At 29.4% G+C, this 67,471-nt stretch overlaps 8 protein-coding genes across 9 annotated transcripts; 4 read left to right on the forward strand and 4 right to left on the reverse strand.

The window, feature by feature from the left end:
• Positions 1–12,551: 12,551 nt before the first annotated feature.
• On the forward strand, positions 12,552–14,469 carry LOC124920065. Its single transcript, XM_047460467.1, has one exon. The coding sequence runs from the start codon at positions 12,852–12,854 to the stop codon at positions 14,322–14,324; it is 1,473 nt and encodes a 490-aa protein (XP_047316423.1). The 5' UTR covers positions 12,552–12,851; the 3' UTR covers positions 14,325–14,469.
• A 1,255-nt stretch (positions 14,470–15,724) lies between these two features.
• Positions 15,725–18,097, forward strand: LOC124920067 (probable protein phosphatase 2C 65). Its single transcript, XM_047460469.1, has 5 exons — positions 15,725–16,105; positions 16,187–16,465; positions 16,544–16,661; positions 17,353–17,576; positions 17,648–18,097. The coding sequence occupies exons 1-5, from the start codon at positions 15,860–15,862 to the stop codon at positions 17,993–17,995; spliced, it is 1,215 nt and encodes a 404-aa protein (XP_047316425.1). The 5' UTR covers positions 15,725–15,859; the 3' UTR covers positions 17,996–18,097.
• Positions 18,098–18,243: 146 nt separating this feature from the next.
• Positions 18,244–20,274, reverse strand: LOC124920066 (patellin-6-like). The gene is made up of 4 exons (XM_047460468.1): positions 19,627–20,274; positions 19,418–19,542; positions 19,198–19,342; positions 18,244–18,562 (listed from the first exon to the last, which is right to left on the reverse strand). Exons 1-4 carry the CDS (start codon positions 20,221–20,223, stop codon positions 18,311–18,313), a joined length of 1,119 nt encoding a protein of 372 aa, XP_047316424.1. The 5' UTR covers positions 20,224–20,274; the 3' UTR covers positions 18,244–18,310.
• Positions 20,275–29,955: 9,681 nt separating this feature from the next.
• On the forward strand, positions 29,956–31,410 carry LOC124914369 (macrophage migration inhibitory factor homolog). Of its 2 annotated transcripts, XM_047454908.1 has the most exons (4): positions 29,956–30,154; positions 30,560–30,760; positions 30,850–30,911; positions 31,116–31,410. In XM_047454908.1, exons 1-3 carry the CDS (start codon positions 30,044–30,046, stop codon positions 30,901–30,903), a joined length of 366 nt encoding a protein of 121 aa, XP_047310864.1. In that variant the 5' UTR covers positions 29,956–30,043; the 3' UTR covers positions 30,904–30,911; positions 31,116–31,410. The 2 variants fall into 2 exon arrangements, with proteins under 2 accessions (XP_047310864.1, XP_047310871.1); XM_047454915.1 differs by lacking the exon at positions 30,850–30,911 and having other exon boundaries at positions 29,957–30,154.
• Positions 31,411–32,562: 1,152 nt separating this feature from the next.
• On the forward strand, positions 32,563–33,535 carry LOC124914384 (PRA1 family protein B4-like). Its single transcript, XM_047454926.1, has one exon. The coding sequence runs from the start codon at positions 32,628–32,630 to the stop codon at positions 33,273–33,275; it is 648 nt and encodes a 215-aa protein (XP_047310882.1). The 5' UTR covers positions 32,563–32,627; the 3' UTR covers positions 33,276–33,535.
• Positions 33,536–36,523: 2,988 nt separating this feature from the next.
• Positions 36,524–38,827, reverse strand: LOC124910120 (protein trichome birefringence-like 34). Its single transcript, XM_047450741.1, has 5 exons — positions 38,472–38,827; positions 37,654–37,825; positions 37,360–37,556; positions 36,965–37,129; positions 36,524–36,884 (listed from the first exon to the last, which is right to left on the reverse strand). Exons 1-5 carry the CDS (start codon positions 38,825–38,827, stop codon positions 36,524–36,526), a joined length of 1,251 nt encoding a protein of 416 aa, XP_047306697.1.
• A 1,329-nt stretch (positions 38,828–40,156) lies between these two features.
• Positions 40,157–42,640, reverse strand: LOC124910131 (protein trichome birefringence-like 34). The gene is made up of 5 exons (XM_047450749.1): positions 42,189–42,640; positions 41,748–41,919; positions 41,036–41,232; positions 40,744–40,908; positions 40,157–40,533 (listed from the first exon to the last, which is right to left on the reverse strand). The coding sequence occupies exons 1-5, from the start codon at positions 42,638–42,640 to the stop codon at positions 40,188–40,190; spliced, it is 1,332 nt and encodes a 443-aa protein (XP_047306705.1). The 3' UTR covers positions 40,157–40,187.
• A 15,934-nt stretch (positions 42,641–58,574) lies between these two features.
• Positions 58,575–59,357, reverse strand: LOC124914394 (abscisic acid receptor PYL4-like). Its single transcript, XM_047454939.1, has one exon. The coding sequence runs from the start codon at positions 59,294–59,296 to the stop codon at positions 58,676–58,678; it is 621 nt and encodes a 206-aa protein (XP_047310895.1). The 5' UTR covers positions 59,297–59,357; the 3' UTR covers positions 58,575–58,675.
• Positions 59,358–67,471: the final 8,114 nt, after the last annotated feature.

A 67,471-nucleotide genomic window follows, 5' to 3' on the forward strand; every position in this document is an offset into this window, starting at 1 on the left:
CTTGCATTTAAGAGATTATTTCAACATAATCATTTCCCTATTTTTCTTTCAAAGTTACCTTCACAGCTAGTTGAAATCCGTCAATAAGCGGTTTCAAGTTTAATTTGTCAATAGGTAATCGATGTGTCTAGATAAAGGGATATTTTTTTGCCCCCGATTTTCCTTAAAAAACTTGTTTAAAAGGAAAAGGCCTAAGGGTTTTCAACAAAAGTTGAATTAGTTTGTTTTCTTTTGAGAATTTGAATATACCTTTATCATTTTAATGAATTATGATATTTCGAATTCAAAACGTGTTCGGGGCTTAGCTCTGAACATCCTTTCATGACCTCTTGCGATTTTCTCGTAAAGAAATTGAATTTCTTTTTCTTCGATTTTCGATATATTTGTTTAAAATTCGATCTCGTATGTAAATGATTATCCATAATCTTAACTCTCAAAAAAGATGTTCAAAACTTTGATGTTTTGACATTGTTCAAATATTTTTGTAGTTTTTAGCCACATTTCCTTAAAAGTTTACTTATCTTAAAATAATTTTGGAAAGGGTTTAAAAACTTTCAACTTTGAACTTTTCTTTGCCATATATGTTTTTTTCTTTTGTTAACTTTGTGTATATCTAGTATAATCGATACATTTTTTCTCTTACCGTAATAATTAAGATTAGAGCCTGGGTGAGTAACAGATGGTAATTTCAATACATCAACTTTTTTTAGTCGTTTTTTAGCTTCCATGTTATATCTGGTAGAATCGATACATTTTTGTTCTTACCGTAGAAATCAAGACTAGAGTATAAGTGAGCAACAAATGGTGATTTCAATACCTCAACCAACACAGAAGCATTTTTTCTCTTTTTTTGAGATTTTTCATTTTTATTCATTTTTGTGGCATTTTTGTTTTGTAGTTTTTTTTTCAAAACATTGAGTTTTAAACCTCTATTTTCTCTTGCATCAAAAGAGATGAGGTGTTCTTTCTCAATTTGTGGCTCTTGGTCTAGCTCTTTTTTGGTTTCTTCTGTTTTATTTTTCAAAATCTTCTTTGGAGAGTTACTCTTAAGGGTAATCATGTAGAACGAAAAAGAGTTTATGATCAATATCCTTCTATTAGAGTCATTATGAAACCGTCGAGTTTTTTTTGAGATAATCACATTTGGATGAAAGTGATGATCATAAATTTGCTCTTACCTGTTTCCTAAAATCCTCATTACTAGTTCGTAGAAGGGATCAATGTTTTCTTCTTTTCTCAAAAGTTTATTAAGAAAGGAGTTGGAATTTTTGGTTTATTTAAAATCGGATCTACAAAATATAGGTTATCTACGTATCATCTTTCCCTCTTCTTTTTTAGAAGAATCAGGTTTTTCATAGTTTAAACAATAGTTTATTAACTAGTGATGAAAGTTTTACAAAATTAGGATTATATTCTGTTGAAAAAAAATAAGTCAATTTAAGGTTGAGCTCAATGTCATATTCCGCATAATTTGATATTATACAAAATATCTTTTAAGGGTGTCAGATTGTTCGAGACAATGAATATTTCACCTTCTACTGTAGATAAGCGAGTTGTTCCTCCAAAAAATATTTTTTTAATCATTAATTATCATTCCCATTGGGGGCGAAATTTTTCCCTCAAGTATAGGAGTTTACGAGTTTGTTTGAGAACCAAATCATCTTCTTTGAGGCTTTTGGGTTTTACTTTCTCGTTATCCAGATTTTTTTGACTTTCTTGATTGTAAGGTACATGTGTTTGTCCCTGATATGAAAGACTTTGGTGATTAGATTACACATATTTGTCTTTGTATCAAGTTTCTATTAATCTTTATATTTAGAAGCTTGATAATTTTGTTTAACCCATAAATTTTATACTTCAATCCACATTTGTTGTAGTAGCTTATCAATGGGTTAACGATCATATGTGTTGTCTTAAATTGACATGATTTTGCAAACTAGATGCAAAGACAAGTGAACGGTGATACCCTTTTATTTTGAAAAGAATAATATACTTGCAGATGTTCATTTTATCTATAATGCATACACATATACACATATAGTAGTCACGTAATGATTTAGTAAAGATGTTTTGATTCTTTGGCATGTCAAACAACGAGTCTAGATAGTGTAACCATAATTTTTTTGCTATGGTGAATCATAAGAAAGTATCACTCGCCGATAGTGGAGGGGGGAGGTTTAACACCGCCATAAACCGGGAAGTATCAACTCAATTAGAAATTTTTCATCATCTCCACAATTCCTACGTTCTATCGGACAGCTCATTGCCAAAGAGAATGATCGATCCCTTGTATTTAAGGTCAAACCTCTCGCATCATATGCACTCGGTTTGTAACAAATTATTGTTCCTCATTAACCATCTTTACAGATAATTTATAGAAGTATATGCAACGTCCTTTTTATTGGCATATTTATGAAGATAATAGGGTTATGTATCATTTTATCATTCATGTCTAACCAATTATCAAGATAAAGCTTAAGCATCATTTGGACGGCATGCCCTATGATTTGTGTATTATCGGGATTTGAAAACGTAAAAACATATTTTGTTTTAATAGCCAAAATTTTGTTTAGTTAAACAAATTAATTCTTCAACCAAGTCTCCAAGAGAATTGTAAAACCGAAAATCTCTTTGTCATATAAAAGCTTTGAAAAATGCTTTATTTTGAAATTTATGTCAACCCTAATTTGCGTGTCGAAAATATTTATACAAATGTATTTCGACATTTTAAATTAATTAATTAACAATAATTAATTCTTTTGTTCAAATTTAAATCGTCTTTTTAGATTTAAAATAATCAAATTATAATTTGATTAAAATAATATTTATTTTAAATTAATTTAAAATATTATTTATTTGATTAAAGTATCATTAATTGATTTTTTTTAAATCAATAAAACATTTGTATATGTGTTTACGTAATTTCATCATAGATTTTATTGAGTTCGATGTTTAGTCATACTCGAAAAAAGGCTTTCGCGTTATGTCTTTCGTACCCACTAAAAAATGATCTTTATTTTATAAAATTTTGATTATTTTAAAAAAAAATTAGTTTATTATGTTTTATTTAACTAAGTTTTAGATATATATTTAGATTTGACATTTTAATTTTAAAATATTAAAATTAATATCAATGTTAAAAATTATTAATATGACATATGTCCATAGGATTTATATCAAGATCGATGGATCATCCCTTCTTTATGTCCGATCAATTCCCTTTGCCATTGTAAAAGCAATCCAGATCTTCTGTTACCGATTGCCGTGTTCCTCTGTGGCGGACCAATCAGATTGCAGCATTATTATTTTAATAATAAATCAATCTGGGTAGGAGACGGAGGGAGGGAGAATCCGGAATCCGGGTTTCGTCCCAGGTTCACACAAGACGCCGTTAACGGAAGCGCATGTTAACGGCATCAATTAATATAATATTCATATAGCACACGGATAAGATATCTTCGTTCAGGGCACCGTGTTAGAGGGAAGGGTGAGATGCGATGGGAGCGAAGATCTACACGCCCGTTGCCCTGACCCTCATGTAAACCCCCCATACCCACCCATGAGAATACCGCTTGCCTTTCATGAAAATACACTTACACGTCTATGTAAAGACCAAAATGACATGGATTTTATATTTCCGTTTATTAAATTTTAATTTAATTTATTAAAAATCACATGCAGCGATATAATATTCGTTTCAATTAATTCATTCATTTTTTTTAGGAATTTTATATTTCCGTTTATTAAATATTAATTCAATTAATTAAAAATGACATGCAGGAGCAAAGATCTCCACGCCCCGTTGCCCTGACCCTCATGTAAACCCTCATACCCAGCCATGAGAAGACCGCTTGCCTTTCATGAAAATACACTTACCCGTTTATGTAAAGACAAATTTTATAAGGATTTTATATTTCCGTTTATTAAATATTAATTTAATTTATTGAAAATCACATGCAGCGATATAATATTCGCTTCAATTAATTCATTCATTTTTTTTAGGAATTTTATGTAATTTTTTATTTAATTTTTTTGGCTTGGAGACCCTCAGGAGCGAAGATATAAAAACGGTCTTTGTTAGTATTTACTAGGATTTCATGGAAATAATATCCCAAAACCTAACACTAGGTAAGTTTTCCTAAATACGATGGATTTTCATTGAAGGTGACATTTTGAGAGTAGGGTTTCTTAAAGATTAACGAGACAACGACATCACATAACATAATCTAGTTTAGTAGTTCCATAATCCTAAATATGAAAAGTTACTATTCATGAATACGTACCATTTTGGAGACGTGAAGATGTTGCTTCTGGTTTGGTCGACGGGGAGCAGGTTGCGAATCGCCGTGAAAGGAGGCAGGAAGAGAGAGAGATGAATCGGGCGGAAATGATTATAAAATAATCATATTAGGGGGTATATATATTCATGTAACCGGGGCGAACATGTCTTCTTTCGAAAAGCGACTATTCATTCCATGTCACATGACACAGGGACCAGGAGCGAATAAGTGTTCTCTCGAGAAGCGACTATTCAATCCATTTTACATGGAACATGGTCTAGGCGAACAAATATTCTCTACCAGCAAAAAAATTAAATAAAAAAAGAAAAAAATATGAATGAATTAATTGAAGCGAATATTATATCGCTGGATGTCATTTTAAATTAATTGAATTAACATTTATTAATAAACGGAAATATAAAATTAATAAAAAAAAAATAGCCAAGTAATTGAGGCGAAGATTTGTTCGGTTGCTGCATGTCATCTTTAATAAATTAAATTAATATTTAATAAACGGAAATATAAAATCCATGTCATTTTGGTCTTCACATAGACGGGTAAGTGTCTTTCCATGGCAGACAGGCGGTCTTCTCATGGGTGGGTATGGGGGGTTTACATGAGTTTTTATTAAAATTAATTTAAGCAAATATATCTTCGCTCATGAGGGTCTCCAGGCAAAAAAAATTAAATAAAAAAAACAAAAGAAAAATAGCCAAGTAATTGAGGCGAAGATTTGTTCGGTTGCTGCATGTGATGTTTAATAAATTAAATTAATATTTAATAAACGGAAATATAAAATCCATGTTATTTTGGTCTTCACATAGACGGGTAAGTGTCTTGCCATGGCAGGCAGGCGGTCTTCTCATGGGTGGGTATGGGGGGTTTACATGATGTTTTTATTAAAATTTATTTAAGCAAATACATCTTCGCTCATGAGGGTCTCCAGGCCAAAAAAATGAAATTAAAAAAACAAAAAAATTAGAGCCAAGTAATTGAAGCGAATATTATATCGCTGCATGTGATTTTTAATAAATTAAATTATTATTTCATAAACGGAAATATAAAATCCATGTCATTTTGGTCTTTACATAGACGTGTAAGTGTATTTTCATGGAAGGCAAGCGGTCTTCTCATGGGTGGGTATGGGGGGTTTACATGAGGGTCATGGCAACGGGCGTGTAGATCTTCGCTCCCATCGCATCTTCTCATGGGTGAGTATGGGGGGTTTACATGAGGGTCAGGGCAACGGGCGTGTAGATCTTCGCTCCCATCGCATCTCACCCTTCCCTCTAACATGGTGCCCTGAGCGAAGATATCTTATCCGGGTGCTATATGAATATTATATAATTTCCTGCCGTTAACAGGCGCTTCCGTTAACGGCGTCTTGTGTGAACCCGGGACGAAACCCGGATTCCGGATTCTCCCTCCCTCCGTCTCCTACCCAGATTGATTTATTATTAAAATAATAATGCTACAATCTGATTGGTCCGTCACAGGGGAACACGACAATCGGTAGCAGAAGATCTAGATGGTTGTAAAAGAATGGCAAGTTGATAATTATCAACCACCTCTTGTTTTTAATAGGAGATAATCCTGCCTCCTATACAAACAACTGATTCCTCTCTGTTCATTAAGCAATCTTTTGATTAACAGTTATTTTCTTTTTTCTGTCTATCCCGATTATATATTAAAATAACAACAGACTAAAATAAGTGATGAGACTAATATAATAATTTTTTATATTATTTTATTATTATTTAACTTATGACAAATTTAAATTATTTTAGAATTTAATAAATAAAACTTTATTTTTAAAATAATTACTTATTTTATTTTTATATGAGATTTTAATTTGAAATTATATAATTAAAATGGAATTAATTAATACAATAATCATTCTAAATAATTATTTTTTTTACTCTTATTTTAATTATTTTGAATTTATGATTACAACATTTATTTAAAAATAATTATTTAAAATTCATAAAGAAGTGGTAGTATTTTAGTGCTTACACGTACCGATATTGTATCGATAATTTGGGTATTAGTACATGAACGGTTTTTTTCAATATATCAAAAAAAATAGATATTTTGATATTAATAATTTTTGAACCTAATTAAAAGTGAATATATGATTGATTTTATTTATATATTATAATTATTCAATAAAATTACTATAACTAGCTAAGATATCCTGCCTTGCATAGTTGAAGTTATAAATTAAAGATAAAGATTACATAAATAAAAAATAAATTTTATAAAATTATATCTTATAAAAAATGAAACAATTAAAAATACGTACATTCTACATACCTTAAAATTTAGGTTTCATAATTTTTTTAAAAAATTTAAAATATTAACATAATCTTTATAATCATAATATACTTGAATTATGATGTTTGTAATGAGAATCAATAATTGATGTCTTAACCGGACTCTTAACAATTTGAACTATCATAATTAATTTAGTTAAATAAATTTTTAAGAATAAAATAACACATTTTTAAGTAATTCTTATTCTTAACCTAACAGAAGACTTTTTATGACAACAAAAGCTTTTTTTTTAATCTTAAAATGAAAAATAATAGTAATAGTATGGTTAAACAAAAATATAGTTAAAATTTTAATTAAAAAAAATAATATTTTATCAAAATAAACTTCGATTTATTTGTGATCTGACTTTAAAGTTTATACAATTTTTAATTATCTCTCAATAGACTTCACTTCGAACATTTTGTATCGATCTTATCCTTATTTTTGGTCTTCCCAATCGACCTCTCGTATTATTAATCTCGTGACTAATACTTACTCTCTCAATTCAAACCATAATTTTCACATCACTCAAATTTTGACTCAAACATACTATTATATCTTATCTTTCCAAGATAATATTAATAATGATTAAATAAAAATATAGTTCAATTTTTAATTAAAAAATAACTAGTATTCTATCCAAATAAATTTCTAAATTATTAATATTGTGACATTGCTTTAAGCATTCTCTAATTGATATCTCATTAGGCTTCACTTTGAGCATTTTGTACTGATATTGTCATTACTTTTGGCATTCCCTAATCGACTACTCATATTACTAATCTCGTGACTAACACTAAATAAAACAACTAATATTCCACCAAAATAAACTTTGACTTACTAATATTGTTACCTCACTTTAAACATTCTCTAATTGATCTCTCATTATTAAGTATGCATTCACTCTCATTCCCATCACTCTCAAACCATCATTCTCTCATCCTCAAATTTGCCTCTCAATTGAGACTCGAACTCTAGTCTCAAATATGAAATTTAAATACTATAACTATTAGACCACTTATGATTGTATAATTTAATTTAAAATTTTGTGTATATATAAATGTTTAATTATTGTTATTGAATAATAAATAAAATATATAATGAATAAAAGAAAATTTATTAATTGTACAAATAATAAATATGAAAAGAAGGTATAAAAATATTTTTTTAATAAATTATTTGGAAATTTGAATTAAAGATTAAAGTAAAAATATTTTTAAAATCTAATCTATAATTATATTAAATTAATTAAAAAAGTTAAAATAATTGAATAATAAATAAAAGATATAATGAATAAAAGAAAATTAATTAATTATATAAGGTATAATGTTATTTTTTAATAATTATTTAGAAATTTTAATTAAGGAATAAGGTAAAAATATTTTTAAGAGCTAATATATAATTATATTGGTAAGTATGAAAAATTCACCTACCTATTTTATAAAATATTATTATTTATAATAATATTAAAATAATATTTTGATTTTTTTTAATTCAAAATAACTAAAAAGAGGAATTAAAACTAAATTAAGGGTTAATTATTGTGATAATTAAACCTTAATTAGGAAAATTATTCAAAAATTCAAAAATAATTTGATGTTAAAATATTGTATTTGTTTTGCCCAAAATAAACCCAATTAAGGGTTAAAATTATTTAATTGTGATTTAATCATGAAGTATGTGTAGTTTATGACTTAAAATAATTAAATAAATACCCCAAATTCTCCAAAATACCAAAAATAAAATAAAAATATGATCATAATTTTTATTATGATTCTATAAAAAAAAAATTGAATTTTTTAGTGAAGAAAATCACAAAAAAAAAGATTAAAAACAATTTTAAATAACCCTTTTATAAAAAATAAATCTGATAATCTAGTACAACAAGAATTATGTTTAGTTTTTGCAGCAGCATCCTTAACCATCAGATTAGCCTGGATTTTGATTCAGTGCCCGGAAACGCGCCACACAGTCTATTGTAGAGAAGCTAGTGCGCGCCTGCTAAACTAAATCAACTAACGGGATAAGCTAACCCCGTTAGCCTAATCGTTGACAGACTGGATGGAACGCCTAACGGCGTCACGAAACGACGCAGTTTTAGGTCATCTTCTTCGCTGGAGTCAGATGCTTACCGGAATCGCGACTCGTCGGCACGACTCTTCCAGAAGGGCTAGCGTAGTCATTTCTCTACCTTATCCCCTAATTTATTCGCCCTTATCCTCGCATCGTCATCGCCTACAATAGCAATTAGCTAGGATGAACACCTTGCACGGGAAATAAGATGTCAAGAGTGAGGATAAACTTAGGGATAAGAAATTAGATCGGCCAATTCGACTTGAATTGAGCTTCCTCAACCGACCTAGCTCCACTATAAATACTTCCTAATGGCTTTACACCAAATCATCGAACAACATTAAACAATTACATCAAGAATCGAAGTTGAAGATTTCGTCCAAGGACTAGTTTGAATTTATTCAAATCAACCTGAATCGAAATTTCTGTAAAATTAAGCTTGAAAATTGGATTTTATAAAATTTTATATTCTTGAGTTTAATCTGGATTTTTTTACTCAAATAGCAGCTAAACATGTTTGTAAATATGTTGGGATGAATTCCCAATGACTGTAACAACGTTTTGATCATGTTTGATCAAAATGTGTTTTTGAAATTTTTTGGATTTTAATTCAATCTTTAAAAACTGTTTTAATGTTGGAATGATGTTCTTGTTTTGGTAGTGTTCAACTATATTCTTCATTTCAAAGCTAATGGAACAAAAATCAGGGAAATGACCTAATTTGAAAGATCCCAAATTTTAACCTAAAAATGGTTTTTAGAAATTGATCGTTGTAAAGATCCAATAATTGTGATTTATGTTATGCCTTTTGTTCTTCATAATCATATGAACTAACTGTATTTTATCAATCATGATTCCATGATTAAATCAAAAGTTATAGCAACTATAATTTCTTCATACCAAATGAAGAACAATCGGTCATATGACCGAGTTATATAGGATCGGGACTGAGAAACAGGACCATAAAACTTTGGTCTGGAACAAGGCCAATGACCCGTGTTCTTGAGTTAGGACCGAGACCAAGGATCAGTGTTCTTGAGCTAGGACCAAGGATTACGACCAATGTTCTTGAGGAAGGACCGAGCCCTATGACCGATGGTTTTAGCCTAAGACCGTGGACTCCAGTCAAATTTCTTAGCCTAGGACCAAGAACTACCTAACCCTAGGACCGAGGACTAGGACCGATGAACTTGACCTGGACCCAGCCTCCCAGGCCTAGGACCGAGTAGTCCGAGTTCAGGACTAAGCCTTCCGAACACATGACCAAGCCCTCCGGATCTAAGGACCCATGCGCCCGAGCCTTGGTCTAGAACACCCCAATCTAGACTGAGCCCGACCGAGACCAGATCCCTAAAACCAAACCCAAATCCTAGGACTCGGGTCCTAAAGCCGGTTTGGTTCCACTTTTCAAAATTCAGAATTATTTTTGTAATTTTGGAACCCGGATCCATTTTCAAATTATCCCGAAAGGTTAGAAAATGATATTTTAATATTTTCGGGATATTTCTCAAACAAACCATTTGGCTAAGGTCATGTTTGGAATTTATTTTTAAATTCTAACACATTTTCTGATATTTTTCAAGGTTTTACTTTGTAATATATCAATGCAATCATAGGTACGTCATTCTAAATAATTTTGTACAATTATTTACGCAATCTAAATTTATCGTTGTTTAGAACCCCCAGACTACTAATTGAAGAAAAATAAATGTTATCAATAAAGTTTTAATAGACAAGGTATTTCATTTAAAAATAAATGTCGTCCTTTGACGGACGCGGAGAACATAGCGTGAAAGCTATTTCCCGAGCCTAATCAAGTCACGAACCCTTTACAGAAATTTTAGTATGAATATGTTTATACACATATCATTTTATTGATTTTCATAAAATCACTTGGTGACTCTAATTTAAAATAAATAATCTTTTAAATTAAGTTATGTTTAATTAATTTTGGCCAAATTATTAATTGACTCCCAAATTATTAAAATTTTAGACAACAATTAATTATTTTTACATAATTAATTTCACAGCTCTCAACCATTATTTTAAAAATATTTTAAAATAATGTTTTATTTTAAAAGAAATCTGACACGCAAACCAAGGTTAAAACACATTGAACCTCGAACCACTTTGCGATGTATTCTCATGTATTGTCACGTATCCACGACACTTGCTAAGATACAGAGGGGAGCCTATTTCCGGGGTTATAATATTAAATTAAAAAAGAGTTAAAATAATGGTGCATATAATAAATATGGAGAGAAGATAAATAAATATATATATATATATATATTTAACCAAATTAAAAAAAAATTGTTTTAATATCAATTTAATAAACATGAAACTAATAATTTAAAAAAAAATCTTCTCATCTCCTTTAATATAATTTTTTAGTTGGTGACTTTTCATATTATTCCATAATTTATTTATATGATTCGTGGGTTAACGAATTTTTTAACCCGATCTGATTTGTCTCATAAAATGGGTCGTGCGTTGTGGTGCAAAGACCCGCTAATCTAATTTTTTTTAAAACTTTAGCGTTATTATATATATCACACTTACAAACAAATCAAAATATAACATATAAATATTATAAGTTCAATTAATTTTAAGATATATATTAACAGTTTTGATTTTTTAAATCAGGCAAAAAAAATATTAAAAATAGCTTAATGTTAAAAGATATATATTAAGAAAAGTTTAAGGTTGATATTAAATAATATTAATATTTTGTTTTTTCTAGCTAGTTAAAAAAACATTATTTTGACAGGGAGCGTGCAGCCGTGTATAAAGGAGTGCTGACGAAACTAAACATTATGGCCGTTGTAGCGATATTTGTGGGACCCACAATACTCGTTTTCACACTTTAGAGTTTGACCTTTCCTTATGGATATTTTAGAACCGTGTAAATGTTGAAGTGGGATGACGTGTCACCTACACATAATAAAGCCCGTTACAACTCATATAACTAGAAATTAATAATATCCTAAACTTTTAGGAAAATCTAGTTTGATCTTTAAAGTATTATACTATGTTAAACTTAACCATATTAAATTTTATTTTGTCTAAATGAAACAATCTAATCTTACAAATGTGGTTCATATAAACATAATATCAATGACAAATCTAATTTTAATATTTGAATTATCAAATATGAATTCCTTATTCGGGTATAATCGAAATTTAAAATTTATTTTTTAAATCTCACCATTTGATATTTTTTATTATTAAAGTTATAAAAAATTAAATTTTATAAATAAATAAAAGATTTATATTACTAATTTAACTTATAAATTTTAATAAATCAAAACTTTTGATAAATCATTCTCTAAACTTCAATAATAATCAACTTGTCAATTGACTACCCATTGGTTCAATTTAGACCAATTTAAATCGCATCCTATATTCAACGGGTTTAATATATATTCGATAATTGTTTTGATATACAATCATATATCTTATATTATAATCGATTTTGTTTAAAATAATTATAAAACAACAAATTAAAATAAAAAATAATATAATAAATTATAAAGAATTTTTTTATGAAAACTAAACCAATAAAAGTTAAGTTGAAACTGTAAAATAAAAAAAATAAAAATTAATCATAACATTAACTTAAAATATTAAAATACATCTATTAACTTTTATATTAAAAATTATATATTCCAATTTCCAATCAACAACAGATTGGATTGATTCATTAATATATACAAATAACATGTTTTTCGACCCGAATAAGGTTGTTTATGGATTAACTTAGTAATTAAGGAATACTTTATAAATATAGTAAGAATAAAATAAAAATGGAATTCACCGGAATAAATGGTGGTTTATTACGCGTTTTCATCTCTCAGATCTCTCCGCGTTTCTGATCAAATCCCCTGTTTTTGCTAACCCTAGACCAAAAACGGCTACTTAACGAGAAACACCATAATAATAATAATAATAATAATACAAAGAAGAACACCCAAATCCATCAATCCATGACTGTACCAATACCCATGTCTTCTTCTTCTTCTTTCAATTTCCTTCCTTCCACATCCAATCTTCACTTCTTCTTCATCTTCACCCTCGTCGGCGCAAACCACACATCATCTCGCTTCTGTTCTCGCTAACCCATCTCTCATTTCAACGATACAGGTATACATACATACATACAATACATATATATATATATTGGTCATGGAATGGTATACAGGAAAACCCAGTTTGTTAAAGAACTTATTGGTTAGACTATTCTTATTCTGTCTTACAATAATCGGTATTCGATTTACATATGTTGTCATTATTCGAGGTGAATCATGTGATTCAGATGATTTCTGTTTCTTCTCTTCGCCGGAAAAACCAAATCTTGTTACTGGTGTTAAGGAATCAAGTTCATCTGCCATTATCCTCTCCGACGCTGCCTCAGCATTATCATCTCCGGAGAAGACAGCTTTGTCTACAAAAGACTGGAAAAAGTCTGTCGATTTCTATTCTTCAGTCTTTCAAGACCTTATTGTTGATGGATATCTTTTACCCAATTCGAAATCTTTATGTTTAGAGACACAGATGGGTCAGGAGGTTTATGCTTTGAAAGAAATTGGAGTTCTTGATTCAATTGGAATTTACAATAAGTCTTCCAAGGCAAATAATCATCCGTTTGAAAACAACACTTTTGATTTCATCTTCTCGAGCAATACTGGTTTAGATAGTTCTTTAAAACAAGGCGAATTCGCTGCAGAGGTATGTCGGACATTGAAGCCAGAAGGGTTTTTAGTTGTTCATACATCTTCTAAAGATACATATAGTTTAAATTCGTTTATTGATTTATTCAATTGCTGTAAATTCATACGGTCTCGTGATCTTACTACTACAACAACAAATGTTCGAGAAATTGTCATGAAAAAGGTGAATATACTAAACGGAGGAGAATCATCATCAGTTAATGAATGTTCGATTCCTGAATACAAGAAGGAGTTAGTCAAGTTATCTGAACCATTGATTGAAGAGGAGCCATTGAAGCCATGGATAACATTGAAGAGAAACATCAAGAATGTGAAATACCTGTCGTCAATGGCTGACATTAACTTTAAGGAGAGATATGTGTATGTTGATGTTGGAGCTCGTAGCTATGGTTCTAGCATTGTTAGCTGGTTTAAGAAACAATACCCGAAACAGAACAAGACATTTGATATCTATGCTATTGAAGCAGATAAGGCTTTCCACGAGGAGTATAGATCAAAGAAAGGGGTAACATTGTTGCCTTACGCGGCTTGGGTGAGGAATGAGTCATTGTTCTTCGAGGTTAATGATGTTAAAAAGGGGGGTGAAAGAGGAATGGGTAGGATTAAGCCTGTTCAATCTTCTTCTGTGGGTGGTAATGAGATCATTGGATTTGATTTTGCGAATTGGCTGAAGATGACTGTAACAGAGAAAGATTTCGTTGTTGTGAAAATGGACGTGGAAGGGACCGAATTTGATTTGATCCCGAGGTTGTATGAGACAGGTGCGATATGTTTGATTGATGAAATATTTTTGGAATGTCATTATAATAGGTGGCAGAAATGCTGCCCCGGTCAGAGATCGCCAAAGTATGAGAAAACTTATGGGCAGTGTTTAGAGCTTTTTACTTCTCTTAGACAAAGTGGGATTCTTGTTCATCAATGGTGGTAGTAGATGATATACGTATTAATCTCCTTTCTTCTTATTCTTTTGATCATCCTCCATTGATGAGAGCTTCAGTTTCTCATGTGAAATGTTGCTAGTTAAATTTATTCACAATGTTTAATATAAAGATGAAATAGTGTTGCTTCTTTCATTTCCATATTTTTCAAATTTGTTCTTTTATTATTGTTTTGGGGTGTGTCTTGTTAGAATCATGTCTCCTTCAAATGAGTTTTCAAAATTAGAGATTTGGTAAAGTGTTTACAAATCACCTCAATTGTCAATAAATGTATCTTATACAAATTGAGATTATTTGATATAAAGGACAAGTCAGGATATTAGGTTGAATTCGACTTAATCTTCCTTCGTATGAGGCTTGAGTAGTGGTCATGGAGTAAGCACCCACCTTTCTCAATAAAAAGGCACCTTTCTCAATAAAAAGGCATAGATATAACTAAGCATTCAACTTTGGGTTACCTTATATTACTCTACTCTGCTTTTAGAAGAGCTCTGCGCTCACAAATTTGAAAGGGGTGTTTGTGCCCCTGCCGAAGATTCCAGCAGCATATCGATCTCGAAGGAACTTTCAGTCCAATTGGAGCTTGATTCCAACGACTCGAAAGTGAAACATAGCCAACCCAAATGATATTTGAGGCTCGAATTTAGGTTGTTTTCGCGAAATAGGACTCAAATTTTGAATTGTGTCGTATTAGCTTTAACTATCAAACATACGAGGTTTTCCAAAATTGAAAAAAACATGTGACTTCTTATTTAAATGTATTATTTTCGTTTTCTAAATAATTTATCATGTTTTAATGATATTTAGAGATGTTTTTGACGTATTTGTTTTAAATTGAGTATTTTTTTTTAAGATTTATGCATTTTAATTTGTCGAAGTTGGTTTGAGTGACTAAGAAATATGTAAACTAATGAAATTAAAAAAAATGATATTTATTTATTTTTCACATAATTTTGATTTATCAATTTTGACGTATGCGTTTTAAATCAATTATATTTTCATGATACACGCCTTCACAACTTTCGAATACGATTTGAATGCGTTAAAAAAAGTGTATTACGTGGAATAATCGTAAAAAGTGAGTTTTGTTATTTTGCTTTTACTACTGAGAACAAATTTATTAAGGAATAAATAATATTATATTAAAGTAGGATATAAATAGTTAAAGCTCTATACTCCACAATTCAAAGTTCGGTATCTCGTATCTCGTTTTCGAATCTTAAACCTAATAATATAAAAGTGTAACTTTACTTTTAGGACTTTTCACAATTAACATGTCTTATTTTTTAGTATTCAATGCACCTAAAAAAGATTAAAGAAAAAAGTTTTGTTAAATAGAATAAATAATAAATCTTCTTTTCCATCTATTGTTAGCCTTCCTTGATTTGTGTTGTTTTCATCACATATTCATTTTAACATAAAAAGAAAGCAAAAAATTTTGGTCGGACCTTTTCTTAAACTAACCCCTTTTCTTCTCCGAGAATACATATCTCATTTTCCGGGAAGATCTGTTTATTCCTGGAAAATGGGTTCATGTTGCAGCATTAGTTGGACTCCAATTGGATCCATAGCCATAGATGCTTATGAAAACAAAGAACACACAGATGAAACAGAGTATGATCATCATAATCATAATCATCAAAATCATCATAATTACATTCAAAATGGAGATGGTGCCCGTGTTAGATTTCATGGTTCTTCCAAATTCCTCTCAATGTACACACAACAAGGAAGAAAAGGAATCAATCAAGATTCCATGACTTCTTGGGAGGTAATCATAACAAAAAAAAGATTCAATCTTTTCATAATTTCATCATTCCTTAATCCAATTCAATCTTCTTCTTTCAATCAGAACTTTAATGGGGAAAATGATACGTATTTTTGTGGCGTATTCGATGGGCACGGGCCATCGGGACATGAGGTGTCGCGAATTGTAAGAGATAATCTACCGACAAAGTTGAGTTCGTTTTTGAAGAAATCGAATAATATTGTCGCGACATCTGAATTCTTCTCGTCTTGGGAGAATACTATCGTTAGGAGTTTCGAAGATTTGGATGAAGAAATTGGTGCTGCTGATTCTAGTGTTAATGCATATAGCAGCGGATCGACAGCAGTAACTGTTATCAAACAGGTTTGTTTTAATTTCATTTGTTTTATAAACTTTAGTTTTTCAAGATATGATTGATAATTAATATATATATGTGATCAGGGTGATAATCTAATAATTTCAAATTTGGGAGATTCTAGAGCTATTCTCTGCACTAGAGATGATAATAATAAGCTTGTTCCTGTTCAACTCACCAAAGATTTGAAACCCGATCTTCCAGGTATTCCACATGTTCAAATATACACGAGCGTTTAACAAATAAGTTGGATAATCGGAAACAAATAAGAAGATAAGCTAGAGTAATTAAGTTGTGAATAAGCTAAATCAAATTATGCTATAATATGTAAAACATAATTAGAGTAGTACCTATAAAAGATCAACAAATAGACCACTCATTCAAATAAAAACATAAAAATTGTATCAAAATGTGTGGATGCATTTATTTTGAACGTGTCTATTTAAGTTTTATTTTCAAATATGATTTTGTTAATGATATTAGGAACCCTGTGATAGTTTAAGCGTCGAGAGTCGGTCGATGTTTAAGAGAATAAAGTTTACGGGTTCGATTTTTACTTAGAACGTTTGAAGATAGAGTAAAGTCATACTTTAAATATTGTTTATTGATAAATTTTTAAATATGCATCTCTAACTAAGTACAATTTTGCATTGTTAGGATATGAATTTACATTTGATTGAGAAACCCTTACATTTGTATAAATGTTTTCAAATGGATCTAAAGCGTCGCTATTTCTCAAATACTGTCGCTATTTCTTAAAATACTGTTGTTAATTTGATGATTATCGTCGCTAAAAGTCATGTACATTATCTCTTCTAAAACAAAAAAAAAAAATTATGTTGGGTGAGAGTCTTTCCTTCAAATGTTCTTGGATAACATTTTTGATTGAACACAGATGAGGCAGAGAGGATTAGGAGTAGAAAAGGCAGGATCTTTCCTATGGAAGAAGAACCGGAAGTATTTCGAGTATGGATGCCCGAGCAAGACTCTCCCGGCCTAGCAATGTCGCGTTCTTTCGGGGACTTTTGTTTGAAAGATTTTGGTCTAATCCCAACCCCTCAAGTATCTTACAGGAAAATCACAACAAAAGATGAATTTGTCGTTCTAGCATCCGACGGGGTAACCAAACTAAACCATATAAACCGTGATTTTTTTGTGTTAATTGGGCATTAATTTGTTAGTCTTTGCAGGTATGGGATGTGTTATCAAACACGGAAGTAGTAAAGTATGTTGGATCGGCAAGAAAGAGATCGATAGCAGCTCGATTACTCGTGGAACGAGCTGTTCAAGCATGGAAGTATCGTTATCCTACATCAAAAGTTGACGATATAGCCGTTGTTTGTTTGTTCTTTAAGGAACATCAAGTGGATAAATTGGATGAAAGCGAATTGAACAACACATTCTCGGAAGAGGTTCGACCTGGTCGTCATAAGAAGTTGAAGAGCGATGATGGACTCGACACTGTTGTGAACTGTGAAGTCACAAGAACTCATAATCGGGGCGTGACTCGTCGGAAACAATCATCGCATCATCGTTGAAAGCGAACAATTTATCGAACATTTTGGCTATTGTAAAAAAATTATGTAAATGTATGCTTGGAAATGGAGAGGGGGGTCTTGTTAATTTGAATGTTAGAAGTTGTTTGTGTATTGGGGGGAGTTTTTGAGTGAATGAAATAACCTTTTTTATAAATGGATTTGGAATATTTGAATATTATTCAAAAACATATTAAATATAAATGGCCAAGAAACTTTAGGACTATGATTATTGAAACTTATAAGTTGAATTAAACTAAATTAGTCCTTAATAATAAATTACAAGTTATAAAATTATTCGAAAAACAAAGAGAATTATCATTTTTGCACGACATAACGGTAAGCTGCAACCTTTTTTCTCGATGAGGAGGTATTATCAATCGATAACACCATTTTTCCACTGCTGGTTTTCGTCGCAAAAGAATTGTGAATCGCCGCATCCTTCGCGGGCACCCATCTCGGTTTCTCAACCGCAATTGTGTAGCTTCCTTCTGCTGTCGGGACAAACTCAGCGCTGTACTCGACTTCCCATCCTCCGACCACTATGTCCCATGTTATCGACGAACCCGCCTAGAACCATAAACCGTGTTAAAATGTTTATTTGTTATTAAAATGTTTGTTAGAAAAAGTTAATATAAAAAAATTCTATAACTTTTTCTCATTTACCCTCAACTAACAAAATTAAATCTACAATCACATTATTAATAGTTTTCAAATAACCTCACTTCTGATTAAGTTACTACTTTTATGTTTATAAATCCTATAAAACTCATTAGCATAATCAATTATTTACATAAGGGCAAAGTAAACCAACATTTAAAATCATTTCTTTATATAAGCATTTTATCTTTACTAGATAAATAGTAAATTTATTATCTTAGGCCTTGTTTATTTGAGATTATTCAAATAACCTTAACTTAAAATCATCGTATCACTCTCTTATTTATCACATCACTCAATTTATTATCTAAAATATTATATATTTTTTATTATTATTATTTTTTATTTTATTATTATATATTAATACCTTTAAGCTATTTTTATATAAAAAAAAAAAATCTCCACCACTTTCAAAATTTCGCCCATCATTATTTTTCAAATAACCCGATTATTTAGGTAACCTGAATCCGAAGAACCCTAATTAATTAATTTAATCAAAAGAACATAATTCTTTTAAAAAAAAATTACTCTAAGTGGAAACTAACCTCAATGCCCACTATTTGTATATTGACTTTCTCTCTTCCTTTGACAGTGAACTCCGACGCCGATTTCGGGTGACTGTTTTGTACATCGTCGTAAGTCCGGTGAAGTCCTCCGTACATAACCGGAATGTTTTCCGGCCTTATAAACCTGAAAAACAAGGATTTGTGAGAAAAAAAACAAGAATTTGTGTTTTTTTCTTCTTTTTTCTGTATACCCACTTACTTGTAGAGGATTTCTGCAACATTTCCTTCATTGGCAACAACGAACTTGTTCTTGGTTCTTTGGGTTAGAAACGGGCTAAACATTGAATACAACACACTGAAGAACCAGGGCACATTAATAAAGATCTGCACCCAGAAAAAAACTTAGATCTTTAAAGGAAAAGAACACAATTAAACATGATTGAGGGATCTGACTTAATGAATGAATACCTTACGGGCTACCATTTCAGGATAATTATCTTGGAAAATAGAAACAATATGATTAGATGCAGCTTTAAGTTCTTGTTTAGGCATATCTTTAAGATCAATAACCTGAATAATCGAGTTAACCCCACCATGTTTAAAATGCAGAAGTTTAATCCCTCTTTCAAGAACTTGAATTCTCCATCTCAAAAATCTCTGCAATTTCTCATCATCTCCAAAGAATTTCTCATACATTTCTTTATCTTGAAATATTCCATAAGAGTTGTAACAAACAGGGTGACCTTCTTTGTCATACCCTTGCATATAAGCTACAACACCTTCAAGTTCTTTAAATCCTAATTCTTCATCAACAATGGTGTCTGCTTTGAAATCCTTGCGCCAAGATAAGGACTTTATAAGCATTTGAAGAGCTTTTTCGACATGGAAGTCTCTGGCTTGGAGGAATTTGAGGAGAATAAGATCGGATTTCTCAGATTCGTTGTCTAGAAGAGGAATAGACCATATGGAAATTGATGGGTCATGTGAAGATTTGAGCTTTTGTTTGAGCTCATGAAGGGATTTGATTTGAGAGAGGGAATATGTTTCTTGTCTGTGGGAATCCATTAGAGAAAAAGTAAGGAAGGTTTTCTTGTTCAATTGATTAAAGAAGAGTTTGTAAATTGCAAACTCAGGAGTTTGAATTTTAATAAAAACAAAATATTTTCAAATAAAGCCATTAGGAATGGAAAAAGTATCTAAAGACAAGAGAAAGTGGACAATTTGGGATATAGTGAAAGTTGCAATTTGAATTTTGAAATTAGGAGGCAAAGATAGTTACTTTTGACTTTATTAATCCATCGAAATTCCACCATACTATTCCATTATTGTTCACATTTAAATTTGGCCCAAGTTCAAATAATCTATTTTTTGAAAACCCCTGTGAACATTAATCCAAAGGATAAAAGGACTAATAAAAGTTTTGGAGGATAGTAACAGCTAATCATTCTAATGATACAGAATTGAGTGAGGCATGTGATTTAATTCATTTTTTTTTAAGGTTAACTTTTATTAAAAATAGCGAAAGATACGTTTAATCGATATAAAGGGAAATTGAAAAAACAAAACAGATACAACGTCTATCTAGATGTATTTGTTAATTTGACAACAAGTTAAGAAATCAGTTTACAAATCACTATATATATGAAAACAAAGTAATTATGAACAGATCTTGTTTCCAAGGTGTAATATTTTTGCACATCTAAGAAAGAAATTACACCTGTTGAATGACAATTATAGGAACTGGCATTATAAACATTCTGACATGATGAATTAAATCTAATCTTTTTACAGGCCAGTAAGGAAGTTTTACCAAACTTTTCATAAATGTTTTTTAAATTTATTGAATTAGTGCTTAAATAATCACTTTTAATGAATTTTGGTGGCACACAAAGGGTGGGCTTAAAAAGGGATGGGATTTAGGGGTTTTAAAGTTATGAATAGAGAAACATTAGCAAAACAGGCTTCAGAATATCAGCAAATGAAGATAATTTATCGTAACATATACTTTACAACCTATTTACTTTCTAACTGTTCAATTTTAAAAGTCTAAAAACACGATATTTCCAACAAGAACACCTTAAATTAAAGTGACTTATACTTGTGGAGTTGTGCTAATCGTCCTCCACAGAATAAACTCTGGTTTCAAGAAAGAAAAAAATCTAATAACATGACCAATTCTGTATGAATCTGAAAAAACATCATGTGGGGGAAACTAAACTACTGCTACTCAAAGACAATGTGATAAAATGGTCTACCACAAATGTAAATCTGAATATAAGTTTGTTGTGTCTCATGAATTGAACAATTAGGTAGAGAATTAAATGGGGAAAACTATTTGAGACTTAATATGTATTGAATTTTTTTAAAAGGTTAGATGGAGAGCTTTAAATAAGGATTTAACAACTAAGGTAAACATCTAAAAAGAGATACTAATTTGATTTGCAAAGTGTGGTTTGTCATGTCAATGTGAAACAACTAATCATTCACTAGTTGATTATTCTTTAAGTTCATTGATGTTATTTTAAGATGGAGGCAATTGACAAGAAACAATGTTCATGGCAAAGGAATTGAACATCAAGGAAATAACAGTTCTATAATATTATCAAACTGCAGTAAATTAAGAATCTTGCATTACACACATATAAGTCATATTGGGTAGCAAATTGTTTGGATTAAATTGTCTAGGGATTCCATTTAATTTTTTGACATGTCCATCATTTAACAAAAATAAAATAAAAACTTAATTATGCCCCCTGCAATAAATTTATAAAAATATATAGCCATAGTTTTCATTGATACTAAATAATTTTAATTTAAAAGACCCAAAATAGAAATAAACACCACAAAACTCATAAAACCCTTATTTTTCTTATATAAAAAAAAATATACTACTAATATAAAAAGGGTTGAAAAGAAATTACAAAACACATTTACATTCCGCCGCCGCATGCTTATTGTTGTGACCGAGAGTTCATTTGTCAAAAGCTCGATTTCTCGGTTAGGTATTGCTTTCTTCTTTTTATTTCTTCTGTTGTTGTGTTGTTGACTGTTATTCTGATTTAGTTTTCAAATAAATAAGTTTGTACTACTCGATTAATGTTGATTTTGCGTTTATTAGATATAAATATTTACATTTCTTGAAAATTGTTATTCTTTCTCGATTGGTGATAAATGATCGGTTGTTTAACCTCCTCAATTACAGGATGGCAAAGACGCGGAAATTTAAAACCTCGCATACGAGGGAAAGCTCAAGTATAACGGCGGTACATGCGACTTATAGGAATCTGAGCGAGCATAAACTTGGCGGTGTTATATTTGTTTGCAAAAATAACAACCTTATGGAATGCATAACCAACCAACTCTTTGGTACAATAATTTGTATTATAATAATTTAATCTATACAAAAAAATGTAACTCATGAGTAATTTTTTTGGGGGTAATGAACAGGATTGCCAGCTCACCATTTCATTTATGTAATGAACATTAATCCTGGTATGCCATTGTTCCTGTTCAACATTTCAGACAGACATCTTTATGGCATATTTGAGGCAGCTAGTCCTGGTCGGTTTAATATGAATCCTTATGCATTGACTCCAATTCCAAATGGTTCAAGAAATCAATATCTTGCTCAGGTTAAAGTTAATGTTAGATTTCAGTGTCTTCCTTTGTCTGAAAGGGTATTTAAGCCAGCTATTCTAGACAATTATTATAACCAAACTCGTTTTTGGTTTGAGTTGGATCATGATCAAACTAGAAGATTAATGTATTTGTTTTCATATGGACCAATTTATGATGGTCCTTATGTCAATAACTACAATACTGGTAGTAGATTTGATGAAATTGAGGTTGATTTGGATGATGAGGACAATGTAGCTAAAGAAAAGAAGAATATGGTCATATCCCAGGTATATACTTAACTATTGTTGTTTTAAATTAGTAGATTGAAACACATTGTTTTGTTTAATGTAGTACAATTGTGTTGTTTTTAGTTGGTTCAAAGATTTGAGGAAATGAAGACTTCGAATGAGGAACGAGTTGGAAAGATTGACTCGATTCAGCAGAAACTGGTATGGTTTGTAATGAAAATTTAGTAAGCGATTGTTATTGCGATTTTTTAAGTTGATTTTTTGTTTTCAGATTGATACTGAATTGGAGATTGAAAAATTAAAGGGAAGGTGCGAGATTTTGGAGTCTGCCATCCAAAGTTACATTAGGCCTTATTAGAGAGCATCATATTGGTAACACCATTGTTGTTGCATTATTAATTCAAACAAATGATTTTTGAATTTTATTTTTGTTATTGTTTTGGATGGGTTAAGGATATTAAGTTAGTCTTATTCCCTTTTTTATAAGACTGTTATTTGAGATATATTTTTATTTATTTTTTTGAACAATTTTTTTTTTTTGAGAAAGAGATATATCATCTCAAGTAGATTGGATTCTTTTGCAAAGTTTGAATTTTGCTAGTAAACTATGTTGTTAGTTATTTTGTTTTTGTTGTTCCAGTTGATTTGACTATTGGTTTTTCTTTTTCATGGCCCAATTTGAAAACTTGCCCATTCATCTGGGTTTGAGAAAAGAAATATTTTAAATTTATTTAAAAATTATTATTTTAAATATTTTATTATGATATTATTTTAGACAAATAATATTTTAAAATATATTTTAGTTATATATATATTAACAAATTTAATAATATTTGTTGAGGGTAACTTAGATGTAATGCTTTTTATTTTTCATACAAACTCAAAGTGTCGTTATAAAACTTTTTGAGTTTTTTTATAATAGAAAGATATCCTACATCTTTTTGTATTCACTCTTTTTTACCTTTCATTTATTTACATGAGTATTTATCCTATCAAAGAGTCTTGTTATAGTATTTAAAAGATTGTTATTGTGTTAAATGAGTATTTATATTTTATAATCCTTTTTATAATATTCTTATTGAGGTGTGATTTTTTTTTTAAATAAAATTAATGTTATTGAATATGAGATAATATCTATTAAAACAAGTAGCTGGTTTTTTATTTGCAAAGTTTAACTTGCATGTTGGCTGCTTTGTTTGTTTTAATTGCTCTGCCTGTTAGTTTTTTACATATAAAGTGGTCTAACTCTTTTTAATTTTTTATTTATTTATGTACATATTAATTTTGGCGTGTTAGAGTATGGAATTAAAAGTAAAATTAAAATTTACATTATAATTCTATAAGAATTGAAAATAAATTAAAATACAACTCTTATGTTTGAAAAAATTATATAATTATAATTTTTATGTTTATAAAAATTATAATAAAATCCATTTGAATAAATATTATTAATGTTATTAAGATATCGGTTTGATACAACCCACTGTATAAAATGTTATAGTTTAAATGATAACTTTTTCTAAGTCTTAATTCTTAATAATCCTATCATAAATGATAAATTAATAAATATATGTTTTTAACTCACTAAAGTAACTCAAAGTGACCAAAGTGGTTCTTAAAAAAACAAATTATGGTTGACAGTTTTAGACTTAACACGAAAATGATATGAACCGAACACGAAAAAATCAGGTTAGAGTTATGTATTTTTTTGTTTAGGTCAAAATCATGTCGACATGTTTAACTTGATCAATAAACAAGTCAAAATTGGGTCGACCTAAAATGACCCAAAATAGACTCGGTAACTCGTTTACAAGTTTATTTTGTTGAGTTTTGTATTTTTTTTTTCTACTCACTCATTCATTTTCTTTTGTAGAATTTTTTTTAAGCAGATTTAACTTAAATTGTCACAATTTTGATTGTTACTCTAATTGATTTATGTTGAAATAAAAGTAATGGATGTCGGTGATACTAACTTCCTATATTCAAAAGAAATGATAAATTAATAATTAAGATGCTTTGTTTTAAAAAATTAAAAATATATATATAATGTTGAACTAAGAAGAGTTGAATGGAGAATTACAAAATTAAATTGATTTAAATTTCATTGAAATTATAATTGTAATTTTAATTCTTAATTTTAAAAACATAAAAAAAACTCTCTAATTCAAATTGTCACCTTAATAGAATAGATGAGATAATATTTTGTTAATAATACTTTCTAAATTAAGATTAATTAGTTAATATAATTAATATGATGGAGATATTATTGTTAGAATGTATGCAATCAAAGTGGTTTGAGATTTTGACATAACATCTTTCTCTAGATTGAGAGATTGATGCAACATTTTTCTCATTTCAAAGGGAGTTATGAAATTATCTCTTCTAAATATTATTCTTTAAACTCTTGCATTGATATATATTTTAAATTATGTTATCATGCTTAGTAACTTAAATGATTAGAGATTTGGAATAAAATAATTATTCATCTCAATAAACATTTTATATCTTAGGTGGAAAAAGATTTATCTATCAACAAAAATCAAAGAAATTAGTCAAAAATGGATAATAAGATAAAAGATTTGTTTTCTTAAAAAAATAAATCAAACTAAACACTAAGATCTTAGTGGTGGTTTAGGGAGGTTAAATATATAATTAATGCTTAATTTGAATTTGTTTGGTTTGTTGGTCGAGAATTGTGGTTAATTTAAATATATATGTGAGAATAAATTGATACTTGGGTCAGATCGTGGGTTGACCCGCTCATAAACTTAAAACGGCTAAGAATAAAATAAAAAATGTTATAGGTAAGTTTTAAACTTGCAACTTAATAAAACAAGTGCAACCCTTTAACCAACTAAGCTAATTAGACTTTATATTTTAAATTCAATACTAAATTTAATGAACGTGCGACATTCTTAACAATATAAGTTCAACTTTGTAACTAATATATATATATATATATATATAATGCTTAATTTGAATTGCTAGGTTTGCTGAGTCGAGAGTAATGGTTAATTTTGATATATATGTGAGAGTAAATGAATATTTGAGTCAGATGACTCAGATCATGGATTGACCCGTCCATAAACTTGAAACGGTTAAAAATAAATTAAAAATTACATATGTATGTTTCAAACTTGATAAAGAAACGTATGAAAAAGTGTTAGTCACAAGATGTCGACTAATAACTAATTGGTAATAAATAATAAATACAAAATATATATACATACACAAAATTATAAAATTATTTCAACTATCTCAAGTGGTCTAGCGATTAAGGTGTTCATATTTCAATTGGTATTGGTTGTTAATTTGTTGAAGTGGGGGTAAAAGAGGTCGTTTAAGATTGGTGGGTTGTTTGTAGAGAGGGGGTAAAGATGTATATGAGGGGATAAAGAGGCATATGAATAGTGTGAGTCACAAGATGATGGTCAATTAGAGATTAATGGTTAGTTTCACCAGGGATAAAAGGTTTGTGATTGATTGAAATTGGTTGTTGATTTGTTGAAGTTGGGGTAAAAGAGGTCAACTAAGATTGGTGGGTGGTTTGCCGATGGAATAAAGAGCGTATGAAAAAGTGTGAGTCAAAAGAGGTCGACTAAGATTGATGAGTGGTTTGTCAATGGGTTAATGGTTGATTTGATGAGGTATAAGAGGTGTGCGATGACTAATATTGATGGGTGATTTATCAATGGGTTAATGGTTGATTTGATGAGGTATAAGAGGTGTGTGATCAATTGGTATTGGTTGTTGATTTGTTGAAGTGGGGGTAAAAGAGGTCGTCTAAGATTGGTGTGTTATTTGTCGAGGGGGTAAAAAGGCATATGAGAAGATAAAGAGACATATGAAAAAGTGTGAGTCACAAGATCAATTGGGGAATTAGTGGTTGGTTTGACGAGGGATAAGAGGTGTGTGATCGATTGGAATTGGTTGTTGATTTATTAAAGTGTGGGTAAAAGAGGTCAACTAAGATTGGTGAGTGGTTTGCCGAGGGGATAAAGAACATATAAAAAAGTGTGAGTCACAAGTGGTCGACTAAGATTTGGAGTGTGGTTTGCCGAGTGAATAAAGAGGCATATAAAAAAGTGTGAGTCACAAAAGGTCGATTAAGATTGGTGGGTGGTTTACCGAGGGGATAAGAGGTGTGTGAAAGTGTGTGAAGTCACAGAGATAAAATGTTATTTGGGATTTGGTGGTTGGTTTTCCGAAGTGAGAGTAAATATAAGAGGTTTTTTTTAATAAATTCAATATTAGTGGTTAAAATTATATGAATGAGATGTTGATTGACTGAGGTGGTTGATTGGAGAATTGGTTATTGATTTGTTGAAGTGGGGGTAAAAGAAGTTGCGATGAGAGTAAATATGAATAGATGCAATGTGGGGATTTGTGGTTTATTTATCTTGATAAGAAACCGATATTAAAAGGAGATATCAACGGTTACAAAAAATATATAAATGAGATGTTGATTGACCAAAGTATAAACATGTGTGTGGTCACAAGATTAGAGGTCAAAATTAGGATTGGTGAGTGGTTTCCAAGGGAATAAATAAAGAGACATATGAAAAAGTGTGAGTCACAAGACAAGAGCTGTGTGTAAGGTCATGAGATGCGATGAGATGTCGATTGAGATTTGGTGGTTGGTTCGCTAGAAGTGGGAAATAATTTAAATGGTTGATAACAAATGAGATATTGGTGGTTAAAAATATAAGAATGAGATGTTGATTGACCAAAATGTAAAAGTGTGTGAGGTCACGAGATTAGAGGTCGATTGTGATTGGTGAGTCATTTGTCGATGGGATAAAGAGACATATGAAAAAGTGTGAGTCACAAGATGAAAGGTCGATTGAGGGATTGATGTTGGTTTAACAATGATAATAGGTGTGTGAAAGTGTGTGAGGTCACGAGATGAGATGTCGATTGAGATTTGATGGTTGGTTTACTGAAGTGGGATAAAAAAGAGGTCGTAGTAATATAAAAGAGCTCGGTAATAAATGAGATATTAGTGGTTAAAATATATGAATGAGATGTTGATTAATCGAATTGTAAAAGTGTGTGAGGTCACGAGATTAAAGGTTGATTGGGATTTATGGATGATTTTTCGAGTTGATAAAGAGGAATATGAAAAAGTGTGAGTCATAAATTAAGAGGACGATTGGTGGTAAAGAGGTTGTGGTAAGAGTAAAAATCATGAGATGAGAGGTGAGATTTGTGGGGATAAGAGACCAATAATAAAGGAAATATCGGTGGTTAAAAATAGTATAAATGAAATTTTGATTGACCGAAATGTGAAAATGTGTGAGCTCCGATACTAGAGGTCGATTGAGATTGGTGATTGGCGATTGGTTTGTCGAGTGTGATAAGAGGCATGTGAAAAATCTGAGGTCATGACTCATGATATGAGAGGTCGATTGAGAATGGTGGTTGATTTGACGAGAGAATATGTGTGTGAAAGTGTGTGAGGTCACAATATGAGATGTGGATTGTGTGATTGGTGGTTGGTTTGTCGAAGTGGTGGTAAAAAATATCGTGATAATGGATAAGATGTCGGTAATAGTGTAAAACACGTCTAACATTACTTTAGATAAGAGCAAAATATATGACACAACTTTAAGTAAAATTTCTAGATCGATTTATAGTAACTAACAATATCAATAGTGTAATTGACTTGGTTTTTATTAAGAAGAAAATCTACATTTCTTTTAAGTGTTTTTAAAACTTGTAATTTTTTTTTTATTTTAGAATTTTAAAATATAAGTTAACATTAAATTTTAGATTAATTTAATTTTTACCAACTAAAATTAATTTTAAATTAATTAAATTTGAATAATATTAATTTTATTTAAACTATTTATAAATAAATAATATTTTGTTTATATTCTTAAACTTACAAATACACGATATTCATGCTAGTTAACATAAGTTCGATAATAAAAGTTGCATTAAATAAAACTAAATAATGAGAGGAAGGAAAGATTACCAATCATGTGTTGCACTTACATTAAGTTAATATATATGGGATAATTTTTTTAGTTGGCTAATTTTAACACGAAAACAAACCATATTTTAAATAAGAATTAAAATAGTTTCTTAAGAAGAAGGGAACACTGTTCAATAATTACGATCGATCTATGTGTTTACTCTATAACACTATTATTATTATTATATAGGATGTCTATACGAGAAAAGTAGTGAGGCAGTATATGAACTCATCAATATTCTTGAGAATCTCTAAACTCGTTAACACTATTATTTTTGTTCGTTGGTAAACATTTTTTTTCTTACATTTTTTATTGTTTATATTCCAAATATTTAACCTTATGTTTTAAGTGTGTTTGGTGATTCTTTGATTCTACTTTGGAGAATCGAGATTTGTATTAATTTTGTTTTTATGTTAAATAATTATTATTTATATCATATTGTAATAATATTTATTTATTTTAAAAAAATAAAAATTTGACTTCATAATATTTTATTACTCAACCATATATATATGGTTAAACCCTGTAGTAAGCCAATAGGTTAAGGAGGACAACCCATTAAAAAATCAATAGTAAACCTAACCGGCAAAATAAATTTGTTTTAATTTATTATTTATAAGAATTTATTTATTTATAAATAAAAATAATAATTTATATATATCTACTGAGATATTTATTAAATTACATAATTATTTTTAATATAGGAGGTTAACTCACTTCAACTTAATAAATTATAAGTGAGTATAAGTATCAACACTATTGCCACTTAATTAATTTTAGTGAGTTTTTTTTTTTTTGACAAATATATTGATTAGGTTACAAACAAATATTTGACAAAATTAATTGGATACAATCTTTTATATGGTTTGAGGGTAATTTTATATGGTTTAGGGTTATTTTCGTCATTGCATAATTTCACCAATCCAGATATATGTTTAATGGCGGAGATGAAACATTTTCCAGAATCCAGACAGCAGAAAACAAGGGTTTTGGTTTCAGGAGATCAACGAGAGATATTACTATAAGAGATAGAGTGAGAAAATGCCTTGCCTTAACATCTCGACTAATGTTACTCTCGAGGGTGTTGATATCTCCGATATCCTCAAGGAATCTACTAAATCCGTCGCCAATATCATCGGCAAACCCGAATCTGTATGTTTCTGTTCTCTCTTCATCCTTTTCATTTTGCTCCTTTCTTTATGCCTGTGTATTCTAGATAAATCTACGGGTTTAGCTTGTTCTATTGAAGAGGTGTACATAAACAACTTTATGAACAGAAATTGAACTTTCTCGATCGGTTATGTCCATATACCATCTGGGTTTAGTTGATTTGGAGAATATATTGATTATCCTTTTGACACCCTTGATTTGAAGTTGTGGGTTTGTTTTCTTATTTTGTCATCTTTGTTTGTTCGATTGTTTATCTAAGTTATGATGTGCTCCATTCATTGATAAGTGAGAATCAATACAGAAAGATCCATCTTTAGCTAGACATCTAGAAAGATAGCTGGATCATGGATACACTATTAAGGTTTGATTAACTCTCTTTTTTTGCAGTATGTGATGATTGTGTTGAAAGGTTCAATACCAATTGCATTTGGTGGGACTGAAGAGCCAGCAGCTTATGGGGAATTGGTGTCAATTGGAGGACTTACACCTGATACCAACAAGAAGTTAAGCGCAGCAATTTCGACCATACTGGAAACCAAGTTGAATGTACCCAAGTCTCGTTTCTTCCTGAAATTTTACGACACAAAGGCAAAGACATCTAAACTTTTTTCTAAATTACCTAAACAAATCAATATCTGCACTTGTTTATCCTCATTTCAGCGTTCCTGTTTGTTTAGGCCAATCAAATTCAAGAATATGCACAGTGTCTTCATGCTTTACACCAGTTCTAGATGATCCTGTAAATAAACAACAAACTTCACTGGTTAAAATTGTCTGACTAATGTTTGTTTTGTTTGATTTGATTTGTTTATCCCCTTTATTACTTTGTATTCACTACCCATGAAGAACTTAATTATGTGTTTTGCATTCTCTGACATTCATATATACATACATTCGTTCCTTAAGTGGTAATACGAGTTCTTCTCATGTTGTTGTTGTGCAGGGCTCTAACTTTGGATGGAACGGCTCCACCTTCTAGAATCGATCTCAGTTTCTTCGGACCTTCTAGAATCGGTGGTGTTACTTTAACTCTATGGTGGTATTATTGTGTCGGTCTTTGTTAGTACATTCCTCTTAAAATCTCGACTTCTATATCATGAAATGATGGATGATATGATGAGACATTCGAATAAACTTTGTTTTGGATGTCAAACAAAAATATTTTATGGGATAATCCATTATGTATGGAGAAGTCTGGATGGTTATTGGTTTAATATTACTCTTTTTTAAGAATATCATCCTATCTCCACTGAAATTATTCTCTTATTTCAAAACTTTATCTTTAGACCTTATTCTATTTGGTTAATGATGTATCCGATTATACTCTGTTCAAGACTTTATATTTAGCCATACAGTTCGGGTGAAAACGACAAAAAATTATGTGTATTTGGACATTTTTGTAAGTAAATAATTTGGGTTTGAATTTTGATAGTCATATATTTGTTGATTTTTTTATGTTAACTTAAAAAAAAAATTACTTGAATTTATGACTATTAGTAAAACTATTTTTCTAACTAGATTCTTATATTATTTATTAAGAAAAACTGTATATTTAATTAGGTGTTGGAAAATTATTGATATTTTTAGTATATATAAAATATTTTGATGTAAAATATTGATTATTTTTTTTGGTATATCAAAAATAAGTTTAGTCTTAAATTTTGTATATATTAAAATAATATTTTTAAATTGAAAAGATATAATACTTATTAATAATGAAATTATAAATAACTAAATTTTTATTTTTAAATTAGATTAACACAATCTATATTATATATATTTTTTTCAAATATTTTTTTTTTCTTTTAACAAATTTGAATATATTTTTCTTCTTATAATTTTCTTATTGTTTAGTCTTATACCAACTTTTTTTTCAATTAATAATATATTTTTTTTATAGAAACGATCTAATATTGATTTTGTACTGAAATATCCAAATTTTAATATGGTAGGAAAATATCCCTACTTATATTTAATCAGTTTTACATGTATTAGTTTATTGTTATTTTTTATTTTTAGTTCTTTTAACTATTAAAATTGATCATCCCACTAAATTGAACTCAATCAACCAATTAAATAATTTTAAAAAACTAATATAAACAATATTAATTAATTTTAAACATTTTAAACCAAATAACAAAATTAGACCTTATTTAAAAATTCAATAGTCATCCTATCATAAAATAAAATAAATTTCAAGTGAAAATAAGTTAAATGTTAAAAATGAATATGTCACATAAATGACATAAGATTTTGTGTCACCAACCTTAAACAGGGACATTAACCACGTTTGCGTAACGTTGTCGCGTTGCGTTTGCGTTTGCGTCTAAATGACGCGTTTGATTTTACAAGATCGACCGCCCCTTCTTCATATGTATTATATTTCACCCCAATTTCGCGTCTCCTTCTTCTTCCAACCCTTTTCCACAAAATTCACAATCTTGAAATCGAATCAATGACTTCATCAGCGCCTGTAATTGTCCCAATTTCCAACACCCAATCCACCGGCGCCGCTCAATCTCAGCCGCCAATCGCAACTCCGGCTATCCGTTCATTCATCTCCAACATTTCCGAAACAGTCCGCAATGGTTTCGCCCAACGACGTCCTTGGTCCGAGCTAATCGACCGATCTGCCTTCTCTAGGCCGGATTCAATATCTGAAGCTACACAGCGTATTCGCAAGAACTATTCCTATTTCCGTGTAAATTACTCCGCCCTAATCGCTGTTGTTCTCGGCATTTCTCTCCTTTCAAACCCCTTCTCTCTGATCCTCCTTGTTGCTCTTCTCGCCGCTTGGATCTTCCTCTATCTCTTCCGACCGGCAGATCAGCCGGTTGTGTTTTTTGGGCGAACATATTCTGATAAGGAAACTCTGGGTATTCTTGTTATTACTAGCATAGTTGTGATCTTCTTGACATCGGTCGGTTCGGTTCTGATCTCTGCATTGGTTGTTGGGTTGGCTATTGTTTGCACCCATGGAGCTTTTAGGATGCCGGAAGATCTGTTCTTGGATGATCAAGAAGTTGGATCTACTGGATTCCTTTCATTCCTCTCTGGTCCATCTGCCAATTCTGTTGCTTCTGTTGTGGCTGCTCGTGTTTGAGGATCATCAGATCTGTGGGTATAATTTGCAGTCTGCTTTATGAATTTGTTATATCATTCAAATGATCTTTGTTCATTTTTTAGTCTCGTATACTGTCTTTCTGTTCTTTTTCATGCGTTTAGACTGATTATTACATAACAAGAGTCATATTATCCATGTTTATCTTGATTTTGGATTGATGGATGATGGATGATGGAGGGAAACAAGAAAGTAGCTATTTTTTTTCTTTCTTTTTTATTGAAAATGCAAATTTGCTACTATTTTGTTTGCTGAATTTTCTATTGGTTTAGCCTTTTTGTTGTTGTTGTTGTGTATACATAGTAGAAGACTTAGGAAGCTTATGAAGATCATACTAGAGCTGCATTATAAACTGTGATTCGATTCATAAAATTATTGCTCTTATTTGTTTTCAATTAGATCCTTAAATGCATATCAAACATGGTTGGTTCAGTAAAATGTTGGAATGATGAAGAGCAAAGAAATGCAGACAATTAGAGTAGTTTGGTTTCTTCATATGAAATGAAGAACTAGTCTCAATTGAAGCATTCATCATCCTACTAGTGGTGAGTGGATTGAAACTAATGAGTGTTAGGTTAATACTATTACTGGTTATTTGGAAAACTACAAATTTATCGAAACCAACAGCTACCAGGTAAGAATTCCACGCGAAACCAACCAGAATCATTGTTGTAAGATCGGATCAGATCATTACACAGCCCATGAAACTGGCTATCTAGCGGAAAAGAGGGTGAAGAAGCAATAAAACTCAGGATGGATAGCACCACAGCTTATGAAACTCAAGACGGCGCTATCCCTCCTGAGCTTTATAGATTCTTCGACCCTTACTTTCGAATATTGCTGACTGAATATGTGTATATGTTTGATGAAATATATATTGTATACTTTGGTTATGTTTTAGATAAGATTCTTGATCTAAAATAGATTAATCTGATGATGATTTCAATCCCTTGCCCGGGGCCTGGGGGGCCTGTTGTGGTTTGTAAAAGGGGCCTTCTTCTTCTTGAGATCTTCTTCTAGTCTAGACTCTTGTCAGCTTTATTTTTTTTTGTTAGTGGGATTATTTGAAAAAAATAATAAAGTTGATTTTATAAAAAAAAAAAAATAGTAAAAAAAATTTGATATTATTTTATAATATAAATAAATTTTGTTTAGAAAATAAGCTCATAAGAGAGAAGAGGGGTCAAATTTTGATTATATGAGATTTTGCACACCCCACTCGGATTCTCTGAATTTATTATTATATTTTAAAAATACAAAATTTAGAAGGGTATTTTTGGTAATAGATAAAAAGCCAAGCTATTTTGGTATTTAGATTTTTTTAAATAACAAAATGTTAAAATGAAAATTAGTTTGACAATAAAATTTTACCCAACTACAGATTTTACATAAACTTATTTTTTTAGTTCACTTTTATATAAAATCATTTTATCTATTTCAATTTCTTATAAATTATGTATGCAAATATTTCCTGTCATAATGTTTAAGAATGAATATGACTTGGGTCTTGATTTATGTTTTTTTTAAAACTAAATATGTAGGCCATAATTAAATATTATTTTAATCAACTTCTCATTAATTATATTATTTAATTTATTAACTAAAATATTTTATATTAATATTTATGATTTGAATTTGGTCAGCTTAAATAAAAGTTGAAACATTGAAAATTGTGTCTTCCTTATAATAGTCATAACAACATTATCATTCCATAGCAACCAAACGCCACCACTTCTCCCAATGGATTCCATGGCTTCCATTCCACCTATGCGATCTCGGAATATAACTCCATTCCACCTATGCGATCTCGGAATATAACTTGACTAGTTGATTGAGTTGACTTTTTAATTGTATCAAAACCTTCCTATACTCTACCCTATATACTTGAGGGATAACGAATCTTTGACAGCATGCTTTCCGAACATGGAAAAGAGTCAATTGCCTACAGCCCTACTCGAAGCGAAGGCGTGATACCGTTATTTAGTGTTGCACTTTCGTTCTTGTTGCTATGGGTTCCAATCTATATGACCTCAAGACAGTACAAAGTACACCTCTGGAGTAGAGACAGGATCGATGTAATTGAGCTTGTTGAGTCTGTTCAAGGGGGAGCTCTCTTTCTTATCTATCAACGGAAATCTTTCCATGTGTGGCATGATAAAGAATCCGAGAAAAGATATTGAGACTCCTTCCATGGTAGGTATCGTATATAAGAGAAAGCTTTTACTCATCTCCCCTGGTAGAGTTTGAACTCTATTTCAGAAATTGTATAGAAAAACTTATGGGAAGAAAGTCTCAAAAACCAAGAAGTAGTCTTCTCATTAATAGTAGCGGCATTCTCCCATTTCTTTTATCAAAAATTTAAAAATCACATGGACATGAACTCATTGATAGAATTATTGTACCGACTTGTTGGATTGCTTTCTGTCGGCTAGATGGTCTAGCCTCTTACTACTACTCTTCTCGTCTTTTATTGAAAAAACGAGAAAGGAACGAAGACTCATCACTAGAGTGTAAGCCCGGTTAGATGATATGATACTCCAACTATAAGGTTTTTTTTCTGACGAATTAACGACAATCTTATTACTTAAACATAATATTTTTCTTTTTTAATTAATTTATCACATTTGTAAAAGTAAAATAGCAATTTATCTTTTCATTCGATTTTTTAATTATTCTCACATGTTACACATTTTTTTAGAGTATTTCAATCTGTATATTTGAAAAATAAATATTTAATTTAAAATACAAATACGTTTAATTTGTAGTCTTACACAAAGTTATGTCGTTATGAAGTTCTTTTAAAAATAAATACAAAATTGATCTCTATTCAGTTTTTCTCAAATTTTTCCTCATATTAATCATTTTGTAGTCACTCAAATCAACTTTGACAAATTAAAATGTATAAATCTCAAAAATAATACTCAAATTCGTCTCTAAATATCATTTAATTTAAAAATGTGACAAATTAATTAAAAAAAATGTTATTTGTTCATTTGATAAAACCTCTCTTAGATTAAAATTTTGATAAGTCAATTTATTAGACCTATTATTAAACGAATACTCTGAATACATATAAAATATCTGATTTGACAAAATGAACACTTTGAATACAGATTCTAATGTACTTATTTTTTATTATTATTATTGACATTTCCACTTTTAAAACAACAATTAATAATAACCTTGTCGAAAATAAAAATAAAATGAATAAATAAACAAAGAAAGATCTATTAAGATGATTGCATGATTATATAAGCATAAAGTAACTCATTCCAAACATCTGGAACACCAGGAAGGCACCAATGACCACAATCTGCATAACTTGGAGGATTAGACCGGTCTAGTTTACTCGCCGGCTCCCATTGTCTTCTATAAATCGAAGGATGTCCATCTTTTCTATACTCAGACAATTGCGTTACATTCAAAAGTTTAATCTTAACCGATTTCGATCTCAATTTCTCTATTTCCCCTTCCACTATTCTCATCATTTTCGCATTTGATAAACTTCCCCAATAACCTTCTTTTCCTAAAATTGGCTTTGTTTCGTTGTAGCAATTGTTGTTGCCCTCTTCCATTCCCCATTCACTAGCCCTGCATGCAAAAATTCTAGTTAACTAAACAAATGAATTTATTGTTATTAAAAAGAATGATCAATTATTAATTAATAATACCTAAGGTGTGAAGGTGACATGCTAATGAAAAACAATTGGGTTTTGGTGAGATTGACATGTTTTTCTATCCAATCTGACCATGTATTGAGACCCATTTTGTATCTACTCAACAAATTCATTTCTTTGTATCTTCTTTCATCTGGGTTGTCTTCAAAAGATCCCCACCTAATCATAATTGACCAACTCCATAAGAAAGTTAAGATATATATATATATGTTATAACTTTAAATATTATATTATGGTATAGTTGGTTAATTGACTTCTTACAACAATTTGATAATATTTTGTTTGTTGGTGCTAAAATAGAATTTCAGTTTGAAAATATTGTAAAGTTTTGCGATTTTTATTTTGTAACAATGTTTTTGGTACTCAATTATAAAATGTATATTACTTACATGATCTTGATCGAGTGGTCCAGCCACCAAATGTATGAATCAAATATCACAATGTCGGCATCTGTCCAATATTTGGCATGCTTCTCAATGGCATGAGCTCTAACGATACGATTCTCCACTCGATGATTTATGGGATCATCGCAATTCGATTCGACCAGGAAAGGTGCCCAATAAAACTCAATAGAAACATTGTATTCCTATTTCATTAAAAGTACTAAAATCAATCACCCATTGTTTAAATTTTTTAACTTGATTTTCAGCCCAAAAAGATTGAGAAAATTAACAAAAACTCACAGTGGACTTGAATGTATACATGGAGCCATTTACATGGCTAGATATGTGCAAATGATCAAGTGAAGACTCTACCAAACAGACCAATGAAACCCATTGGTTCCTACTAAGTGAGTCACCAACAAAAACCATTCTCTTTCCTCTTAGCTTCCTTAAAAACTCCCTTGCATTGAACCTTTCATGATTTGTATGACTTAATTTAGAATATAAAAAGTAATACTCATAATTCAATGCATTAACCTATATATAGGGCTCTGGTAAGCCCAACAAACTCACGGGTTAGGGCACCCACCCCAAAGCAGTCCATTTAATATAAGAAATGATATTTGTCTAAATTTATTGACATTTTTAAACATAATAGTGTTTAGTAAAGTGTTGTCCTCTGGAAGATGATGAAAATTGAAAATTTTTTATTTGGTTATGTATTCAAATATCACTAACAATTTTTTTAAATAAAACTAGGCAGTCAAATTATTTTTCTCACTTTTGTACATTGTTCTGGCGGCGCAAAATATAGGGCCGTCACTGAATTCCTAAACCGAGCCGACCCCAAAATTTGGAGGCCCTAGTCGAAAAAATAGTCTTAATTTTGTTTAACTTGTATGCTATAATGAAACATATAATAGAATAGAATAGTTTAAAAAAAAAAATATAATCTAGTTTAATTGGTTAAATATACTTTATAATGCTAATTTATTTAGTTTTAAGGGTTTAGGCTTTACCTAGCTCGCCTCACCCTAGGGCGACCCTGGTCCCTTAGGGTCATGGGTTCGAGTGTTCGAACCGAAAGATTTACAAAAGAAAAAAGAAAAAGATCAAACCTTGGAAGATGACATTGGTGAGGTTTCCATCTCCAATGTTGATACATAGTATCCTTTCTTCCAAACTTTTCACAAGAGAATTCATCAAGCATGAAACTACATTCCTTTTCTTTATATAAAGGATATGATATATCATCATACACCCATTTCCCTGAGAAAATATCACATGATTCTGTCATCATCTCATTATTATGATTATTCCGGCCGGCCGCCGGCATCATCATTATCCGGTGGTGGGTGGTCTGATCTGATTTTCTTGTTAAATAAACAGCTGCCATCACCATTAATGATCCTGCTAAGATCATCATCTTTCTGCAATAAAACCTACATTCCATGATCTTTCCCGTTGGTCCCATTATTGATTTCATTTCTATCATTGTTTGTTTACTATATAGTTCAAATTATAATTGCTTATGATAGATTAGGTCATAATTGGATATCAATTATTACAAATGAATTTGTCTTTGTATGAAATAAATGGAATCAACAAAATTTGTCCACCTAATATATTATTTATTAATGTTTTCTTTAGCTTTATCAACTACTCTAACCTCTAAATTATCTAAATTTTATAAAGTTTTGGAAGATACTAAGACCAATTCAGTCCAAAACATATAAATATCGAGTTTTACAGTTAAAATTTTACGATTTTGTAAAGTAAACTAACAAATTAAAATTTAAACAAAAATCTTAAACTAAGATTTTTTTAATATATATATATATATATATATATATATATATATATATATGAATTTAATTGATTTTATAACTATTATTTTTTTCAGTGTTAATTATTTTTTAATATTTAAATTAATTTTATATGTATTAATATATACAAATTAATAATAATATATAACTTATATATTTAAAGTAATCACTGAAATTTTGTTTTTAAAACTATATTTTGTCATTAAATTTATAAAAAAGATAACTACCCAACTAAACTAAGTTAATAATACAATTATATTATTTATAATAAAAATGTATTAATATATACAAATTAATAATAATATATAACTTATATATTTAAAGTAATCACTGAAATTTTGTTTTTAAAACTATATTTTGTCATTAAATTTATAAAAAAGATAACTACCCAACTAAACTAAGTTAATAATACAATTATATTATTTATAATAAAAATGTTAAAAAAAAATAAAAATGACATAAACCCCAACAATTCAAAGCGTTTTGAGATGAATTCATAATCTCTTAAATCGATTATTTCCACTTTCTATGTTGTTTTAAAGTAATTACTCTTACTTATTGAAATGAATTCTTAATTCTATAAGTTTTTAATTGATTAATAAACTCAATTCTTAATTTTATCGGTCTTGATTCAATTTATGTTCAAACTAATGTCTTGATTTAGGTTATCTTCAAACCTAGTGTAATGTTTAGGGTTTAAGGACATATCATATGCATCAACTAACTTAATGAATTGATTACTAATTTGAATTAATATGCAAACAAATATCATACAATTAAAAAAAAAAAAAGACAATCTAGTCACAATGGGTGTCTAAGAAGCCATGACTTATAATTTATATATTGTATATATTGGTTATTGTAGTACATATATAAATATGTAATAGTTAATACATTGAGCATAAATAACAGTTTGTATGAACAACATAAGAAATATTACTATTAATTAATTAAAGTACAATACTAATTAACACTTTAAGAATTTCTATCCGACCCGACCCTGGCCCGTTAACGGAGAATGTAGGCAAGTAGAAGCTCATTCCAAACATCGGGAACTCCGGGTAGGCACCAATGGGTGCAGTCGGCGTAATCTCTCGGGTTAGCCAGTTGCTCTTTCGTCAAAGGCCGCCATAATTTCCGATAAATTGATGGATGACCGTCTTTTCTATACTCGGATAATTGAGTTATATTGATGAAATGAATGTTGAATCCTGTTCTTTTTAGTTTCGAAATTGAAGACCCGATTGCATTAAGAAATTCAGGATCCGAACCTCTTCCCCAATATCGGGTATTTGAGATTGGCTCCGTTTCATCCAAACATCTTTTATCTTTCTTATTACCCCAATCGATAGACCTGTATATATATGTGTATAATAAAGTCAAACAGAGTAGACAAGAATGTTAAGTAAAACCATTGTTTGTACGAGATGAATTCTATTCCTATGTGTATAATTCAATTCTATACTATTAATATGTATGGATTTATTGCATTGAATTTAAGAACGTGACTTGATTGTGTGATATGTTTCTAAATTGAGGAAATAAAGAAAAAAGTAATTTGTACCATTCATGGGTGGCGGGTATGCCCATGAAGAACATTCTGGTCTTTGTTTTGTTTATATGATTGTCTATCCAATTTGACCATGTCTTCAAAACCATCTTGTAGCTTTGCAAACTTTTCACCATTTTGAATTTTTCATTCGGCTCTTCAAAAGATGCTGATTCCACCCTGATTTTGTAACATATAGTTTATAGAAAGTCTTATATTCAATTCTCACTTAAAAACGGGTCACCTAAATTGTTGTCATTTTCAAAAATACATAACAAACAAACATTGGTAGAGAAAAAGGACTCACATTGTCTTTAAGGTTGGAACTCTCCACCAAAGATAGGTATTAAAGACTAAAAAGTCAACATCATTCCACACAATCGCGTGTTTTTCTATAGCTTTCGGCTTAATGATACGATCAGCTAACCGGTGACTCGAGGCATCGTCGTTGTTCGACTCAACCAAGAACGGAGCCCAATAAAATTCGATTGTAGCATTGTATTCCTTAAAAAGAATTAAAATAGAGTTGTCAATCAAATAATTTTAGAAAACAATTGTGGGAACTGTTTTTAAATTAAGTTAAATAGTAAGGAACAATATGTTTATTCATTAATAAAATAAAAGTAGTTCAATTTTTTTTTACATTAGTAGAAAAGATGTTAGTTTTTGCTGCATAATACTACATCCTAAAAATACACTATAGCTACTTATTTCAATATTTATTCAACCACTACAATAATCAGAATACAGAGTCCCCATAATAGTAAACTAATAATTCAAATGTAACATTAAACATCAATTGTACCCTCCAACTTAAAGAAAACATCAAATTTTGCATCATTTTCAAAACATCTTGCACAATTCACACCACATATATTCACAACCTCTAGCCAAATCTATTTAATTTATCTTAATTTGGCTAAAAGTTCATGGTTTTCATTCCACTAAAAAATCGAATAGTCTAAAATATACCGTTACGTGTTATTTTCTTTTCGAAAAAGATGAAAATGTTAACTTACCGTGGCCTTGAAAGTGTACATTGGGGGCTTTAACTTCATCGACTTGAATGGTTTAGGAATTGAAGATTCAACGAGACACATCAATGAAACCCATTGATTTCTGTTTAATGAATCTCCCACAAACATAAGTCTTTTGTTCCTCAATTTACTCAAAAACAACTTCCCATTAAACCTACAATTGATCATATTCAACATAAATAAGCTCATGGATTTTAAAAAAATGTCATTTTAAAAAAAACAACAAATATTCTTTTCATAATAGGAAAAATATCACAAAGAATCCTCGAAAATTAATAGTATTCGTATCATCACATTTTATAGTAAAAAATCTTGTAACATACCGAATTTGAAGGGTTCATACTTAAATGTGAACATGATTTTTTCGCAAAAGTAAATCAAAAAAATTGAAAAGAAAAGAAAAGATGGAGATTAGATAGTGACCTTGGAAGAACACAGTCATTAGGTTGCCACCTCCATTGTTGCCATCTTAAATCAGGCCTACCATATTTCTCACAAGCCAAATCATCAAACATGAAAGAACATTCTCTATCTTTATAAAGAGGATATGATTGATTATCAAAAACCCATTTCCCCGAGAACAAATCACATGAACTCTCCGGCCATAAATCACTTATTCTTTCGCTTTTACTCACCGTCATGACTTCTACTTTCACCGGTTTTGCCTTTAGTACCGTCGTCATCTTTGGTGGTGGCGACCGCAATTCGAGAACCACCACCGGAGGAGGCGACATCACTTGAATTGGCGGTGGTGGTGCACGACTATACAAGGCTATAGTTATAACAAGAGCAACAAGAACAATAACAAGACTTTGAACGGTGCATTTTAGCAAACATGATCCTCCAATGGCTTGACGAAATTTCTTATTACCCATATCTTGATCGATCTTTGTGTGTGTCTCTTGAGTTTCTTTTAAAAAAAATAAAATAAAAATGTCTTCTTTCTATTCATTTCATTAAATATAAGGGCGATACTAATACCAAAATGAAGAAGGATATGAAGTCATTTAAGAGGGCAGAGTATGGAAATCCACAAAAAAAGCAATCAGTATAAGGTAGTAAATATTTCATAAATCATAATGATATACGTTCAACTATAATTGCTAATATCATTTTAATTTTCTATATATACCCTTTTATTATGCACAACTTTCTAAATCTCTACTATTATTATTATTATAACTATCTTATAAAAATTCATGTTATATATGTTTTAATCCATTAAGTTTGTTTCTTGTGTTTTTCTTGTGAAATCCTTTTTGATATTGACTTTATTGGTTGTGGGTAATTAAGTAAAGTTTGATCTTTTAAAAAATAATGGTGTGGTTTATCCTTGTATTTGTGTAAAAGTAAATGGAAAATACAATTTCATTAAAAGTTATATGTTCTTGATTATAATTTTTTTAAAAGTGAGATTTTTATGGATTGATTCGTAGTTATAATAGGAAAAAATATTTATATCAACTGTCACACAATTTAAAACTATTATAAAATAATTCTTAATGCTAACAAAGGGTTTGTAAATAATAGGATAAGTTCTAAATTGAATTAGTTGAGAATTCCCTTGACAGATGTTTAATGAACATGTTTAAGTTTAATTATGATGTAAATTATATGGATCTGTTTTATTCCATTACTTGAATTTAAATGTCATACTAGACATAAATTTTGCTTATATTAATTAAAATAGTTTAAGATTGTTTGATATTGGGTTTATTGAGTTTTTCTACCAAAAAGTCAACTATCACCTTACTTATTTTTGAAGGTTAATTCAATTATTTATTAATTAAAATATTTTTATTTTATTTTATAGATTTTAAATTTAAAAAAATATATTATATGAATTTAACTAATAAAACTCAAATAACCTATTGATTTATTAAATAATAAAAACTTCAAATAATTAACCAATAAAACAAGCTATAAAAGTGTGTTTGGTGATACTAAAATTGGAATTAGAGAGTTTACTTTCCATTTTCTATGTTTAGTTAGACATTTAAAATTAAAAATTAGAATGGTAATTTTAATGAAATTCAAATTAATAATAAAGGTATGTTTGGAGGAGTGAAACTGAAATTAACATTAAAATATTAATTCTAATTCTATAAAAATTGTCATTGAATTATAATCCTATAATTCAATTCATATGTTTAGAAAAAATATTAAATTATAATTCAATTATAATGTTTAGAAAAACTGTATAATTATCATTTAATTTTTATGTTTAAAAAATATATATAATAAAAATAATTTTAATATATATTATCTATTTTATTAAAATATTAATTTTATAAGACCAATTAGGATAATTAAGTGTTCATACTTTTGTTTAAGTTTTGATTATGATCATTAAAAAAAATTATTCAACATGTTAACTTTATAGATTAAATAATACCGGTTATACATTTTAACTTTTTAAATTAAAAAACAAAATATCAATTTCACATATTAATTTTTTAAATTAAAAGAAAATATATATCAGTTTAAAATACTAATTTAATAAAAAAAATATATATATCAACTCAATATTTTAACATCCTAAATTATAAAAAAAAAATATTGGTTGAAAACGTTACTTATGTTTTAAATATAAAATAATTAAACTAATTTGTTTAAAAAAACATAGAAAAAATGGTATTGAAAATTATAAAATTACACACATTAAAATTTTAATTTTAATTCTAATTTTTAATGTTAAAGGATGTGCCAAATCTAAAAATTAGAATTGAAATTTCTAACTCCGAATTTTAATGTCAATTCCAGAATTGACAAACAGACCTTAATATAATTTTCAATTCAACCTTTCTTAGTTTAATTCGGAATTACAATTTCAATTTTTTTTCAATCGAACCTAAACAAAAACTCTTTTTCATTTAACATACACTAATAAATTGTCTCAAAACGATATCTTAATAACATACATAATATTTATTTAAAATTTATTTATTATAATTTTTTCACATAAAATTTGTAATTGAATTACAATTTTATAATTTTCCCAAACATAATAAATATCAATCCTTTTGAAATTAAAATTAAAATCCAAAATATCAATTGCAATTCCCATCATCCAAACACACCCTAAAAGCTTGTTTCGATTTAGATATTTTTTAAAATCCAACAATAATTAATCATCATTTCATCGTTATATATCTTATACATTACACAATTAGTTAACCAAATATTAAAATACTTTCTATTTAAATAAAATAAAATTTATTTTATCATTATAGAGTAATACCTTTAAAATCTTTTCACTAAAAAATTATTCACCTTCTCAAAATAAATTACCGATCATAATTTTTTAAATAATTTTGGTTATTTCAATGAAAAAAAAAAACTCTTAAAAGACATTTAATATAATGGGAGGAATGTGATGAAAAAGAAGAGTAGTTATTGCCTCTCAACGATGATGAACAAAGTACATTCTTTCACATATTTGTTAGTGACAAAGAAGAGACATAGCCATATTTATTAACCTTCTCAAACTCAACATAAGGGATACTTTTTGAACCATATTTATTAACCTATTTTTTTTTGAGATCGCAGAAATCTAAGTCATATTATTGATGGAACAATTGAATCTCTCTTCATATTCTAGCACAATGTTCCTTTTGGACACAACGCCACACACAATATAAGGACTCGCGGTCGAGATCGTGTAGGGTAAATAAGGGGATCGATGTTTCAAGTCGGGTAGTCAATTCTAGACTTGTGGGTATTAAGAACCGAAAAATAATGTATATTTTTTCTTATAATGAAAAACTCTTACAATTTAAATTTTTATGTTTAAAGTCCAATTTTTGTTTTGAAATTTAATAAATATTTCAGTGAGACTTTTTTGTAAGTCAGATAGATTATTGGCACACTTAATAGATATTTTTCAAGAAGAAAATAATAGTTAAGCACATGATTAAACATAATCAGCAGTTAGAATCTCATTTAAAAAAAAGTTTTGATTATTATTACTCCTAATTAGTAATCATATTTTATTTATAAATTTATTATGAAACTATAGTATAAATAATTAAATTTCAGATTGTCATATTCTAGTAAAAATGTGTCATATATATATAGGTCAATCTATGTTTAAAGAGATGAAAAAAATATATATTTAATGAGTTAAAAATATTTTAAACTTATTAAAATGATTTTAAGCCGGTCAAAATATATTGAATTACTAACAAAAATATATTTAATGGAAAATATATGTTGAATAAAAAAAATTGTTAAATGGGTAAATAAACTGCCTCATAATTTTGGTTATGGATCTTTTATCCGTCCGGAATAGATTGTTTCAAGTAATATAAAAAAGGCTTAATTTTCAGGCTAAAATTTTATTAGGAAGGATATACATTAGGTATAATAATGGGTAAATATGTTTTTTTCGGTTCGAAATAGAAATCGGGTAGTAAAATAAAAATCGAGTCCGGGAACAAATATTTCACTATTCGAGATGGACGGGTAAGATATCTTTCTCACTCTAATATAAATTTTATAAAACTTAAAAAAAAATAATAACTTATGCCTTAATTGCACATTTATCTTTCTCATTTACAACTGCCCATGTGTAATTGGCTCAGAAAAGTCAAGAAGATGGTTCATATCTTGTACAATTATCCCTTTTTTCTTTATTTTTTCTTTCATTGTACAATTATTCCTATATACATAAATGCTTTATGCAATGTTATTAATAATAAACCATCTTAATTTTACCCAATTCCCTCTTTAGGCGTTCATATGCATGTACATTAGTTAATAACTTATTAGGAAAAATTAAATAATAATAAACTAACAACTTCTGTTTTATTAGGTTAACAGTCATTTTCTTTAATTTTGACGGAGTGTCTTTATCAAAAAGAATTTTTTTAAAACTAAATGTATCATTTTAATGTGAGAAAATGTTATATTATGTTGTGAAAGACCTATTGTTTAATTTAAAGTTGTTAAAAATGTTTTTTACAATTCTATTAGTTTATTTCAGAATATAATTTTTTATTAAAAAATAACATATAATATATCTTTTATTTGTGAGAAAAACTTGTAGTAATCTAGATAATAAAGTTAGTTTTGGTGAGTTTTATTCCTAAATTTTAGGAAATTTTTATTTATTGGAATAACTTGCTGTCTCTTATCTCTTAAATAAATTGAATTCTTAATTGTGTGATGAATTTTTGAGTGACATTTTGTTTTTAAATTAGACATGTATATTAAGTATAACGATAAAATATGAAAATAAGAAGAAAAAAATAGAAACACTAACCGGCTATCGAACTCATAGTTACAGAAAACGAATAACTTCCATCGGACATCATTGTAATTTCAGAACAAATATAAAAAAATCTTGATAATTTGTAACATTAAACGGATTGATTGTTGCAATTATTATTATTTAATATATATATATATATATATATATATATATATAAAAAAAAAGAATGTTACAATATTTATTTAATATTTACCCAAATATTTGTTCGAAGAATGTAAAACTATTGTTTACAATATTTACACAAATATCATATATTTATGGTGAAAATTTATTATTTATTACATTTAAATTATATTAACATAAAAGTCAAATGATATAAACAAAAAAATATAATATATAAAGGATTTAATTCAAGACAATTAAAAGGAAAACTCAACTGTATTGTTAAATGTCCTTTTTTTAGATAAAAAATGTCATATATTAATTTTTTTTAATAAAGATTTGGGAGTATTATTAACTATCAGGGAAGTGATAACTTTTAAATTCAAACAAATAATAATAATTAAAAGAATTTGTTATCTTTTAATTGTCCCTCTTTGTTTGTAAAAAAAATTAAGGTGAGTTTAAAAAATAAAGAGAAAATTATAAATATAAATAGGGTGAATAATAATATTTTTTTTTTAAAAATTAAATAAAATAAAAAGTAATATATTAAATTAAAATTTATAGTTTTTTTTTTCTGGTGGACTCCTAATCCATACATAAATCTAAGATCTACCTTGGTCATTCTTATTATTAATTCATTACTTTTATATTTGTTTATGTTTATGCTGTACCATGAATTAATAAGAAAAATATCTCATTTCAAATATTAGTATTATAATATAATAACTTTTAATTATCTTCCCAATAAAAAGAATTAATGGAATAATCAAAAGCAACAAGATCCGTTTATGAAGGTCCTCTCCTTTTAAGCTACGGCACCCCTTTGTTCCATTTATATTTATTTATCGATTAATATTGACCATTAAGTCTTACAAAAGGGTAATTATATTTATTTATTAAATTATGAAATAATTTATTTTTAATTTTATATTGTAGTAAGCTAGTAACCAAACACATTCACTCTAACTTTGATACGTGATACGTTAATGTAAATAGAAATTAAACCTTAGTCTATTAATAAAAATGATAATTTGATAATTATGAATATTGAATAAAATTTAATGGTATATTCATGACAATTTAAATTTAAAAACTTTGTAACTATGTGTTACGGTCTACAAATTAAGGACTCGGTTCTAGAATAATTCCAGCATCTTTTCTCGGTCTTATTGTACACATATGCCAATTTATATTTTTGTTTAATAATTCTGTTTTGTTTCCCTTTTCTTATATTTTTTAAGAGAAATGATTAGGTGAGGGAATGACTTGGCATAATCTTATTCGCTGAAAAAATCAAATAATTTCTCTCTTTTCTCTTTTTCCTCCCACTTTTACATTTTCCAACAAATGAAGGTGATGCCAAGTCATTCCCTCACCAAATTCCCTCACTAAATTCCCTCTCTCTATCACTTCTCATTTTTTAAACCGAATTCTGTTATTTCTAATAGTTGTTGTAACCGACTACTCTTGGATAATTCAGCAGCTATAAATGCTGATGCCCACCCCTTTTTTTGGCATGAATGAAAGTTTTGTGAAAGTTCTTACTCTTAATTATTTTCTCGGTCTTGAACCTCTATCTTGGACTACTAGGTGTATTATAGTAGTATTCTCTTCTCATCTTTGTTTCTTCTCTCTTTAACCTCGAATTCTCTTCTCATATTATTTCCGCTGCGCTTGATTATAGAATTCCATACTCGGTCCCATCAATCAAGAACTCGTTTATTGAAGTAAAGAAGTCAGAAAACTAAGTTATAGTTTCAAGCTTAACATATTGGTATCAGAGCAAGACGATTCTCGAATGACAGGAACCCTCCAGCAAACAAAAGATGGATGCTCTTAAGACCCTACTCGAAGGTCTGTCCCAACAATATGCTTCTATGCAAACTTCCTTACAACAACACATGACCCAATCGGCTGTTGTGCACAATGCCTTTCAGCAAAATATGGACAGAATCTTCAATGTCGCTGAAAATAGTTTGACAGCCATTGAAAGTGGTGTGTCAAGTAAGGGCCAAGATCCCCGCATCGGACTCTATGTTAATGTTTCTTGTTACGGTCTTCCTGCGAACAAGCCCTTCCAATATGGCCAACACTACGATCTTTCAACCCGGCTCACAAAGGTTGATTTTCCTGAATTTGATGGGACTAATTTGAAGGGTTGGCTCATATTTGCCGAGCAATTCTGTAGGGCGGACATGACGAATGATGTCACGAAACTGTACATTGCCCCCATTCACTTTTCAAAATAAGCAAGAATGTGGTATGGCTCATATTTGTAGAACCACAACCATAGAGAAGCCTTGTCGTGGGATGTATTCAAGAGAGATCTCTTACTGTGTTTCGGTCCTTCCACACACGACCCCCCATGAGACAAAGGATGAAATTGAAGCTGGTCAGTACTGTCCAAGTCCAAGAAACAATATACAGGTCCAGCAGGCCCTTATACAGCGTTGAAGCACCGCTGCTGCCCAAGCCATCGAATGTTAACACAGCCTGGCCAAGCACCAACCGAACAACCGACCCCAAGAAAGGCCTATTCCATAATTGCAATGAAATATGGGAGCCCAACCATAACTGCAAATCCAAATTGTTCATGGTCTCGGGTAATCATCAAGAAGTCATACTATGTGCTCAAGAACCCGTTCAAAAACCTATTTTAGATGATCCACCTTTGCTGCTTGAGGCGGGCAGCAGACCTACCATTTCTTTGCAAGCATGGACCCTTTCTTATGAGAACCAAGACAAAGTCACGGTCTTGCAAAATATGTCTCAGGCGCAGGTCAACATGGTACAAAAAAACCAGTTGGACAAGACCTTGGAAAAATGTAGTGTTGTTGCCATGGGGCAAATAACGAACAAGCATGAATGCCAAATTGTTTCACTTATTTTGGAAGACACTCCTGAAGATTTCCAGCACATAATCGAAGACTTTAATCAGTTATTCCATCAACCCAAAAACCGACCACCAGCCAGGAAAGTAATTAGAAGTCATGCCTACTTTGTTGAACCTGTGTTGCTGGCTCGGAAAAAGGACTAGGCTTGGATATTTGATGATACTCTAGAGTATAATCGGAAGAAGAATGACTATTTTGTTGCATCTAGGGTGCTGTGCCGAAAGAAAGACTGGTTTTGGATATTTGATATCACCCTAGTGTATAGGCAAAGCTAAAAGAAGTTATTTTTATATTTGCTGTACTAGGACCCGACCAGCTCCACTATTGAAATGATACTGCCGAAAGTTTTTTAAGAATTGTGGTTCTATGCTGCAACCTTTACTAAGCTTGCTGAAGTCCGACCGAATCAATAGTCTTGAAGTTTTAAGGATGCGCATTAGAGGCTGACCAGGCCACGGTCTTTTCGTTGAGGGCGACGAACTTTGAAGGGGGAGATAATGTTACGGTCTACAAATTAAGGCATCGGTCCTAGAATAATTCCAGCACCCTTTCTCGGTCCTATTGTGCACATGGGCCAGTTTATGTTTTTGTTTAATAATTCTGTTTTGTTTCTCTTCTCTTATATTTCTCAAACCGAATTCTGTTATTTCTAAAAGTTGTTGTAACCAACCACCAGCCAGGAAGGTAATTAGAAGACATGGCTATGTTGTTGCACATGTGTTGCTGGTTCGGAAAAAGGACTAGGCTTGGTTGTTTGAAGACACTCTAGAGTATAATCGAAAGAAAAACGACCCTTTTGCTGCACTTGGCGTGCTGGGCCGAAGGAAGGATTGGTTCTGAATTTTTGATAACACCTTTGTGTTTGATCGGAGCTGAAAGAAATTATTTTTGCACTAGGTCCTGGAGACATTGCAACAACAAAGTTCAGCTCTCAGCAACAAAAAACTCGACTTTGGGTGCACACAAATTTCTCACATGGGCGAAGCTGAGACTGATGACCCGGAAAAGCTAACGAGCACAAGGTCCCAGCCAGTTCCACTATTGAAAAGGTGTTACCGAAGACTTTTAAAGAAATACGGTCCTACACTCTGACACTTGTTGGACCTGCTAAAAATCCGACCGGACAACAAGATAAAAGAGTTCTCTTTGAAGATAGGGGCATGCGCATTAGAGGCTAACCAAGCCATGGTCTTTTCGTCGAGGGCGACGAATTTTGAATGTTAAGGTCTCCAAATTAATGCATCGGTCCTAGAATAATTTCAGCACCCTTTTCTCGGTCATATTGTGCACATGGGCCAGTTTCTGTTTTTTGTTTAATAATTCTGTTTTTTCCTTCCCTTTATGTTTTTCAAACCGAATTCTGTTATTTTCTAAGTAGTTGTAACCGAATATTCTGGGGCAAGACATCACCTATAAAAGGCTGATCACTCTTCCTCAAAGACCCATGAATGGAATAATGAATATATGAAATTACTTGTGAAAGTTCTTCACTTCTTCACCCCCCATTTGTCTATTATGTTTTGATTATTTATTTTGGACTGTTTGATATAGACCAACAATATTTCTCTTCTCACCATTGGTTCTTCTATCCCCTCATCCCAAATTCTCTATTACAAAACTTTTCGTTGTCCTTTAATTATATATATTTCATCCGGTCCTAGAGATCAAGAACTTGATTATTGAAATCAAGAACCCATAAACACACCTTACGAAACAAGTCGTAACACTATCCTACCAAAATCTATTAATAAATTAAGTTTTTTTTATTAAATAAATAAATGATTTGATTCATACGTACTCAAAACATCTTAAATGAGAGTGAAAGTCAGCAGCTGGTGAAGTGTCATAATAATTTAATACATTATTAAAATTAAAAAAATTACATTCACACCCTAAGAAAATTGTTATTATTTTTGTAACAAATATTTTGTTACATCTATATATACATTTTAAATTAAATTTTAGTTATTTTATAAAGTATTATGGTTTATGATTAACTCGCTTACTATTTCAAGTAACACTTTTAAATGTATTTAATATCTTATTTTTTTGTTTTTGAAAATTAAAGGTGAACTAACATGACACCCCACCGTTATGAGCTTCCACTTAAACTTAAAGCGTTTTCAGATAAAATCGAACACGTAACCTTATTTATTTAATATCTTAATTTCTAACCTGTTTGAGATTTATAATCCATTATATTAGTTCAATTGCAAAAAATTATCTAAGTGATTAAACATCTCATTATTCTCATTCAAAACAGTTTAATTTATATTAAGATTTTTTAAATTGATTGTGCGGATTGGTGCTCATATATGTTTTAAGCTTTCTTCTGAGTTTATATTTTAGTTTATAATTATCTTATACGATTGGGCCCATTAATTATGGGCCAGATGGTAGTAGTTAGACTTTATAAAATCCAGATTTTATAGCAAAAAGAACTTCCAATTTTTTTCATTACAACAATTCACTTTATGGATGTCTAGGACTCTAGATTATGTTTTACACTTTTATTTATTTATTTATCCTAAATGTGAAGAACAGCACATTTTTTCGAACATTCATTTTAATTTAAGTTATTTTTAATAAAAATTAAATATTTGTTCTCTTATATAAAATTATAATTTAATTTTATCTTCATATTTTATGATGAAAAAATATTCATAAAAAAGGATAAATTTGACTAAATAACCCTTAAAACATGACAAATACCAAAAACAACATAGCTTCATAATTTTTTTTTATTAATAACCTTTTAGGCCTGATAAATGACCAATTTGCCCTTAATATATTTTTCTTATTTTTTCTTCTCTAATTCTCCCCCGACCAGCAACAACCGCTTCTCCTCCCCGCGACTATCCCCGAAGCAAGCAACGCCGAACGAACGATTCCTCTCCCGACGACGTGTTTGCATCCTAGGCAGCAACTGTAGCAAGGCGATCTTAGAGCAATTATACATAGATCCTTCAAATGAAATTGCAGAGATTTGAATTCTTCATTTTTTAAAACAAGCTCTCAGAGACGACGCGCAATGTATAGTTTGCGTCGACGCAAACTATTCCATTTTCTTCCCAAAAAAAATGAAGAAACTTGTAAACAACGAAGAAGAAGAAAAAGAAGAATTTGAAGATGATTCTAGAGAAAAAAAACAAAGAGAACACCAACAAAAAAATGCAGAACGCGATGTAGGGCCAAGACCCTGTTGTATCTGAAGAAAACGGCATGTAGTCGCACCGCATCGGAAGAAAACTACTTGTAGTCGCACCGACGATGGATCTTCCTTGCAATCGACTAAAGAGAAGTGAGAAGAAGAAACGAAGAAGAAGAAAAAGAAAAGGAAAATTAGAATAAAATATAATAAGGGCAAAGGGCACATTTCATAATCCTAAAGGTTATTTTTGCAAAAACAAATATTGGACCTAAGTTATTTTTGGAATAAGAAGTCTTTTGAGAGTCATTTCGTCAAATTTACCTAAAAAATAATCCAAAAAAAAGTGAGAATAATGATAAGAGCAGCCCACCTAAAAGAAAACAAATAAAAGAAGGAAGACTATAAACAAAAACATTATATATGTTTGAATTTAGAATTCATGACATTTAATCTATTAGATCTATATTTGTCATTTGAAATATTTTAATAGTATAAATCTTATTGATATAGTTAAAAATATTTCTAACCGATAAAAATAAGTCAATCTAAAAATAAAAAATGTAAAAGGTCTCATAAAATACCAACACATATTCTTTTGTATATATAACAATTTTAAAATGAAATTTAAATTACCCTAAATTTGTATGCCCATCAAACCAAGTTAAGACATTTGATAAAATAATTTTTCAAATAATTTAATATACTAAGAGCAACTCTAATGTACTGCAAACCTATATCCAAATGAAGTTTTTTCTCCAATTGTACTGCAAACGGAAATCCAAAATGAGATTTTTCATTTTCCCTCTTAAAAAACGCATATTGCTATGGTAAATAATTGTATATATATATATTTTTTATATTTTAGCCATTTAACTTTTACTTAATTAATTTTATATATTAAACTTACTTATATAATTAATTTATATAAGTTATTTATATTTTAATTTGTTTATATGTTTTATTTATTTATATGTTTTATTTTTATTCTATATTTTACATTGAGCTTATTTATATAATTATTAATTTAATTTATTTATATAATTTAATTCTTTTATATAATATTTTTTATAATAACGTTCAACTTTTTTTTATAATAATATTAAAAAACAATTTACTTTAATATATATATATATATTATAATAAATATAATTATAAAAATTACCACTGTGGTGTAATTTTAAAATATAATTTTAAAATAATTGGATGATATTATAATATTGTGGTGTAATTTATAAGTTTGTAAATTATATAGGGTAATATTAAAAAGTTATAAAAACTGATGTGAAGAAGAATATTATAAGAATATTCTTTTGAGTTTGAGAATGAGTTTTTCGGTTGGAGAAGAATTACTGTTTGATGTGATATTTATACCAAAATGAGTTTGAAAATAAATTTTTTGGTTGGAGATGGTCTAAGAAATCTATTCAATAAAACATATATTTTTAATTATTTATTTTTATAAACTTAAGTGAAAGTATGTAAAGAAAAAAAGTTAAAATAGATTGAAAAAAAATTGAAAACAATATCTTAAAAAACATTACCAAAATATTCATTTATCCTCTTAAATTTTAATAAAATTAATATATATATATATATATATATATATATATATATATATATACTAAACCCATCTACTTTTCTTTAGGGCTAGTTCATCATATTTTCAATATTATAATATTAATTTTGAGCATTATTTAAAAGATAAAAATATTAGTAGACTAAAAGAATGATAAAATAGAAAAAAGAAAAAAAAATTATATGAGAAATATATATATATATATATATATATATATATATATATATATATTAAATTAATAATTTAATATAAAAATTTACAAATATATTAGTCTTTATTTTAATTATTTTTTATTTAATATATCAAATTATATAATTTAATATGTTGAGTTTATTAACTAATATAATGTATATTTTTTAAATATTAATTTTATATATTATTAAATTAATTTAAATATTGAAATTTAAAGTTTAGATGTTTATATTTAGTTAAATCATTTTTTATCATTAAATATTTAACTTATTAAGTCCTTCAAATTAGTATCCATATTTTAATCTTATTTATTTTTTAATAAAAAATAAATACTCATTACTTATCATTATTAAGATAAAGGAAGTATAATTATGATTTCTTCCTAAGCATTTCATGGGTGAGGGTGTCCATGTCTATTACATTAGAAAAAATGACATAGACGTTAGAAATTTTTTAAACAAGTTCGTCTTATAAACATTAAATCTTAAAACGAATTAATGCATGATGGATTGAGCACATATCTTCGAGTCATTGCTTATACCTCGATTATCGTCTATGAACTTTAGCATTCTATCTCAAACGACGTATTTAACACAGCGTCCAAATATTCTTAAAAGTCTTCTAAAGCCTTTGTATTCATCATCCCTCCATGGTCAAGTTTTTAATAGAACAAACATGCTTATAAACTTTTAAAGATAATAAATCATATTTATAGAGTTATTATCAAATAGCTCTATTCTGACCGGGGAACATGCATTCAGTCCAGTAGCCAAAAACCTCACTAGCTTATAATTTTGTTTGGTTAGTTCCGACCCTCACTTTGCTAATTATATATTTAACCACAGAGAATAATTTTGCGAGTAGAACTTATTGCTAAAAAGTTAAATTTACATGAAAGAGTGTTGTTTTTATGCGAATTGTGGTAAAAAATTTGTGAGATATCTAATATTGACATTATATGCATTATTGTAGAGTTGACAATTGTGACTTTATTTGCAGAGATTTCTCAGCATGATTTCTTATAAAATAAAATGTTGTGAGATTTTAATTTTGTTTTAAAAATCTCATTTATTGAAGAGGGTAAACGAGAGATTTGACACATAATAGATATATGAAAAAATAGTATATCTTGTGGAGATGACATCTCACTTGATTTGAATTGTAAATGAGTTTGTGATTTAAAGTCTACTTTGAAACACGATTAGTTTGAGTTAATAGTTGGTTTTTAGAAAATTTGGAAAGAAATCACGAGCTTGATTGGATTGAGTCGATAAGTCTCTATCCTAATTATCTTTTGGTGGATCATTTGGCTATAAAGAACTCTAAAATGTTCAATGATCGCGTTGTCCGATAAGTTTACTTCACAATGCTACTATTATGACGATAGAGAAAATATTTTCGGGAAAACCAGTGGAAGCGATCAATGAACACATTGATCTTTTTGAGTATATCTGATGAGTTGATTAATACTAATTTTTAATTTGGTTATTTGGTGATATTACATTTATTTATTTTAATTAAAAAGAACTAGCATCACACCTGATCTCAAAACATGTCGTGTTCAAACATTTCTCATTTCTGATTTGATAATATATATGATTTTGGTGGATCAAGAATTTGGATGAACTTAGCAAATCCCAATATATATATGATTTTGGTGGATCAAGAAGAGATTAAGGATAAGAATTAATTAATTATAGAATTAATAAATACAAATAAAAGTGCAAATCTCATAAGTCAGTATAAATATTATTATTTTTTAAAGTTTAAGATATAATTTTTTTTAAAAATATTTAGATATGTATATTACATATTTAAAAATTATTACAGTAGATGGTTAAAACTAACATATTATAAAGTTTTAGATGCTAAAGTTATGTAATTATTTTATTTTTTTAAAAAGGGCTCATGTGACATTTTCAATAAAATTAAATAAAAGAAAACATCTACGGTAATAATGATTTTCATCACAATTTTATAATATTCATAAAAAATGAATAAATAAAAAGTTTGTAAACTAATATTTTAGGTTTTTCAATTTTGGTACCATGTCTGATCCTCCATTCTCTTGATAATTTATGGTAGATTAAATTATCAATTATTTATTACCGACGCCTGATCCTACATATTTATAATACTTTATAAAAAAAAAAATAATGAAGGATATTGTCATTTGAAATAAAATTTAAGTTATTTAACTTTTACTTGAATAAAATGAACTTTATGCAAATATAAATAAATAATTTAGATTCTTTACTAATATAACTTCTTTTCTTACACAAGTTGAATTTTCTTTAAAAGAAAAAATGAACTTTGGAGCTTGAAGAAGACAACCCATATCTTTATAAAAATACAAATCGGTCAACATCATTCAAGGACTTCATAATGAGGAAAGTAGGATTTGTTTGATATTAATTTTATTTTTATTTTTTTTATAACAATATTTAATATTTAAATCATTAACTAAAATATATATTTTTTTCTTTTAAAATTTAAATTTTAAATATAAAAAATATTTTAATAATTTCATCAAATACAATTTTAAATTCATAATTTTAGTTTTTTTACAAAATCAAGATCAAGATCAAACAAACTCATATTTAATTGATAAAGCTACTAACCCAATTTAAGCTAGCAAACAATTTGCAAGTTGCAAGCCAACTTGCATAAGAATCCAATAACTTTGCTATCAGACTTGTACCAATCCCATCTTTTCATTATTTTAATTGTATTTGAAATTAATTTTTTCTTGCAACTTGCTATAATAATTATTATTAATAATATTACACATTATTATTATTATTATTACAGTACTTTCATATTAAAAATGTCATGATTAATATAATAAACCCTAATTTAAAATAAAATATAAATAATAATTACAACTTGCATGAGAATTGAGAAGGGATGAGCTACCTTTCCTGCTCATTTGTCTCCCTGATCTTCCAAAAGACATTTAAAGGTAATAAAATATAAAATTCTAAAATCTATTTAATACATCATAATACCATTCTTTTTGTAGGACTCGTTTGATATTGATTATTTTTATTAAATTTAAGTACCCAAATGCTTGTTCAATTTAAAATATTTATCCTTTATAACAATTTTCAAATAAAGCCTCTTGAGATTTTTTTAATAAATTTTGGGGAAAAAAAACAATAACGATGGGGGATAATTATATATATATATATATATATATATATATATATATATATATAATAATAATAATAATAAAATATAAAATAATAATTTAAAATATAAATTATTTTAATATTTAAATTGAATTAGGTTATAAATAATAAAATTGATAAAATGATGTTCAATTAATTGAACTTATTTTAATAATTTAAACCTAATTTTAACAATATTTTTATCTTTTTAAAAAATTAAAATTATTAAATTTATAAATATATACTTATTAAAAAATAATAATTTTTAAATAAATTATAAAAGAAAAATTATACATTCTTTTCTAGTCAAATAAAATAACTTTATTTCAATCAAAATAACCCATTTATCAATTCTGGAATAAATCAATTTAAGATAACAAAATTCGAGATTTCTCAATTTTAAATTATTGCATATTTAGAAAAACAATTACATTCAACAATGTTATCGATAGGGAAAATGTGCACATATCTACTATTAATATTAATCTTTTGCAAATAAAAAAAAAGGAAATAAATTATTTGAAAAAGGTAATTTCATAATTTTCCAAAACTAATTACATGTTCGTCTAGCCAAATCTTGAGCGATCTGCGATAGCGATTGAAGATTACACTTCACGATCGTATCAACAAAAACGCAAGTTTCTTCTTTAGTATTACCGGCCGGAATATCAACAACGTACGATTCCACAACAACGGTCGACTCTCCTTGTTCCCGACCGGCCGGATGAAGAGTGGTAACGGACCGGTAATTAGCCAATCGGTGGTCCCCACCAACGACACTAAAGCTGATGACGTGGCTCTCGTCGTCGAGTATTTCCAGACGTTCCTTACTATTAGCCGCCGGTAAACCGGAGATGACGTGGACTTCACGGACAGTACCGACGTTGCCGTCGCCGTTGATGACGTGGCAGCTCTTGAGAAAGTGTTTGTATGCTTGTGGATTATCGAATCTTCTAAGGAAAGACCAGACGGTGGAGATTGGGGCGTTGATTTGTTGAATGACGGAGGAACAACACTGGTTTGGAGTTATTGGGTGTGTGTGGAAATGGGATATGGAGTCTGGAACGGCGGTGGTGGTGGCGCGTGGATCTGGAGTGGTGGCGCGTGGCGCCGGAGATGGTTGAGAATGGTTGTGATAGGAGGAGGGATTATGTATAACTGAAGGAGGCATTCTGATGAGAGAGAGATAGAGAGATGGTTATGAGTTTAGAATTTTGGGTTAAGGTGTTGTTTTGGGGTATTATAATTATATAAATATAATAATAATAATATTATATGGAGAGTGGAAGAGACAAGTGGGATTAGTCGCTTTTCAACTTACCCTTCCAGTGGGTTGGCTACCCTACGGGACCCTTCGGACTTCAGACAGTTGAGAGAGAGAGAGACTCCATGAGGGTTTGTTTGGAATGCATTTATGTTTCACACTTTGGATTTGTTGTTTTAGATTATTTAAATATGGGTTAGTTTATTAGTTCTTTTTTTATTTAAAAAAAATAAAATACAAAATAAAATAAAATTTGAATTATTTATGATAAATTTGATTAACATATAAACAGTTTATTGGATTCAGCTTATTATTCTGTTTATTCTCGGTTATGGGTACTTTGATTGTAATCAACTTATTTGTGTTTATTTAGCTTATACTAATTTATTTATTTTTATATTTATAATAATAGTATATATATATATATATATATATATATATATATATATATATATATATATATATATATATATATATATATATATATATATATATATATATATATATATATATATATATATATATATATATATATATATATATATATATAAAGTCTGAAGAGGGACAACTTCTGGGTTTAGGATAATAGAAATGCCTATCAACCAATTATAATACTTAACTTCAATTTAAAGTTCCAAAGTGTCCAACATGCCTAAAACAGTGGCTCAATAGGACCAAACAGGAACACAAAATTAAAGTACCATATTATAAAAGGGATCGACATTTCAAATCCATGCCAGATGTCCATTCAAAACTTCTAAGATAAGCTTTAATTTTTTATTAATTACTTCTTTTTTTTTTTTTTTTTTTTTTTTTTTTTTTTTTATGAAGGGTAGTTAGCGGTCATGATCAACACCTAATTTGATTAGCCTATTAGGCTTGACATTTAAAGCAAATAATTAAATATGTAGTAAGATTTGGAACGTACCCGGGAATGAAGGTTAAACACACTGTCCTCCAAACTTTTATTGATGATGCTTCAAATTTATTACAACTGGATGATGGTGCTAGAGAGTACAATAGAGAGAGAGAGAGTACAATACAGATTTCAGGGGTCGTTTTCGCCTCCCCTTCCAACCCAACATAAACAACTATTTATAGTAAAACATTTAAATAAAAGTTAAAAACTTGAACAGTGATTCCCAGGATTCCCGGGATAAGTTTCTTCCCGCAAATTACGGATCTTGTCTTCTTCTGCCGCAAACAGTACCTCCCAGGATTCCCGGGATAAGTTTTTTCCGCATCTTTCGGATCTTGTTTCTCTTTAAATTTTGAACTGGCTGGATGATGATGATCCAACGTCTTTTTTTGAAATTTTTTCAACCAAGGTATCTTTGATTGCTTCGAAAATGTCTTCAATGGCGACATCACTTTGAGCGTCTTGAAGATAATCGGATGCCATAGTTGAGTCTGATTTGTTTGATTTATTATCATCTTCAAATTTAGACATAAAGTCTTTCTTCATTTCTTCAATATATGCAGATATCATCTGACTTTTTGATAAGTTCTCTGACCTCATTCGAAATTTTTTGGAGATATAATCAAACGGGGACGGTGCTTCCGCTACTTGTCGTTTTTCTTCATACATACTTATTTGCTGGTGTAGGAGGTCCATTGTCTCCTTCCCGAATCGCTCTTTTGTTTCCTGATCTACTCTCATCATCTTATCCCAAAATTTATAAAATGACGACCTAAACAGACAGGGAATGCCTGTTTTGGTATAACCAAATTCAGGAATCCATCTCCAGATCCATGGAATGGAAAATTCAGTAAAAAAGAAACATGAAGCTATTCCGTCAATATATAAATTAGCTTCTTGTTTTTGCAGAAGCTGGGGAGATATATTGCTCCATTTATCGAATAGGACCTTGATTTCTTCTGGTAAAATCTTTGGGCAGGGACCAAAACGGTAAAACCAGTCTATGAACCAGTGGGGAATATCACCTCTATAGACATTTGCACATACCTTGATGAACCAGGAATGTTTATATTTATTATTCTCATAATATAGTGCCTTAGTAAAGGCATCACAATAATCCCAATAATTAAATTTGATTGTTGTCGTTTTATTAAACGATAATTCTCTTTCTTTCATTGGGGATATTCCCCAATCTTCCAACGAAATTGTCTTTTTTATTATTATTTTGCTGAAATTATAAATTTCTTTGTTTGCCCCAGAGAAATGTGATATTTCACATGACCCACTTTGAATAAGTATTTGCTCGTAAAATATCCGAGACTTGTAAGTCCTTGACGGAGTGGATGTATTATCCAAATACCTCTGCATTATTGTCCATGGCTCATTCCTCCATTTGACGTCCTTCTCTTCTAAGAGAAATATAATTTCCTTATATTCATTTCTTATAAATCCAATATTATTGGATTCTGATTCTTCATCTCCCAGTATTCTGGCGTACGTTGGATTGTCTTTTTGACTGTCCGAACTTTGGGATAGATCCATTGCTATCAGTTTTTGTTTACCATACTGAGATATGATCTCTGGTGCTCTGCCCCGACCTCTTCCTCTGATAGAGGAGGATCCTCTTCCTCTATTAGAGAAAGAATCATAACCCCTTCCGCTCATTCCTGTAAATTTAAAAATTCACGGGTTAAGAAATCAGGGAGATTATTATCTATCCCTTTTTTGTATGATATTTCAAAATCAAATGGGGCTAAATGAGCTTGCCATCTGGCGAACATTTGTTTTGACACATCATGTTTAAAATCTTTCTGGAACATGAATTTAGCTGCATTGCAATCTGTTCGTATAATAAATTTTTGATTATATAAATCATCTTGGAATTTTAAAACACATTTGACTATCGCCAGAATTTCTTTTGCGACTGTTGCATAATTCTTTTGAGAGTTGTTCCATTTCCCTGAATGGAATCTGACAAGATAGACCTGTTTTGTTTCTGGATCTAATTGAGTTAGAATTCCTCCAAATCCTATGTCAGATGCATCAGTCTCAATTACCTTTTCCCAATTCGGGTTACTTATCATTAAACAAGGGAGTACCTTTACTTTATTTTTAATTCTCTTAATAGCCTCTGTATGATGGTTTGACCATGGTTTAGGGTTCTTCTTCAGTCTTTCATATAAGATTGATGTATCTTCTGTTAGATTTTTATAGTATGGAGCCACATAATTTAAGCTGCCTAAAAATCTTTGTAATTGTGTTTTATCAGTGATCACATTAGGGAACTTTTCCGCAAATTCTATGTTTCTATTAATGGGAGTAATATTTCCCTTTTCAATGATATGACCTAAAAATCTTATTTTTGTTTTGAAAAGATCCATTTTTGGTTTAGAAATTACTAGTCCATTTTGAGTTATTATTGTTTTGAACATATTTAAATGTTTGAAATGAGTTTCAATTGATTTTGAATAAACTAATATGTCATCAATGTAGACAATTATAAATGTGCTATAAGGATTAAAGATATTATTCATAATTTTTTGAAATTCGGATGGAGCATTTTTTAATCCAAATGGCATTACATTCCATTCATAATGTCCTATAGGGACATTGAATGCTGTTTTATACCTGTCAGATTTTTCAATCTGGATTTGCCAATATCCTGATTTTAAGTCAAACTTTGAAAATATTAAACTATCATACAGTCTATCTAACAGATCCTTCTTATTAGGAATTGGGTGCCTAATCCATTTTAATACTTTGTTTAAGGGTTTATAGTTTATTACTAACCTTGGCACGCCTCTTTCGACTTCTGAATGTTTATTTACGTAGAAAGCCGTACAGGACCAAGGTGATTGTGATGGACTTATTAATCCCTTCTGTAGAAGTGTATCTATCTCTTTTTTGCATAATTCTAGATATTCTGAATTCATTTGGCAAGGTCTTGCCTTTGTAGGAATATTCTTTTCATTAAAAGCTTCCTCATATGGTAGTGAAACTATATGTTTCTTTCTATCCCAAAATGCATTAGGATGTTCATTACAAATATCTATTGAAAGTTGGTCTTTTAGCAGAGCTATTTTTTCTTGTAATTTAGGATTTTCTAGTTGTTCATCTATTGTTATTAGACTTATTTCTTGCTTTAGAAAATATATTTGATCTTGTTTTGCTTTGATATTATCATATATACTATGTAACATTTTAGTAAGCGGTTCTACAATAAATTCTAGAAAAATATCATGTTTCTGGAAGGTTCCTGTAATACCTTTATTATTAATCATCTTAATGGGGTAGATTGTGTTTAAAAATGGGGTTCCAAGTATGACCTGATTTGATATATCTTTAGCAAGTATAAAGCTCTGAGGAATGCATTTATTATCAGTACATATATAAGCTTTTGGAAGTTTATATTGGATTTGGAGTTTATCTCCCCCTGCATGCCACAGGGTATGACTTGTTTTATGAAAATACCTAGTAGGGATTAGTCCTTCCTGAATAACATTTAAATCTGCTCCGCTATCAACAAGAGCAGTAAATGATCTTGTATAATGATTATCTATTAGGAGAGATATTTTTATGTGCCATTTTTGGGATTTAACCATTTCTATTGTGGATAAAAAATTTTCTGAGAAGATATTTTCTTCAATTTCTACTTTGTTGTCATTATAGTGATTTTTTTCGTTATGGTTATCCTCAAGCTTAGTTATTCTAGACTCTTGTATAATATTCTTCTTTTTTAATATCTTAATTTCTTCCTTTAAATTATTAATTTCTTTGTAAAGATTTGTGAGTGTTGTATTCTCTTCTTTATTTTGAATCTTGTGTCTGAGTTGATTCATTACTTCACTCATAGTGTAAGATTTATTATGATTATTATAATTGAATCTCTTTTCTTCGGGCTCTTCATCTTTAGAGGATGAAGTTCCTTCTTCAGAATTAAACTGATCTATGATCTGCATTCTTAATTCTGGATCTTTGATGGCTTTTAGTAATTCAAAAGCATGATTTGATGTTAAAACATTAACTTTCATATCTGAAAATTGAGATATGATTCTATATAATTCTGATTTGTCAATATTTTGATCTAGGTTATTTGTTTCCTTTTTAGGACAACTTAATCCTGATCGGCAAGGCTCACATTCAGAGTCTTCCGAGCTTGATTCCGAAGTATTTTCATTATATAGGTCATCTATTTCAGAATCACTAGGTATTGAATCTGAACCAGATTCTTCAGATTCTGAGTTTTGTAAAGTTTGTATTATTAATCTTTTTGTGTCTTCTGGGATTTCAAGATTATTAATTTTTTTCTTTGCCCAACAGAATTTTGAGGTGTGTCCTAATTTTCCACAGTTGTAGCATTTCTTACTATTTTTGAAATTTTTTGACTTGTTTTTAACCTTTTCTTCCCTCCTCTCATTTTTTATGTCCGAGTACTTTCGGAATGGTTTTCTATATTTATGAAATTTATTATATTTCACCCTTTTCTCTTTTCTAGATGTAGGACTATCTATTCCAAATTGTTGGCAAAATTGACCTAATTGTTGTTTTTCATTTTGACTCTGTCTTTTAATTTGTTGGTTTAACCTTATTTCATTACATAAGGCTAGTCCTTCCTATATACAGGTATCTATTAATACACCATATGTATAATTTTCATATGGTATCATTGAATGACTCTTTTTGAGATTTCTTCTAACCCTTTCAGCAAATAAGCTAGGGAGGCCATCTATAAATTTGGATTTCCAATGTACATTATTACATTCTGGTAGTTCCATTACTCTACTTAGAAAGGTATCTTTGTACCATCTAAAATCCGAGAGTGTCTTGCACCTTAGGTTTTGTAATAATGTTCTAATTGTATCACTATTATCACTGAACCTTCCCGTGAAGTGTTCAATGATGTTAATTGCTAATGTATAAACTGCATGTTCAGTTAGGCTATTGTTTTCTTGTTTTACAGTGTTAAGAATAGAATCTCTATTTTCTTGGGAAAAATAATTATCCCACCAGCCCTTTAATTGTCCAGTGAATCCGGCAACAATCATTGTTGCTATAGTTTTATCACTATTTTTACTATTTTTGCAAACTGTTGAGTACATTAGCATCCTATGTACTGTATTATAAATTTGTTTGTTTGAATATCCATCAATATTCCATTCATAGATTTTGTTTCCTGAATAACTAATATCAATTGTATCTGTGTATTCTTCATGTAAAACATCCATTGGTGTTGGTCTATTGTAGTAAAATTTACTTTGTATAGGTTTATCAGCCCATTTATCTATTTTATTAATATGATCTCTATTTTCCTTGTCTAAGGTTTTAATGCTTAGCTTGCTAAATTTTTCTTCAAGAATTTTTTCAAACTCTTGCATTGGCCTTAGTTTGAAATCAGATATGATTGGAGGTGGTTGGAAAGTTGGTAAAGCTTCTTTTTCTTTTGGAATTATTTTTGACGTTCCTGGTTTGATTTCATTTAAGGATTTTATTAATTTTTCAATCTTATTTTCCATGGATTGTAACTGTTCTCCTAGAATATTTAGGAACAGACTTGTGTAGTTTTGTTGTTCAAACATATTATTGATATGTTTGCATGTTATTGGGAGCGTATCATTTTCAATTAAATTTTTGTATGGCGCGAAATTTAATATTTTTTCTCCCTTTTCAATATGGAAAGGTTGTTGGGGTGGATATGTACCTAGATAGGTTTTTCCTGATTCTAATTTGAAAGTTCTTTCAATTACCGAAATATAACTTTTAACATAGGTGCTTATGAACCAAGAGGTAAAAGGAATTAAAGCATTTTTCGCAGTACAAAACTCATAAAATTCTTTTTCGAATTGTTTTATTTCGTTGGTGTGAAAACTTTCAAAAAACCATTTTCTGAATTGGGTATATCCCGGATTTTTGAATTCATTTGAAATTATTTTTCTGGCTGTAGAGCCAGTATTGAAATCTATTTTGGGTGTATTAATCATTTAAATAGAAAAGTTCATTTCCGACATTGTCGGTTCAGGTTCATTTAGAGTTTGAGTGTTATTTTCCCTAACAATATTTTGTCTGTTGATATATAATCTTTCTGTAATTGGAGTTGAATCTTCTGAAAACGTTGATTCCCTTATTTGAGAGGTGGATGCCCTAGAGGGATACTCAACCTTATAATCTAATGGTGAGATATATGATTTGATAGAGCTATGTCTTTGTATTGGACATAACTTTAGGTTTGTGTCAAATCTTACTTCGACACTTCCTTCCTCACTTTGACAGATATCTAATATATTATTATGATTCTGGACCTGTGGTTTTACAGGTACAGCTTGTTCTATTTTCCAGTTGTCTGGGAACGATATTTCTTCCCATTTAATTGGTCTCCTACTAGTTATGTTTGATTTATCACAATTTGTTTGTATTAAAATTGTCTCATTATTGGGTTTGTCCATTATTCTACAAAGGGGATTTAAAGTGAATAATGGTTTATAATATATTCTATAACAAACACACATTACTTCCGATCCGGGAGCATAATTATATCCATGTGTTTTAACATTTAATGTTAGGGAGTCAGTTATATTAGCGTCAGATAAAGATAATTGTAAGTTTGGAAAAACGTTAAAATAAACTGGTCCTTGAGCTAAACTGGACTGTATTATTCCCATTAGGGATTGTTTCCAATTTAGGTTTCTTCCATCTCTTAGGGCTGCCATAAAGCTCTCTGGTAAACCTTCTAAGGTTAAAGGTTTAAATGCCACCTGCACTAGTCCTATATGTAGAAATTTATAGGATCGTTTATAATATGCTATATCCATATTTGATAGTAGTTTTATGACCATATCACTATTATCTAGTGAAACTGACTCTTCAGTAGTTTTTATTACTTGTTTTAAACCCATTTTCTCAAATGTTCCTAATTGATATATCAATCTAGGTTCAACTTTTGGAATTGTCCACTTATTTAGGAGATCTAAATCCTTAGGAATATCATACTCCTCTTTTTTTGTATTCTTAATGTTTTTATTTCTTGAAATGATGTTCATTAGATTCATGATTAGTAAGGTGTGTTGATCATTCTGCATAACTACCCTCTGGCTCTGATACCATAATATTTTTAGGATCGAAAATAAAATTAAAACATACAAAGAAAGTCTGAAGAGGGACAACTTCTG

The sequence above is a fragment of the Impatiens glandulifera genome, chromosome 1 (genome assembly GCF_907164915.1).
Source record: "Impatiens glandulifera chromosome 1, dImpGla2.1, whole genome shotgun sequence".
Taxonomy (NCBI): domain Eukaryota; kingdom Viridiplantae; phylum Streptophyta; class Magnoliopsida; order Ericales; family Balsaminaceae; genus Impatiens; species Impatiens glandulifera.

What these genes read in the sequence shown, in the direction of transcription:
- LOC124920065 (XM_047460467.1), top strand. Translation starts at nt 12,852, where the DNA reads ATGGAATGGTATACAGGAAAACCCAGTTTGTTAAAGAACTTATTGGTT.
- LOC124920067 (XM_047460469.1), top strand. Translation starts at nt 15,860, where the DNA reads ATGGGTTCATGTTGCAGCATTAGTTGGACTCCAATTGGATCCATAGCC. An exon ending in TTTGAAACCCGATCTTCCAG is followed by an intron (nt 16,662 to 17,352) that starts GTATTCCACATG and finishes GATTGAACACAG; the next exon opens with ATGAGGCAGAGAGGATTAGG. An exon ending in TCGTTCTAGCATCCGACGGG is followed by an intron (nt 17,577 to 17,647) that starts GTAACCAAACTA and finishes TAGTCTTTGCAG; the next exon opens with GTATGGGATGTGTTATCAAA.
- LOC124920066 (XM_047460468.1), bottom strand. Translation starts at nt 20,223, where the DNA reads ATGGATTCCCACAGACAAGAAACATATTCCCTCTCTCAAATCAAATCC. An exon ending in GTTGCAGAAATCCTCTACAA is followed by an intron (nt 19,343 to 19,417) that starts GTAAGTGGGTAT and finishes CTTGTTTTTCAG; the next exon opens with GTTTATAAGGCCGGAAAACA. An exon ending in TACAAATAGTGGGCATTGAG is followed by an intron (nt 18,563 to 19,197) that starts GTTAGTTTCCAC and finishes TTATGGTTCTAG; the next exon opens with GCGGGTTCGTCGATAACATG.
- LOC124914369 (XM_047454908.1), top strand. Translation starts at nt 30,044, where the DNA reads ATGCCTTGCCTTAACATCTCGACTAATGTTACTCTCGAGGGTGTTGAT. An exon ending in TCATCGGCAAACCCGAATCT is followed by an intron (nt 30,155 to 30,559) that starts GTATGTTTCTGT and finishes CTTTTTTTGCAG; the next exon opens with TATGTGATGATTGTGTTGAA. An exon ending in TGAAATTTTACGACACAAAG is followed by an intron (nt 30,761 to 30,849) that starts GCAAAGACATCT and finishes CTGTTTGTTTAG; the next exon opens with GCCAATCAAATTCAAGAATA.
- LOC124914384 (XM_047454926.1), top strand. Translation starts at nt 32,628, where the DNA reads ATGACTTCATCAGCGCCTGTAATTGTCCCAATTTCCAACACCCAATCC.
- LOC124910120 (XM_047450741.1), bottom strand. Translation starts at nt 38,827, where the DNA reads ATGGGACCAACGGGAAAGATCATGGAATGTAGGTTTTATTGCAGAAAG. An exon ending in CACCAATGTCATCTTCCAAG is followed by an intron (nt 37,826 to 38,471) that starts GTTTGATCTTTT and finishes AAATCATGAAAG; the next exon opens with GTTCAATGCAAGGGAGTTTT. An exon ending in ATGTCACCTTCACACCTTAG is followed by an intron (nt 36,885 to 36,964) that starts GTATTATTAATT and finishes TTTTGCATGCAG; the next exon opens with GGCTAGTGAATGGGGAATGG.
- LOC124910131 (XM_047450749.1), bottom strand. Translation starts at nt 42,640, where the DNA reads ATGGGTAATAAGAAATTTCGTCAAGCCATTGGAGGATCATGTTTGCTA. An exon ending in AATGACTGTGTTCTTCCAAG is followed by an intron (nt 41,920 to 42,188) that starts GTCACTATCTAA and finishes GATCAATTGTAG; the next exon opens with GTTTAATGGGAAGTTGTTTT. An exon ending in GTTCCAACCTTAAAGACAAT is followed by an intron (nt 40,909 to 41,035) that starts GTGAGTCCTTTT and finishes TTACAAAATCAG; the next exon opens with GGTGGAATCAGCATCTTTTG.
- LOC124914394 (XM_047454939.1), bottom strand. Translation starts at nt 59,296, where the DNA reads ATGCCTCCTTCAGTTATACATAATCCCTCCTCCTATCACAACCATTCT.